General features: G+C 50.4%; 4 protein-coding genes across 9 annotated transcripts; 1 reads left to right on the top strand and 3 right to left on the bottom strand.

Moving 5' to 3' along the window:
- Positions 1-128: 128 nt before the first annotated feature.
- INPP5B (inositol polyphosphate-5-phosphatase B) lies at positions 129-17,091 on the bottom strand. Of its 3 annotated transcripts, none has more exons than XM_063177314.1 (22): positions 17,010-17,091; positions 16,114-16,193; positions 15,679-15,776; positions 15,281-15,310; positions 14,570-14,680; positions 11,664-11,757; positions 10,605-10,775; positions 9,393-9,494; positions 8,895-9,009; positions 8,203-8,319; positions 7,723-7,910; positions 6,634-6,745; positions 6,371-6,480; positions 5,368-5,503; positions 4,767-4,877; positions 3,982-4,144; positions 3,593-3,828; positions 3,289-3,402; positions 2,907-2,991; positions 2,472-2,599; positions 1,635-1,746; positions 129-315 (listed from the first exon to the last, which is right to left on the bottom strand). In XM_063177314.1, the coding sequence occupies exons 1-22, from the start codon at positions 17,064-17,066 to the stop codon at positions 191-193; spliced, it is 2,595 nt and encodes an 864-aa protein (XP_063033384.1). In that variant the 5' UTR covers positions 17,067-17,091; the 3' UTR covers positions 129-190. The 3 variants fall into 3 exon arrangements, with proteins under 3 accessions (XP_063033384.1, XP_063033385.1, XP_063033386.1); XM_063177315.1 differs by having other exon boundaries at positions 11,664-11,754; positions 17,010-17,089; XM_063177316.1 differs by lacking the exons at positions 14,570-14,680; positions 15,281-15,310; positions 15,679-15,776; positions 16,114-16,193; positions 17,010-17,091 and adding an exon at positions 14,222-14,262.
- An 8,119-nt stretch (positions 17,092-25,210) lies between these two features.
- SF3A3 (splicing factor 3a subunit 3) lies at positions 25,211-31,476 on the bottom strand. Its single transcript, XM_063177419.1, has 17 exons — positions 31,318-31,476; positions 31,183-31,230; positions 31,000-31,052; positions 30,475-30,580; positions 29,997-30,069; positions 29,560-29,651; positions 29,352-29,434; positions 28,843-28,981; positions 28,470-28,538; positions 28,002-28,069; positions 27,577-27,684; positions 27,338-27,407; positions 26,711-26,875; positions 26,492-26,602; positions 26,168-26,258; positions 25,799-25,854; positions 25,211-25,492 (listed from the first exon to the last, which is right to left on the bottom strand). Exons 1-17 carry the CDS (start codon positions 31,411-31,413, stop codon positions 25,415-25,417), a joined length of 1,506 nt encoding a protein of 501 aa, XP_063033489.1. The 5' UTR covers positions 31,414-31,476; the 3' UTR covers positions 25,211-25,414.
- Positions 31,477-34,343: 2,867 nt separating this feature from the next.
- FHL3 (four and a half LIM domains 3) lies at positions 34,344-60,940 on the bottom strand. Of its 4 annotated transcripts, none has more exons than XM_063177266.1 (6): positions 60,858-60,940; positions 38,962-39,143; positions 38,403-38,577; positions 37,643-37,812; positions 37,311-37,497; positions 34,344-36,201 (listed from the first exon to the last, which is right to left on the bottom strand). In XM_063177266.1, the coding sequence occupies exons 2-6, from the start codon at positions 39,115-39,117 to the stop codon at positions 36,050-36,052; spliced, it is 840 nt and encodes a 279-aa protein (XP_063033336.1). In that variant the 5' UTR covers positions 39,118-39,143; positions 60,858-60,940; the 3' UTR covers positions 34,344-36,049. The 4 variants fall into 4 exon arrangements, with proteins under 4 accessions (XP_063033336.1, XP_063033337.1, XP_063033334.1 ...); XM_063177267.1 differs by having other exon boundaries at positions 38,962-39,146; positions 60,858-60,920; XM_063177264.1 differs by lacking the exon at positions 60,858-60,940 and adding an exon at positions 49,373-49,518 and having other exon boundaries at positions 38,962-39,146.
- A 457-nt stretch (positions 60,941-61,397) lies between these two features.
- Positions 61,398-66,534, top strand: UTP11 (UTP11 small subunit processome component). The gene is made up of 8 exons (XM_063177428.1): positions 61,398-61,486; positions 61,696-61,757; positions 62,253-62,355; positions 62,593-62,706; positions 63,829-63,922; positions 64,138-64,268; positions 65,605-65,715; positions 66,260-66,534. The coding sequence occupies exons 1-8, from the start codon at positions 61,424-61,426 to the stop codon at positions 66,341-66,343; spliced, it is 762 nt and encodes a 253-aa protein (XP_063033498.1). The 5' UTR covers positions 61,398-61,423; the 3' UTR covers positions 66,344-66,534.
- The last annotated feature ends 1,908 nt before the right edge of the window (positions 66,535-68,442 follow it).

Raw genomic sequence — 68,442 nt, 5'->3', positions numbered from 1 at the left:
TCTACATACAGCTTATTGGGAAGCTTCATGTACTTTACAGCGTAATCAGGTGTCAAACTGCCTGATCTTCGAAAGCAACAGATTGTATAAAACACCGTGATATCAAAAAAAAAAAAAAAGTGCCGGTATAATGTACAAAAAAATATTTTTTTTACAGTAATTCAGTGTCTACAAGTCAGATAGAACTGTGTCATGGCAAATCCTCTTCCCTGACGAGGAATTGTTGGATAAATTGCTGAGCTTTCCTCTTCTCGGCGATGTCGGGCGTGGGGTGGCCGGGAGGAGGCCGCAGTAACAACCCCCCGAACACGCTGGCTGTGGGGAAAGCACAGAAATGTGAAAAAAAAATGCATATTTTATCATTGGATTTTGGCAAATATTCAAGTGAATATTGTATGTGTTGTGTTAGAAAGTTATGCTGTGTTAATTCTCTTAAGTACTGTGTGACGGACGTCTGTAACTCTTTGTTTCTATTGTCTCATATTGTCCTAAATCCTAATTGTCCAAATTATTATGACTCTAATTGTATTACTATTTTTATAACCATTTTATTACTATTAAACTTTTAAAATTTTAAAAACATGTGATTGGCGTTTTTCACACCAGGATCCCCGGATGTCCTGTTCTTACTGTGTGTCTGTGAGGCTTTCCCTTTACATAGTTCCTATTTTAACTACAAAAGTTACCTTTTAACTACAAAATTCCATTTACCATCACAATAAATTGTTAATACAGCACTACTAATCAATACAACACAATACTTATAGTAAATATCTGTGTAGAACCACATAATATACCCTTTTCACATGGGAATTATCAGCTTTATCCTGCCTTGCTCCCGAGCCAGGCTCTCTTCCCAGTGTGAAAAATTTGTATTTTATCATTGGCTTCTTGCAAATATTAAAATGAATATTATATGTGTTGTGTTAGGAAGTTATGCTGTATTAATTCTCTTAAGTAGTGTGTTAAATATAGTTTTAGGTTATAACAAAATGTTAAAATAGAAACCATGTTATGTAGGATACTTTTTTCCTAAAGAAAGGACTGGCAGCAAGATAGCAGCCACAGGACACATCAATCTCTCAGAGAAAGAGAATTTATTGCCCCATTATCAGGAGAAACAAACTTCTTCCTGCCTCACTCAGCCCTGAAGAGGCTGTCAGGATTCAGAGGAAGAAGTTGACACTGACCAGACAGAATCCTGTGTTTGAATGGAATTTATGCATCATGTATGAGGTGTATGAATATGCAACAGGCTGTTGCTTTTAAGGGTTAATCCTCTGTTAATGTGGGTCCTTTTTCAGGCTTGTGCTGCCCAGAAAATGTACCTGGACATCCATAACTCTTTGTTTCTATTGTCTCATATTGTCCTAATTCAAATTGTCCAAATTATTACTACTCTAATTGTATTACTATTTTATAACCATTTTATTACTATTAAACTTTTAAAATTTTAAAAAGAAGCGACTGGCTTTTTTCACACCCCACATCTCTGTGTTGATTCCCAGATTCCTGCTTTTCTGTGGACTGTTTGCTAATAAAAAAAGGTTCAAAGCACTACAAGCCACCACTGCACCCAGAAATGAAGTGTTTTGTGCAGCCCCTCTGAACAGAAAGATTTTTGCAGGCCTTACCAAGAATATTCACATCCAAATGGTTTTTCCCTGAGTTCTTCAGTAGCTCTCGTAGAAATGCCATCAGATACTCAAACACATTTCTGTGGAACACTGGTAGGTCAGCGATAATCTGAGGAGGGGGAAAAAAACCCACATTTTTATGGAGCACTGGCAGGTCAGAGATAATTTGAGGAGGGAAAAAACCCACATTTTTTATGGAGCATTGGTAGATCAGAGATAATCTGAGGAGGGAAAAACTCCAACATTTACATTGCAGGCACAGCAATGCCTTCCAGCTGCAGCTGCCCCCAAAACCCCCCTGGCTGCAGGTGCCAACAGCTCTTTATACCCTAAAATCACCAGTTCCAGATAATTTTTATTAAGAGAGGATTAAGTTACTGAAAGTAAAAATGGGTGACTGGTGTCACTGAGGCCACTTTGCTGCCCTCCCTTTGGAACTGGTGTCACTGAGGACACTTTGCTGCCCTCCCCATTGAACTGGTGTCACTGAGGACACTTTGCTGCCCTCCCCATGGAATTGGTGTCACCAAAGGCCACTTTGCTGCCCTCCCCATTGAACTGGTGTCACCAGAGGCCAGTTTGCTGCCCTCCCTTTGGGACTGGCGTCACCAGAGGCCACTTTGCTGCCCTCCCCATTGAACTGGTGTCACTGAGGACACTTTGCTGCCCTCCCTTTGGGACTGATGTCACCAGAGGCCACTTTGCTGCCCTCCCCATGGAATTGGTGTCACCAGAGGCCACTTTGCTGCCCTCCCTTTGGGACTGGTATCACCAGAGGCCACTTTGCTGCCCTCCCTCTGCACTGGAGCAGGTCCCTGGGGCAGCCAGCAGTACCTGGCAGCTCTGGCTGTAGTTGCTGGCGCTCTCCAGGCAGGAGCTGTAGAACCTGCAGCAGATGACAGGCTCAGGGAGGCTCTCCAGGAACAGCAGCAGGGCCTCTGCCACTGAGTGGTTGCTGCCCACTGACCCAGTGGTTAAGGAAGAGCACAGCACAACCTGGTCTGGTCCTATTTCTGCTGAAACACAAATGAACTTTGGGTTAGGTGTCCCAGAACTCTGCCCACAGCTCATAGCTTTGGGTTTGAACCCCTGGCCTCCACAAGAGCTGTTGGGCACTTGGGTCATTCACTGACATTGCCAGCACTGCCAGCACTCAGCAGAGGATGACACAGAGCCACAAGGAAATGCAGAGACAGCAGCTTAAAAACCTCTCTCAGTTTTGGCACTCTGGCATGGTGAGCCTTCCTGGACGTCAGTGTAAAAGGATACAGAAAGTATCGTACATTCCCGTGTCCAAACAGTCTCGGATTTGCTCAAATTCAGATCTGAGGCCTGGCTGCTGAAACAGATCCTCCTGCAAAGAAAACCCCTGTGTCAGTCCAAGGAAAATAGAAGAATTGTGTGTAAATAGAGCAGTGTCCTTATAATCTGCCTGGAAATTCTCTCCAAATTGCTGGTACCACCAATTTGATGATACTTGGACACACAGACATGATCACTAGCACCAAACATTACTACCTGGGGCATCAGGACCCCTTATCCCCCATGGCCTTTGGCCAAACACACCCAGCTCATGGTGATTGCTATGACCAGCATCTTCTTCAAAGCTTAACCCAATGCAAACATGTCATTTTGTGTTTCCAGTGCCAACCTGCTGGGAAGCGTTGCGGTTCAAGTGATCCACCATCATCCACAGCTCTTTTGGGATGTCCATGGGCCTTTCATCCTCGACAGGATCATCACTCATGTCTACTGGCATCAGGGTCTGAGGGAGGGCAGTGTGGGCAGGAGGGAGACAAACAAAAGGTAGCTAGCCAAGCTCTTATTCAACTCGGCAAAAATACTTCACAAAGCTTATACCTGAGAATTGAGACTTCTTAATAAAAACAGACAGGCCTTAGCATCTAGTTTTAATGCTCTGGTGTGTTTGGAAGGGAATCTTGTCTTTAACTCACAAGTCTCCGAATGGATTCTGCTGACATGTCCTGGATTGGTTCCCTCATGTAACACAGTGTATGGATGGGAGAGCCAAAGCAACTTGGCAAATAGTTGCCTGTTACGGATAGAAAATAATCCTTCCCTCTGACAAGATGCAAGACCAAGATATCTTCAAGTTTTTCCTCTCCAGAGTTCAAGCGAGTAGCTGTTGATTTATTAACAAACACCTCCAGCTCAACTGTGATCTCAGCATCTGCCAGAAGATGATAAAAAGCCCAGACTCAGTTACAAGCAGCATGAAACCAAGAGGCTGCAAAGAGGCACAGCACTCTCAGAAGTGTGGAGGGAACTGAGCCAGAAGGGGACAACATCAGCTCATGAACATGAGACAAAAGGAGCAGCTCACCTGAGAGCAAGAAGCCCTTGCAGGGATTAGCAGTCAGCCACTCCTTGCAGTAGGTGTTCTCATCTGGTTTGCTGATAAATTCAAACTGGCAGGGCACTTGGCCATTGCGGATTGTGAACCTCTCTACCTGCAGCTTCATGTATTTAACATCCTTAAAATGGATCTAGAAACAAATGTCAGTCAGCATCATCAGCCAATTCCACCTTGCTGGAGCAGCAATTCCTGTTCTGTGGTTTAATTATTAAGCAGTAAAACAAGCAGATTAACCCCTTGCTCCCACCCCATCTCCTCCAGGACTGCAGAGGATCACACGTGCATACTCTGAATGCCAAAGTCCTCTCCATCAGGGGGCCCTTTGAAACAAATGCTGCCCTCAAATAACTACAATAAAATTGAGAATGAGATAGCTGTGGCCTCAAAAGTCTCCTGGGCTTATCTTTATAGTCCCAACACACAAAGCAAATGCTGGTTTGTGACCTTGTCCAGACCCTTACAATTTTACATTTTATGTTTGAAAGCACAAGTCAGAGCAAGGGTCACAAACCACCTTTTTACTTTCTCTCTTCCCACCTCAGGGAATGACACACCTTGTGTTTCAGCCCCTGGACTGTGAATGGAATTCACAGCATCTAAACAGGAGCAAACATTCCTAGGGCTTGCAAACAGAGAGCAGCTGGAAGTCAAAATATTCCACTTTTTGGAACCAGACCCAAGGGTCTAGGATCTGCTGGGGCCTGGGGTTGCTCAGTTCCCCCAGGGAGTGCTGGCACATGCCCATGCCCTACCTCTCTGCGGGACAGTGTCACCGAGGGAATGTTGGCATTCTCCAGCTTGTCTAGGGAGCGCACGATTTCCTCAAAGGCTTTTCTGTACAGCTCCTCGTTCACAACCTTCACCTGCAAAGGACACACACTGCACCAGCCAGCACTGGCTGCGCCTCTGCAGGACAGCTGGAGCACAGCTGCAAACATGGGAAATCATTTGATTTTGGCAGCACAGTGGGGTGTACGACACAGGGAATGGGCAGAGCTGTTTGGAGCACTAATCTCCAACATCTTCTCATGATCCAACAGTAAAAGAACTTTGCCATAACCAACAAGAGTCACTCAGTCACTGCTAGATCAACCTTTTTTTTCCCTCAGAAAAAATAAGACGTTTGATAAGACACTACTGTGTTCCCAAAGAACACTGGCAAATATTCAGGCTTAACTGCAGTATCATTTACACAACCCTTGCTCAGTGTGGTCAACAACCCCATCTCCATATCTGATCCAGCCCATCTTTCAAGCCATTGTTCCCTGTGGATGCCACAAAAGCAGGAGAGAGAAATCAGCACGCAGGGAATGAGGCCAGCAGAGTTACCTCATCCAGCACTGACAAACTTACCCCAATGTCAAACACAGAGCTCACTGGTTTGTGGTCACTGAGCTTCAGAGCCATGTGGCTGCGATAGCTCAGCTGGGCAATGTTCTGCCCTTTCCAGAGGATCCGGTCACACCAGGCTGGAACACGACACTTCTCACTAAAACAGGGGGAAAATCACCATTTTCAGGCACAGAAACAACACTGGGAAGAACTCTGCTCACCCAGAGCTTTCCTCCCATAGCTGGAGCTCACTCTCTATCAAAGTGGCATTTTTAACAGTTTCTTCACATAGATATAAAAAGTTTTGAGTGTACAGTATAAGTAGACACTCTGAGTATCTACTAAGGTATCTCTAGCTCATGCTTTACTTGCCACTTCTTCAAAGGTGCAATTAACATACAAGAAATACTCAGGCATTTTTGACCATGAGAGCCATGAAAAATAAGAACTCAGGCTCTGCATTTAAAGTTTGCATTTATTGTTTTCACTGACAGCTGCACAGATTTGATTTCTGCACTTGCAGCTGAAGTTTCTGGTTTGCTTAGAGGAGCTGCTCTGTGTATAGAGCATTACAGGAATGATGGTTCTTGAAGGCTTTTGAAGAGGAGCACAGTTAATTTCACATCAACCCTGGCTGGTCCCATCTGAGCAGGTACAGCAGAGAGCAGCAAAAATGAGATCCTAAATATTTTGCTTGGGGGAAACCCCAACAAACTAAAAAAATAATTAAACTAGCTAAAAGGATTCATTAACTTTGTTAATAAATTACCTCTAAGAGGAAACCTAACAGGATTATTACTGGGAAAAAATATTAGGAATATCTGACAAATAGCTGTAGGAGAAAAACAAGGTAAATAGATGTAAACAGGAGATGAATTTTGGAGTGAAGGGAGAGAACCAGAAATAATTTCAGAACTGTTCCTATTTACAGCCATTAGACCTGCAATACGTTTTAGCCTTGTTTTTACTTCCCTCAGTGATAACATCAGCCATTTGTACATCACATCTGAGACAATCACTGTACCTTGTGTCCCAGTCATCACAGCCAGCATCATACTTGTATGTTGGCTGGAAAGAGATCTCTCCTTCTGTGAAGCCTTCAAAGGCTGCATTTGCCTTCATTTGCCTCTTCAGCTACAAAAGAAAAGATGAAAACCTTAATTTTAGATAATCTCAAGCACAATTTCCATATGGAGTAAAGGGAGACAATGAGCACAGAAAAAGCCAAGGAGTTGTGTGGCTTGTACCGAGCACCCTCAGCACCATGTGCAGGTGGGACAGCAGTACCTGGTCATACTGGCAAAGCTCTGGAAATGCTTTCTCCTCTACAAGCTGCTTCACTTTTGCCACATCCAGCTCCTCCAGACGGTAGTTGAGGTCCCCCAGCCACAGGATGACACTGAAAGAGAACATAAACCACAATGTGCAGAGGCCTGAAGCTGCCCCAGAGCTCAGCCATGGACAGCAGCTCCACTCTGCAGCTCTGGGGCTCTTCCCATCACAACCCCTCTGCTGAGCTGCTCTCATCAGGAATCACAACAGTGGAAACTTAAAAGAAAAGCTACCTTTTGTATTTTTGCCATTATTAATCACTTTGATGCTGTTATTGCTCCACAGTGACTGAATCCCACAGCTGGGAAAGTCAGTGCTTATTCCTGCCCCATCCCCACTTCAGGCTTGAGAATGAAACAAGGCTTGGGAGAGCATAAGGTGACAAGTGACACCCCTCTGCTGAGCTGCTCTCATCAGGAATAATAACAGTGGGAATTTAAAATAAAGAGAAGCTATCTTTTGTATTTTTGCCATTATTAATCACTGTTCTGCATGTTTGTCACTATTCCTTCATAACTGGTGTAGTTATTATTGTAGTTATTATTCCACAGTGACTGAATCCCACAGCTGGGGAAGTCAGTGCTTATTCCTGCCCCATCCCCACTCCAGGCTTGAGAATAAAACAAGGTTTGGGAAAGCATAACGTGACAAGTGACACCCCTCTGCTGAGCTGCTCTCATCAGGAATCACAACAGTGGAAACTTAAGAGAAAAGCTATCTTTTCTGGTTTTGCCATTATTTAGCACTGTTCTGCATGCTTGTCACCATCCCTTCATGACTGCTGCTGTTATTGCTCCACAGTGACTGAATCCCACAGCTGGGGAAGTCAGTGCTTATTCCTGCCCCATCCCCACTCCAGGCTTGAGAATAAAACAAGGTTTTGGGAGAGCATAAAGTGACAAGTGACCTGTCCAAACCAGGTAAAGCTTTTGTGGCCCCTCCAGCTGAGGTTTATGGCACTGGGCCCCCTCCTCACCCCCCAGCACATTCTCAGAGTGCTCCCTTGCACATCCCATCACTCCCACAGCCACAGGGGAAGCATACTCGTGCTTGCCAATAGTGAGAGGGGGCAGGTTTGGGTCAGACTGGCAGAACTGCATCCTGGAGCAGATGTCCTTGAAGTCCTGGTTCCTCCGCTCGTATTCCTCTGTGTGAGCTGCCAGGTGAGAGTTCACAATGCACACGCTGGTGTTGTGGAATTTAAACCTGATGGCAACACCACCTTTGTTACCCTGAAAGAGGAAGATGAAGATATTAATCAGAAGCTCCTACACAGCAGATGAGTTACTAGCAGTGGACAAACCAGAAGATTTTGAGGCAGAGTGCTTAATTCCAGAGGAAGGAATAGGCTGAAAATGCTAATTAGTGATTGCTTTGAACATTGGTGCACAGCTGGCAGTGCCCTGAGCTGGCATGGGGATAGGACTCTCTGCTTCTAGAATCAGCCCTTAGCTGGAGAAATAACCATGCATCCAAGGAGAGGGGCTCTTCCAAATCTCACCCCTTTTTATTTGCCATTCTTACCATCCTCCCCATGATTCCAGTCCCCACAGTCTCAACTTCCACCTCAGAGATGTTCAGAGCCAGTTCTGCCTTCACATACAGCAGGAGCATGATCCCCACCAGCCTCACAAGCTTCACCTGAAAAACACACCCAGTCCATTCCATGCTGCAGTGGAAGAGGTGTGCTGAGAGAAGGCACATCCATCCACAACATGGGTCACCAAAGAGGAAGTTTCAGGATCATCCAGGGCACAGGCCCCCAAGAGCACATTTGGAAGGAGCTGGGAGCAACAGGAAGGAGCTGGGAGCAGCATCAGTGAAGGAAGTTGAAGCCCAAAGCAAGAGCTACAGCACAGACACATGGGAGGAAATTCCCGTCAACAACTGAGACAAGAGATGAAGCAGACCTATGGAGCAGGAGCCAAAACAAAAGCAGTATTCCTACCAAAATACCTTCACAATTCATTCCACCACACACTGTAGGCAGACATGGAAGAAGGTACAGAACTTCCTATTCTCCTTCCCCAAGATAGCAGGAGCTCCCTTTAAGTAGGGAAGCCTGGCTCTGTTCCCCATCCTGCCCCTGCCTCACCACCTAAAAACCTGCACAGCCTCTGAAGACACAGCATTGGGAACAAGAGAAAGCAAAGGGAAAAGAGTGGGAAAAGTGGGAAACGATCCCACACTCAAACCTCCCCAAAAGCCACATTTACCTTTGCATATTTGGCATCTGGGTGAAGACTATCAGTTACAGCTTTAAACCATTCTTCTTCCTTCGGTGTGTCATTGAAAAAGAAGGCTTCTTTAGTCAGATCAAGCTCCTGGAAACTGTGTTAGAGGAAGGAACCCATGGATGCATGCACTTGTTTATAGCTCTCCAACCCCTTCTCTGGGAAAGAACTAAATCAGCTTATACTCACTAAATTCACAACTGAAAACTCAAATTTAGTTTCGCTGATTGTAGATGTATGTCAAATGTTAAGCTCAATTGCTGTCATTATTACATCAGATGGCATTTAGGATTTTGCAACACTGAGAGGCCAAACCCTACCAGACCAACAACCCTCACAGGCTGTGACACACCCACCCTGGAGCTGTGCATGCACTGCACCAGTGCCAACATTCCTGTGGTGTCCTGGCTGAGCTCCTCTGGGTGACAGACCCTCCTGCAGAGCCCAGGTCAGCGAGGGTGGCCGGGGACAGACACTCACCCCACACAGTAAATGTCTGGAGGCTCAGCATCACACCTCAGCCAGGGCTGCAGGCTCTCCGTGGGTGACTGCCCGTTCACGTTGTATGTGCCCACAAAAACCCTGCAAAGACAGTGACAGCACCCCAGAGCTGCAAACTGGGAGAGAAAACTCCCTGCAGAGCCCAGCAAACAGCACTGCTGTTAACCAGTTTGTTTATTCACCATATTAGGTTTAATAAATATAACCATATTATATTTAACCATAAATAACCATATTTATGGTTATATGTATATATATGTATATATATATTTATATATAACTAATATATAACTTATTCCTTATTCACCATATTATGTTTATTAACCATAAATAATGTTCTATATGACTAACGTGTTGCCAGGGAAAATTAAGAAAGGTGACATTGTTGAAATCTCTAAAATTATTATCCCAGGAAACAGCACAGCTATTAACCAGTTTGTTTATTAACCATATTATGTTTAATAAATATAACCATATTATATTTAACCATAAATAACCATATTTGTGGTTATATATATACACAACCATATATATATATATAACCATATATATATATATAACTAATATAGTTATATATAACTAATGTGTTGCCAGGGAAAATTAAGAAAGGTGACAAAGTTTAAATCCCTAAAATTATCTAACTACAGCTGCACCTTTACAGATGTATTTTAACAGAAGGACATGTTGTTATACACAAAGTGTTAAAGAAAAAACAGAAATAAAGCTTGAAATGATAAATTTCTGTGCAGTAGCAGCTTGAAATGATAAATTCGCAGACTGAGATGCATAAAATGATTTCAAACACAATAAAGTTTTGGTCCTAATTATGTACTTCACTCGAGCTCTTTCTTATGAGCTTGTTGGAACAACTACATGGATAAGCATTGGACAGAAATAGAGAGGGAAAAGGGTGGATGCATTTCCAGACACTGTCTAAAAAAACCACCAAAATAAAGTGATTTCAAAAAGGGCATTTCCTCCACAAGAACCATGAAGAATGAGACATGACTGAAATTCTGCTCTGCTCACATCTAAAGGTGGAAAGAAAACTGTTCTGGAAATTATGGATTATACTTTTCTACAGAATTTTCTGTTTGTGGGGACACGGGACGAAACAACAGATGAGTTATTCCGACAGTCTGTGCTCAGTTACAGCCCACAAAATAAGTTCTTCTCAGGAATGCTCATTACCTGTAGTTCTGGATGTGTGTGTAGGAGTCCTGCATTTGTAAAAGCTGGGATTTAACAATAGTATCTCGGAGCCCAAACTTTGGCTCTGATAAGATTGAGGCCTTGTTCGAAGCCATGACACGCGAGGCCCGGACCTGCTCCGTTCTCACTTCAGGCTTGGCTTTGTTTTGTCTGCAAATGAAAGCAAAACCACAGGTGAAGCCCAGGCTATCCCCACACCCTAACCAGCATATTTCTGCCACTGAGGCCTTAATTCACATTTTTCTGACTGTTCACTAAAGGCAGGTAACATTTGGGATAAGCCAAGAAGACTGAAAAGAGCATTTCTTAGCAGGGCTGAGATCTCCAGACAAAACCAGTTTAATTAACTAAAATAACAAATGCTTTTCACCATCCTGACGCAGCCTGTTGATGCAGAGCAGGCCTTACACCTGTAAAATGATACAAAAACTGAACATCTTCCCTGCTTACTGCAGCAAGGAGATGCAAATCTCATCTCCCTGTGCCTCAGCCAGGAATGAAGAGCTGTGTTTGTTTATAAAACCTTCTGCTGGAAATATTCCAACTCTGCCCAGAGTGGGTGGAGGTAGAGGTGGTTTTATTTTGTGTCTCCTGGCTCTGCAAACTCCTTTTGCAAAGGAATAATGCCCCAGCTTGGGAATTCCCAGCAGCAATGGGATGGTATAAATGTAAGGGCAGCATACCAGTGCCAAGGACAGCACATGGACAGACTCTGAATGATTTGCATCAGGGTCCACAAAGTCCTGGGAACTGGAAAATCAAACTGTAACATTTTAAGAGTGTATCTATGAGACACAGTGGCTCTAAGCCAAAGCTCTCTGAATTAAAAATAAACAATGCTAGCAGGTCCTGTCCCACTAAACAACCAAAATAGGCCCAAACAGGGAGGATTGTAGGGAGAGGGAGTGGAATGAAATTTCCACTAATGTTTTGACAGCAAGCTTATGCTGAACTTTTTTCTCTTTTAACTAAAACCTGCAAATTCTCATTTTAAAAAGCTGACAGCTTCTATAGAGTACCCCACCTCTGTGCACTGACCTGGGAGAGCTTCTATCAGTGCCGTCGTGGCTGCAGCTCTGACTGCCTGCAGCTTTTTTCCCATTTTGTTTGACACCTTCAGAGCCAACCACTTCTAGAGGAGAAAAGAACAAAAAAAACAACCAACAAAAAGTTTCACTTTAAACACAAAGTGTTCTTCCATTTATCAACATGCTTATGTAAACACTGGCAAAAAATCTGTGGGCAGAAAATAATTTAGATTTGTGTGTGGAAAAACAAAGTACCCCACAGTCTCTCTTGCAGCTATCTGACAGATTTAGCTTACTCTGACCCAAGTGTTGTGTGGTGATGCAGCAGAGGAAGGAACTACAGGAGCCACAGAGAGCAGCACCGTCCTCTGTGGGAGCACTTGCTGCTGCCTCTCCTTTACAGCTAAGCTGAAGCAGGACTTAACAGCACAAAATCCAGAGCTTTACCCCCAGGAATCTGAAAAATTTATGTTAATAGCAGATTTTTCCTTTCTGAAGCAAGACAGGAAGTACAAAGAAAGGGGGGGAAAGGGGAAAAAACCAAAACCCAGAGTTCCATTTAAAGGGTTTCTGCCTATCTTGCTGGGTATATCTGCAAATACCCAGCAAGGGACAGGTGTCAAGGGCCATCAAGAGTCACACCAGGGAGCCACTGAACCTCAGCAGAAACATCTGCCCCAAAGCAAACTGCACGTTCCTAAAAGAGTCACAGGGCTGCTACCACACAAATCGAACTAACCACAGCAGTGACACCAAACACATCACACTACCTTAGCAAAATCTGACCGGTCTTTCAGCACTTTGTTTCAGTTACAATATTCTGCTCCTACAAGTTGCAAAGTAACAGTTAAAAAAGAGGGTTCTGGGGGAGGGCTCTGTGTTTGAGATGCAAAACCAGCAATCTTAAAATCATGCTCCTCAGCACACAAATCTAAGGATGATGTAGAAATTGTTAAGACTGTTGGGTTCTAGGCATTCAGCTGAGCTTCTCCTCCAGTGAACACAACCCAGAAAAAATTAAGATGTTATTGCTGTCACAGAACATTCTGCAGAACACGAGCACACAACAGAAATAGAACTTGCAGTACTTCACCCAGGCCCTCGGGACACAAACCAGATGACAAGAAGTGGCCAAATTCTCAGCCTGGATAACCTCCTCTGCCCAGGAGCCTTCTGAGAATAGACTGTGTAAGAGGATTTATCAGAGCCTGGACACAGCAGAGCACATGACTGAAACCTCACTGCAGATCACACAGCTCAAGTCAAGCAGAACTGAGCAGGAGCACACAGAGATGCACTGGAAATGTGGGCATCACATTCCAGGGACACAGCAATTTCTCCATGGGTGTTGAGAGTTCAATTACTGCTCTTTGGATCTCTGCAGCCTCTCCCACTAACAGCCATGCAACATCCCTTGAGAGTCAGTGACAGGAACCAACCTGAACCTTCACCTCAATGGACAATGGTCACTTTTGTGCCAAGAAAAGAGCAGATTCCTTTTAGGCTTTACTACCTACATGGGTCCATGCCACTCACCATTGTGCAGAAGGCATTACTGCAGAATGGAAAGGTATGTGACCCTGCTGCTGTCACAACTCCTGCCTGATCCAAAGATCAGAGTTACATCACACCTCACATTCTAACCGATGGGCAGAAATCAGCTTTAGGTAGGATTCTCCTAAGAAAGAGATTAGCTTTGGAAAAAGGCTGTTTCCTTTAGATATGTTTATACCTAGCCACAGATTTCTGTAGCCAGAGGAATCTATATGGTAGCACTCTGAAGTGGAATGACCTTGTTCGATAATTGAACTGAGCACAGAAATGCAGAGCAACATGCAGAGATTACAGGAGGTCTCCATTGCACAAGATTTGCAGTTAAATGAGATCCAAGCAGTAATAAAGGCTTTAATACTAAATATGTGCAGTGATATTACAGAACAGCAGGAAAACGTATCGTATCTCCTGGATAAACAGGATTCATGCTTAGCATCCAAAGAGGGGAATTAGATTAGCCTTTCATGCAACCAGAGCAGCAGAGTACAACAAAACGCCAACATTCGGGTTCTGAACCCCACACTGACTTCCAGGAACTGCCTTAGCTCTGAACCTTCGCAAAGCGGGAAACCACCGAGCCCGGGGAGCGGCGGGGCCAGCGGAGGAGGCGCCGGAAGAGCCGGCGGAGCCGACACGGGCGCAGGGGCGGGCACCGGGCGGGCACCGGGCGGCGAAACCAGCGGAGCCCCGGCGGTCAGTGCCCAGCAGCAGCTCCGAGCCCGCTGCCCGCGGCGGAGCTGCTCCAGAGCGGTCCCGGAGCTGCCCCAGAGCGGCCCCGGAGCTGCCCCAGAGCGGCCCCGGAGCTGCCCCAGAGCGGTCCCGGAGCTGCCCCAGAGCGGTCCCGGAGCTGCCCCAGAGCGGTCCCGGAGCTGGCCCAGAGCCGCCTCCCGGCCCCGGCCGCGCCGCGGAGCTCCGGCAGCACCGGGCGGGCACTCAGCCCTGCCCCGGCCGCGCCTCCCCGCCCAGACAGACAGACGGACACACAGACCCACCCCGGCGGGTCCCCGCGCTCACCTCGGCGGGGCCGCCCGCCCGCGGACATCGCCGCAGCTCGGTGCCCCGGCCCCGGCCCCGGCCCGGCCCCAGCGCCCGCCCCAGCCCGCCCCGATCCGCCCCCGGCAGCCGCAGCCGCGCCCGCCCGGGCTCGGGCCCGCGGAGCCGCCGCTGCCTCGGGCCCCGGAACACCGAGCGTCGCTGCCGGGGTGCCCACGGCCGGGAATGGAGAGCCACGGCAGCGCTGAACGAGTTCCAGCAGGGAGAGGCCGGCCCCGCTCCTCCACACGCGGGAGGGACGGACGGACGGACGGACAGACGCCGTAGCTGCACCCGAAGGGACCCGAGCCATCCACAGGGAGCTCGTACCTGCGCTGCACCTGCTGAGCTCCTGCAGGAAGGTGCGCGTGTGGGAGCCGAAGGGCAGCTGCACTGTGAGCCGATCGTCCGCTGAGCCCATCTGCACCGTCACGTCCGAGCCTGCGGACACCGGGAGAGAAAACTCCGGTGGGTCGTGCTGACAAACCTGAGAGCGTCTCCTGACAAACCTTCCCAAACTGAGCTTGTCTCATGACAAACTTTCCCAAACTGAGCGTGTCTCCTGACAAACCTTCCCGAACTGAGCGTGTCTCCTGCCTAACCTTCCCAAACTGAGCTTGTCTCATGACAAACTTTCCCAAACTGAGCTCTGCCACAGTCTGTGTGCACATGCACGCAGCCCTTGGCAACATCTCCCCGTGCCTTCTTACCATCTTGCTTTCCAAAGTTTTACGTGAGAATGCCGCTTAAAATATAAAAATTATAATTTATAATATTTTTATTCTGCTTGTTCAGGGATAATAATGAATCCTCCAGCAGCAGTTTAAAGACATATGGAAAATTAGTTCCCTTTGTTGAATGGGGCTGGCAATGCTCATTAGCAGCAGGTAAAAATGGCCAACAGCATGGAAACTGCCCCAGCAGGGCACAAGCCCTCCCCAGTCACCTCCTCTGGGGCCAAGAACCCCCCAGTCCTGCCCCAGAGCTGGCCCAGGCCCCAGAGCACCTGTAATGCAGGACTAAAGCAACCACAAAACTCACCAATGACGTGAAGGTCACTGTCCAGTACAACTGCAAAAGTAAGACAAAGTTCAGTTGAAAGCTAAAACGACGGATTTGCCAACCACACTGATCCTTCTCCAAACTCCAAATATTCCCTGCAGGAACAGGGGCAGGCAGAACAAACCTGGGGGCAGGGGCTGTGGCTGGGGCCTGGTGGGACAGAAGCACTCTGCTCCTCACAGGGCCCTGCCAGAAATGCCATGTGGTGCACAACTTCCACCAAAGATAACAAACTTGAAAAACGTGAAGGCAGAATAGGTTGCAAATTTCAGGAAGCAGGACAGCAGAATAAATTGCAAATTTCAGGAAGCAGGAGAGCAGAATATGGACACCAAACCCCTTCATCCCAGTCTTTGGGACTGACAGTGTGTCAGTACCTTCTTCCACGGCAAACTCATCAGTGATGGGGATCACTCTCTCCAGCCAGACGTCCTCAGCTGTGATGGCCATCCGCCGGTGGGTGTACACATAGATCCTGCAGGCACAGGGCAGCACGGGGGCAGAGCCTCCTCAGCTCTGCGTGTCTGACAAAGGCAAACCCACACCCATCCCACCCCGCAGCACCGGCTCGCACAGCCCCGTGCAAATCCCAAACCGACTCCTGAGCTCAGTGCCCACCCACCTGCTCCCCCATCGCTTAAATAATGCGTCTGCAGGGCGGAGCAGCTCATGGGGCTTCTCTCTGAGCGCCCATAGCACCAAAGCACCATGTTCAAACTGGACCGCAGCCCTTGGGATGGGAAGGGGATCTCACGAGGCTCCCCTGAGCTCTCTGGGTGCTTTCCCTGCCCGCCCCATGCTCCGGTACCCACGCGTGGTGCCCGCGGCACTCCACCAGGCCCAGCAGCCGGCTCTCCACGCTGTCCCCCGAGGGCAGCAGCGCCTGCACAGCCTGGGCCGCGGGTCAAGGAACCGTGGGGCAGCAACGGGAGCGGGGACGCGGCGGGGAGAGCGGAGATCGGGGCGGGGACCGGCGGGAGGGAGCGGGGACGGAGCGGAGGGAGCGGGGATGGAGCGAGGGGAACGGGGATGGAACGGAGGGAGCGAGGGGAACGGGGATGGAACGGAGGAAGCGGGGATGGAGCGAGGGGAACGGGGATGGAGCGGAGGGAGCGGGGATGGAGTGGAGGGAACGGGGATGGAGCGGAGGGAACTACGGGGACTGCGGGAGGGAGCAGCGGCAGCAAACAGAAGGGAGGGAATGGAGACAGCCCGGAGCTGGGAGCGATGGAGACAGCCCGGAGGGAGCCGCGGGGACAGCCTGGAACTGGGGGCAACGGGAACGGCGGGGGGGAGCAGCGGCAGCAAACGGGAGGGAGGGGACGGGGCCAGCCCGGAGCTGGGAGCGATGGGGGCTGCCCGGAGTGAGCCACGGGGAGGACAGGCCGGAGCTGGGAGCAACGGGGACAGCCCGGAGTGAGCCACGGGGACAGGCCGGAGCTGGGAGCAACGGGGACAGCGGGAAGGAGCAGCGGCAGCAAACGGGAGGGAGGGGACGGGGCCAGCCCGGAGCTGGGAGCTACGGGGACAGCCTGGAGCTGGGAGCGATGGGGGCAGCCCGGAGGGAGCCACGGGGAGGACAGGCCGGAGCTGGGAGCGATGGGGACAGCGGGAGGAAGCAGCGGCAGCGAACGGGAGGGAGGGGACGGGGCCAGCCCGGAGCTGGCAGCGCGGCAGCACCGCCACCGCGGCGCCGATGGAAGGATACGATCCGGCAGGTCGCCCCCGCCGCCAGGCTCTCCTGGATGGCCACCGACTGGTCCATGGCCGGCAGCCGGAGCCTGTCCCGGCCGCTGCGCGCTCGGCGCTGGCGCAACGCGATGAGCGCGGCTCCCCCCCCGCCCCGGGGCCGCCCCCGCCGCCGCTCCGGTATCGCCCCGGGAGCGGCCGGAAATAACGGGGAGCACCGGCGGGAGCGGCCTGGCCCGGCACGGACGGCGGCCGGGCGGGCTCTGCGCGGAGGGATGCGGAGCACGGGGGAGGCACGGCACGGCACGGCACGGCCCGAAGGCGGGCGGCCCCTCCCGGAAGGAAAGGGGGACTGAGAGGGGGAACGCTGGGCTCGGCAGGCATGGGAAAGGATCATTTCCACGGAAAAGCGAGAGATGCTCTTGGTTTTAGTAACCCCTTGAATTGTCTTTTTAGTAGCGCCTTGAATTATCTTTTTAGTAGCGCCTTGTATTAATTTTTTAGTAGCCCCTTGAATTTTATTTTCTTTTTTGTTGAATATCAAGACGGCCCAGCACAAAGCCGTTATTCAAATTAATTAATGCGGAGTGTGGGAGTAAGTGCTGTCAAATACCACCAGAGCTTTCTGCACTGTCCAGGCGTGTGTAGCTCCTTCCACGGATGCAGATCGAAAGCCAGGGGAAACCCGAGTGGTGTTGGTCAGTGACAGCTCTGCAGCACTTCCCCCTAATCCAGAAGCGGGTGAGTCCCACTTCTCTGCTCACCAAAGCACAAGAGAACAGCCTGAAAACGCTGCTCCGAGCCCCAAACCTTCCAAGAATTGTGGTGCCGGGCTGTGCTTTTGAGACAGAACAACCCTTGACGTGGATACACTGACACTGCAACAAGCTAAACACACACCCAAAGGCTGAGCTGCGGTTTCACTGTGCCAGAACAGGCTCTGCAGCGTGGGAAGGGCCGGCTGTGGTAGAATGACGTGGGGTTTTTTTTTTTTATTTCATCCACCCCGTTAGGGCTGGCGCTGCTCCACGAGGGCCAGCGCCGCTGATTCTCCTTGCTGGGAAAGCACACGAGGCTCCAAGGGCTCAGACCCACCCAGCCCAGCTCTGCCGCCCTCCCACAGGTCACACTGTGTTCAGCCACACTCCACACACAGCACCAAAGGTGGCTGACACAAAGAGCTTTTAATATTTTGCGATGTTTTCTCCAAGGAGCCAGCGGCAGGGAACAGCACCACAGGTATTTCAGCCTGGCCATGCTCTGTGTGCTCACCTCTGGGCTCAGCTTCAGCAGCAGAGAGCCACAGATGTGAAACAGAACCATCTAAAACTTGAAGTGCTTTTTAGATTAATCCCACTTCCCTGCCTGAGGCTGGGGGATGAAACACAAAGTCGCTGTTTTACATACACAGGCAAGAAGGATTTCACTTTAGAGCTGTCAGAGGGGTGCAGGGAGATGTGCCACAAGCAGGTCATTGATTAGAGCAGTGCTTCAGTCAATGCAGGATTTCGGGGGTTTTAAGGAGGCCTTAAACCTCCTTTAAGGAGGCCTAAAACCCTCTTGTTCCAGCTCCTGAAGCCCCCCATTCCAGCATCCACAATTAGCTTGCAGGTCTCTCAAACCTACAGGATTTGGGCAGGGTAGGGTAGAACCCCTTGGTGTAGATTTCTAGGTGGAAGATGAAGTGCTTTTCCTCTGGGAAAAGGGGGAATCTTGTTTTCAAGTTCTTAAACTTTACGGAAATGCCAGGGCTCACCCATGCTGGGGTGGTGCAGGATGCAGAGCGCAGCTTAAGGGGGGGTTTGGGATCAGCAGCAGGGTTCTGTGGGCCTGATGGAGGATTTAGGATCAACAGCAGGGTCCCATGCAAAGTGACCTTCAAGGGTCTAATGAGGGGTTTGGGATCAGCAGCAGGGTCCCATGGGCCTGATGGAGGATTTAGGATCAGCAGCAGGGTCCTATGTAAAGTGACCCTCAAGGGTTTAAGGAACGTTTAGGATCAGCAGCAGGGTCCTATGCAGGGTGAGCAAAGTTGCCCCCAAGGATGTGCAGCTGCCCATGAGCAGATGCAGAGGGCTCAGACACCCTGTTGGTGGCACAGGGACAGCACAGAGGGTGTTTGCTAGCAGCCTTGGCTGAGGGCAGAGAGCAGCAGGTCCTACTGATCCTACAGGAGAGGCTGCAGGGCTGCCTGGCCGCTGCCTACCCCCAGAGGGAAATGAAGACCCTGAAATTCAGGAGGAGAACCACCCCACATGCCATGAGCTGCAGGAGTGGGGCCAGTGCTGCCTGCCCAGCGCTGTTGAGGTGAACTTTGCCATCCAGTTTCAGACAGCTGCCCTTTGGGGTGGCTGGGCAGCACTCCTGGTAGCAGGCAGCCTTCACCCCAGCAGCACAGGCTGGTTTGGCAGCCTTGCAGGCTCTGCTGCATCCTGCCATGTAATTCAAGCCCATCTTCTTCATCTGGAAGGAGAGAGACATTAGCCTGGGGGTCATGCCTTTGGTGTTGGCATTACAGGAGCACAATGCTGTGCTGCCCCAGGCCATACCTCACAGAAGTCCTGTCCCAAAATGCATCTAGTGGTGGTTTTCCTGCCTTTGAAACACTGGTCACCACGACAGGAAAATGCTGCGCACACTTTGCCCTGTGAGAGAAAGGACAGGGAGATGCCATCTGCCCATCAGGACAAAAACTGCATTTAGGACAGCCCTGGGCTCCTCTCCACCCCCCTCTGCTCTGCTGGTTTTTGTGCTATCAGGCATTTGAGATCCAGAGATAAAGGAGTATTCTGAAACTGCAAGAAACTTCTGAAAGACCAGCAGAGCAAGCAAGTTTCAAGCCTCTTTTTCCTTCCTCTTAGGAGGGCTCTGCAGAGATAAGCTCCTTCCCCTCCTCTAGGCTCACTGCAGAGCCCAGTGGGGTCTCACCCTCCTGCAGCTGCAGGAAGGCTCATTCATCCCATGGCCAGATTAAACTGGTGTGAGTGCTGCTCTGGGGAGCAAACCTGATGGAGAGAAGGCTCATCCATCCTATAGTCAGATCAAACTGCCTGAACTGGTGCTCCTGGGGAACAGGACTGATGGGCAGGGACAAGGCCCAACGCACAGGGCTCCTTATGGGCTCCTTACTTCCAGTAAATACTCATTCTAGTACTCATTCCAATACTCATTCGGGATTTGTTGCCCTTTCGGAGTCAGCATTTAGCCCAAAAATCAAATGGAGAAAGGACATTTTCCTGTCGCCTGGCTCAGGGGTGAACTCAGCCACCCCAGCAGCCCGAGCCCCACGGGTGCAGCCCCAGGCCCATGGGTGCAGCAGGGGGTGCAGCATGGAGCCCTGCAGCCCCAGCCCCACGGGTGCAGCCCCAGCCCCACGGGTGCAGCCCCAGCCCCACGGGTGCAGCTCAGACCCACGGGTGCAGCCTCAGGCCCACGGGTGCAGCTCAAAATCATGGGTGCAGCCCACACCCATGGGTGCAGCCTCAGGCCCATGGGTGCAGCCCCAGCCCCACGGGTGCAGCAGGGGGTGCAGCATGGAGCCTTGCAGCCCCAGAACCACGGGTGCAGCCCCAGGCCCACGGGTGCAGCTCAGACCCACGGGTGCAGCCTCAGGCCCACGGGTGCAGCCTCAGGCCCACGGGTGCAGCCTCAGCCCCACGGGTGCAGCCCAGCCCCATGGGTGCAGCTCAAAATCATGGGTGCAGCCCCAGCCCCACGGGTGCAGCAGGGGGTGCAGCATGGAGCCCTGCAGCCCCAGACCCATGGGTGCAGCCCAGCCCCACGGGTGCAGCAGCCTCTCCTGCTGGGTACCTACATTCTGGGGGGGAGCCCGGGGGGCGCTGCTGGCGCTGCTGGTGGTTGTCAGTGGCACTGGGGTGGTGGTGGTGGTGGGTGCCAGGTCACCTGCAGACACACACGAGGAGCCCTGTGAGGCTGGCACAGCCCACGCAGAGCCAGGGCCACCCTGGCCCTCACCCAAGCACAGGGTGACCCCAAAAGAGAGGCAGAAGCGCCCACAGCCCCTCTGGGTTGTGCCCACCAGGATGCAGCAGAACAAAGCTGGGCCGTACCGTAGGCGGTGGCGTTGAGCTGCAGGCAGAGAGGGCCAGCACAGCACTCGAGGGCACAGGGCTGCCTGCTGCTGTTGGTGCTGCAGGGCTCCGTGCTGCACCCCCCGCTGCAGCCCGCCGTGTAGTTGGTGCTGGAGAAACGGTAGAGCTGCAAGGAAAGGGCAGAGCAAAGGGTAAAGTGAGTATGGAGAGGGGCTGCCATAAAAAAAAAAAACAGAAATAACTGCCAGGCTGTCAGAGAGAAAAGGGAGATGGAGACAGATCTGACAGAGCAGTGCGGGTTGCTGAGGTTTTCCCTGCTGCAGCCCCTGGCAGCTCGTACCTGGCAGTGAGTCTGGTTATGGCAGGTGGCTGTTGTGTTGGCATGGGCTCCATCCTGGTAGCACCTCTCTCCTGAGCACTGAAAGCTCTGGCAGGTTTGCTGGAGGGACACCAGGGTGTCACTGCAGGGCTGTCCCCAGCCACAGGGGCCACCCCCACCTGGCCACCCTCTGGGCTCCCTCCCACCACAGGAGATGCTCCCATGGCCCCCCTGTGACCAACCAGCTGGGCAGGTGACACTGTCCATGGGGCTACAACAGCCCAGCCATGCCCCTCTTTCCATCCCTTGCCTTACCATGGTCTCCTCTGCTCCCTCCATAGAGCTGTTGGTGGCCACCAGAGAGGCATTGGCCACCACGGTGTCATTGCTGGTGACCACCACCACTGAGCTGTTCCTGGTGGCTGCCGGGGCCTCCTTGGTAGTTGCCACCACCACCATGGCATTCTTGGTGGCTGCTGAGGTGTTCTTGGTGGCCATGGTCACCATTGAGGTGTTCCTGGTGGCTGCTGAAGCCTCCTTGGTAGTTGCCACCACCACCATGGCATTCTTTGGGGCTGCCAAGGTGTTCTTGATGGCCATGGTCACCACTGAGCTGTTCTTGGTGGCCAGGGTCACCACTGGGGTGTCCTTGGTGGCCATGGTCACCACTGGGGTGTCGTTGGTGGTTGCCAAAGCGTTCTTGGTGGCCCTGACCACCACCAAGTTGCTCTTGGTGGACGTCGAGGCCTCCTCGGTAGTCACCACCGCCATGGCATTCCTGGTGGTTGCTGAGGTGTCCTTGGTGGCTGCCAACGCGTTCTTGGTGGCCGCAGAGGTGTTGGCAGTGGCCACCACTGCAGCATTCTTGGTGGTGGCCACCACCATGGCATTCTGGGTGGCCACTGAAGGGTTCCTGGTGGTCACAGCCACCTTCTTGGTGGTCACTGCTCCTACCAAGGCTTTCCTGGTGGCTGCTGAGGTGTCCTTGGTGGCCATCACAGCTGTGCTGTGCGCTGGAAAACAAAAAGCTCCTGCTTGGTGAAGGAGACACCAAGGAAGGCACAACATGCTCAGCAAGCCCCGTGTCCCTTCCTGAGCCATGGCAGGGTCCAGAGGGACCTGTGGGAAGCATCTGTCACACTGTGGCCAGGAGGTGAAATGGAAAATGACCACAGGGTGTCCCCAAGAGGGTTCACTTGCAGCCACCAATGGGGCAGCAGGGGAAGCAGGTGAGGGCCAGCAGCCAGCACAGCAGCACTGTGTGGGTGTCACAACAGCCTCTCCCTCCCACTTCCAGCCATTCTGCCTGGGAAGGACAGGTTTTATGGGAAAATGTTCCTCACCCATCCTGCAGCCCTGTCCTACAGAGCACAGCCTGGAGAGGACAGGCACAAAGCCATCACTCTGCCTGTGCCCCACGCCCTGCAGCACCCCAGATTTGCCCTTGGGTGCAGAACTCACCTGTTGTGGCAGGAGAGCCCTGAAGAGAGAGTTGCAGAGCCAAGATGCAGAGCAGGAGGCCTGGAATGGAGTGGGAATGCCTGAGAGCACCGCAGAGAGCACTGCTGTCTGCCTTACCCACCCAGCAGCACAGGCAGCCCATCCTGGAACAGACCACAAGGGATGCTCCTCCACCTCCCCAAAGCCCCAGGTGAGCTCAGGGAGGCTTCTGGCACAGCCCCAACAGCTGGGGCAGGGATGGGGGACAGACAGACAGACAGACAGACAGACAGACTGTGCGGACACAGCCCCCTTACCTCGAGTGGGGGGCACGAGCCATCGGTGTCCAGCCATCCTCATCCTCCAGCAGCTGCACCCGGAGCTGGCAGGGGCAGAGGGGTCAGAGCTCACCCAGGTGCAGGGGGGACAGCCCAGGACAGCTCTGTGCCCAGCCCAGGACAGCTCTGTGCTGTCCCTGCAGTGCCCAGCCCCAGGACAGCTCTGTGCCCAGCCCCAGGACAGCTCTGTGCCCAGCCCCAGGACAGCTCTGTGCTGTCCCTGCAGTGCCCAGCCCCAGGACAGCTCTGTGCCCAGCCCCAGGACAGCTCTGTGCCCAGCCCCAGGACAGCTCTGTGCTGTCCCTGCCGTGCTCAGCCCCTCCTGGAGGCTCCCCAATCCCCCGTGGCTGCTGACGGGGATCGGGAGCTCTGTGTGTGCTGTTGGTGTGGCAACAACTCCCTGGGGTCACAGCCCTGCAGGCAGCTGCCACCAGCAGGGCTCAGGGTGACACAGGGAAAAGTGGAGATGTCACCTGGCTCTCCATCCTCTATTTGCATTCCAAATGTTGAGCTGCTTTGCTAAGGAAATGGTGGAGGTGCGACCCCAAACAGGCTCCAAAGCCAAATTCTCCAAGGAGGATGGTAATGCTCCCCTCCTGTTTTATGATTTAGGCTGAATCATCATTCCCCCAGGACCTGGAGGGGCTGAAGCTCAATCAGAGACCTCCAAGGCTTCAGAAAGAGCCAGCTGGCACCTCACCCTGCAAACCAGCCCAGAACAGCTCTGGACATCCACACTGAGCCCAGGGCAGCAAGGAACCAACATCTGACACAGCCTCATCCCAGGACAAGCTTCCCCCCAGGCAGGGAAATAGCCCACAGCACTGACTCACCTGTCTGCTGCTCCCGAAGCCCCAGCACACCTCAGGCACTGCCAGCACCTCTGAGCAGCTGCTGTGGCACAGCCCCACCCCTGGCACCCCAGGGAAGGGTCACATGCAGCTCCACAGGGACAGGGGCACAAATGTCCCTGCACAGCAGTGGGGAAAGGGCTTGTGAGGTGGACATGTCACCCCAAGGGCTTGTGAGGCTGGACATTGTCACAGACATCTTTTATGAAAAATCTTTTCTTTAAGATTTTTCCTCCTGAGAAGCTGAGAGGCCTCAGGAACAAAATGTAAACATTGATTATCTGCTGCTGTGGAATGCAACAGGTGGATCTTTGATTAGCCCATGTTAGTTGTTTCTAATTAATGGCCAACCATAGTGAGCTGGCTTGGACAGAGTCTGAGCCACAAACCTTTGTTATCATTCTTTCCTATTCTATTCTTAGCTAGCCTTCTGATGAAATCCTTTCTTCTATTTTTCGAGTATGGTTTCAATATAATATATATCATAAAATAATAAATCAAGCCTTCTGAAACATGGAGTCAAATGCTCATCCCTTCCCTCATCCTCACACCCCTGTGAACAGCCACAGGACATGTCACACCAAGGGCTTGTGAGGCTGGACTTGTCACACAAGCCACCTCTGCACTCAGGGGACTGGGGGACACAAGTGCCACTGCCACACCTGATGTGTGTGAGTGGCCTCTGCACAGAGGGGCTGCAGGTTCTGAGGCATCATGAATCCATGGGGTAGGTACAGACACCTCCAATGTGACACCAGGGGACAAGGATGCTCCTGAAGCCACAACAGGCATCTCTAAACACAGTCTCTGTTCCCATCTCCATCCTCCTGCACACAAATGACCAACCAGGACATTCAAGCCAACAGCAGTGCCATAGAAATCACCCAGAGCCAAACCTGAGGCTCAGTTGGCAGTTCTCAGAAAAAAACCAATGGCCAAAGCTCCCCAGGGACATAAACCCAAGGTAAAAACAGTTCTGTAAGCCAGGTGAGCTTGTTTTTTAAAGAAAACCATAAGTTCACACCAAGATCTAGAAATAGGACCAGTACCTGTCAGCACACAGTGTCCATGTGCTTCAGTCAACCCTCACCATAAACATTTCCAGCAGAGTGGAAATGAGAGAAGGAATTCTTTCTGACAGCTGTATAAAAAGCATTTTAAACACACTGCAATCAAAACTCTTCCTTCCAGCATATGAAAGAAGACAAGACTCTCAACACTTCCTAAATTACAATGACTTTATTTTTCAAGGTATTTTTTAATATAAAACAAGTCACAAGTCTAAGTGGCTTACTAGAAAGTGACTCTATAAAGTATTCTTGAAATCTATGTTCATGCACATACAAAATGCAAATGAAGAAGTCAAAGCTGCTGCCAGATCCACTCTCTCTGCAGATGTGGTGGGATCCTTCACCTGGGGGCAGCTACAGCAGCCCTTGGCGCTTCAGGTCTTCGTAGGTCTTTTTATTCACCACGTTCCCACTGGAATCCTCATATTCCTCCTGGAACAGAACCAACAGTTTAGAGACTCAAATGTTAGCTCCAAGAGCAGTCACTGACCATGAGCACCCTGCCAGAACTTCTGTGCAGGAAGGCAGGCAGTGGATCTGCCAGCAGGTGCTGGGAGAAGAGCTCAGCCAGGGCCAGAGTTGTTACAGGGTGTGCTACAGATTTTAGTTCCCACTTTTCCCTGCACCCTGTTGAAAAATGGCTTTGGAACAGAAGTTTATGAAAAGGCACCAGGACACTGGAACAAGGGGTTCCCATGGACACAGGAGGGGAGACACTGAATGCCTCTCACTGCTCACCTCTGTATCAGGCTGCCACCTCTCTGAAGCCTTCTGCTGTTTCAGCTTTGCCCACACTGCAAACACAAAATCAAACAGCATCTATGTCACTTCCCTTGAGATAGTGGCTTCTAAAAAACACACACATGAGCTTTTTTCCTTCCCTTTTAAACCCAGGAATGTATCTAACATCCATTACAAAGGATGGATGTTATAATCCATCATTCCACTGTACTATCATTCCACTGTGCTTACTGAAAGGCACTGAGCTGCAGCAAACAAGAACTCAAATGGATTTCTGGGATGGGACACGAGACCAAGGTCCAAAGCCACCCTTTCAGAAAAGGTGGTGCTCTTTAACATGTTCCCTGCCCTGCCATCACTACTTACATGAGACTGCATCCTCAATCTGTGTGACATTGGCAAAGTGAGCTGTGTTGGGGATGCCCAGGCACCGCATGCCGTGGGCATGTCTCCACTCCTGGGGAAGGGATGGGATCAGTGTGAGAGGGAACACCACAAGACATTAACATCTGAACATCTGAACAGGGTGAAAGACATACTATCACAGTACAAATCCACCAGTCCCACCATTTCTGGGTTCTGTTGCATTGCCCTGCAGCACAAGCTCAGACCCACGTGGCAAAAATGCTGCTCAGGGACCCCAGGGACTCATTACAATGCAAGAATGAATGCAGCAGGGCTGCCACTTACTGCAAAGTGCCTCTGGAAAGCCTTGGGCCCTCGGTAGGTGTAGTTACCACAGATCTCACAGTTGTAGTTGATGTTCAGTCCATGGAGTTTATACAACCAGTATGGGATGGGCTGGAGAAAGGAGACAGCAGGATTAGGTCACTTGGCAAAGAAACTCAGAGAAGCAGAGTGGAGTCAGTGACCTGTCCCACTTCTCCAGGCCTGCTAAGTCTCAGTTACCTTCCCATCCCAGCCAAGAGGCAGATTTTTAGGATTATAAATGATTTCATTTTCTTCATCTTCACTCTCACTCTCGCTGATCTGCTCCTCCTCCTCCTCCTCTCTCTCCTCCCCTGTCCGTGCCTGCTTGCGCTGCACGTTCTCGTGGGTGAGGTGTCTTTGCTCCTGCAGGGGGAGAAAGCAAGGGATTGTCCACACACCACGGCAGCAAAAAGTCAGGCAAAAAGTCACTCGTGCAGCCAAAAACTCCCTCAGTGCACAGAGGGAGGAAACAAGACCAGTGTGAAGCAGCGAATTCCCACCTTACCGAGCCAAACAGTTTCAGTTTTTAGTACTCTGACATTTGCTATTTGTAAAGAATGAAACCTTGTATCACCTATTAGCACTTCCAATGTTACCACAGCAGCAGCCACTCCCCTGAAAACAATCCCCCAAAACTAAACACAAGGAGCAAGGCAGATCCAGTAAAGGTTTGCAGTGCTGTATGACTTTTGCACAAAACAGGTGTGGTGCAGAACACTGATGTGATGTGCCTATGAAAGCACCATGTAAAGATAAGGACAATGTTCCAGCCACTATTTGACAGCTCTAAAATAAAAAAGCTTAAAAATAAAATAAAATCCTTACCCCAAGAACTTCCACGTACTCATAAATCTGAGCTTCCAGGAATGCAAGATCTTTATTTCTTTCAGTGTCCCTGAAAGAGATGAGGATATCTTCATTAAACACACAAGTTCAGCTCTGGTACCTTCTGTTTGGTTCAGCACAAAAAGCTTTTAATATCCAACAAGAGTGGTGACTATAGAACACTCCTCATCCAAGAGCAGAGAACATTGCCAGCCTCAGAATGACCTCTGAGAACTCACCTTTTGCTTCCTTTTGTCTTTGGATTCTTAGCAAACAAGGAAGGATCAAGTGCTTCCAGGGATTTGCCTTTGGTGCTAAAGAGCCTCTGAGCACGTTCCTCCAGAGTCCTGCAGAGAAGCAGGGAAGGGATGAGTCTAGATTGCAGTTTTACATTTCCTGAGATGCAATAAAAATCTAAATGTAGCTTTTAGGAAACCATGAGATTAATTTTATCTTTGTCTTCATTAAAGTCAAAGTCTACTGTACCAGAGACAGGACCAGTTAAAAGCAGCAGATCCCACTGCTTGGTTCTTAAAGTTTTATCTTTCAAACATCTCTAAGGTAATTCTAGTACAACAGAGATAACCACACAAGTATCCCAGACAGAAATGTGATACAGGAACACCCCAGAAACTGAAGGGAACTCTACAAAATTACACCTTACCCGCCACACTTCAGCCCCAGAGCCAGCAAAGCTGATTTTAATCTGTCCAGTCCCAGGGAGGCCAATTCCTGTTCAAATAAATAAACCACTGTAAGAGACAAGCTGTTCAACACATACAATATGGATATAGCCCACTTTATCTTATTAAATAGCTTATTAAATATAGCTAAATATATCTATTAACTTATTAATGAAGAAAAAACCCTGATGAACAGTGTTTTAGAAAGGACTGTCAACACTGTAGCCCTGCTCCCAGGAAAATGAGGAATGTGACAAATCTAACCAGGTCTTTCAAGTTACACCCCCAATGGGAGAAATCACATCATCAAGCACCATCAAAGTTTTACCCAGGAAGCACAGAGCCAGGGACAGAAACACAGCACTAAAAGTACACAAAAAACCCAAATCACTGAACTTCCATCTGCTCAAAATGTGGTAGTATGTGCAGAGCACTGGAAAATTAATTACCTCCCAGGAGGAGAAGGCTGAGAGGTCCAGGTGGGCACCAGCATGGGTGAGGGCACTGCTGGTTTCTTTCTGCCAAAAAAAAAAAACACATGCAAGAGCTGCACAACAAACTACAACACTTCTGGACATAGAACATTTTAATCTCTAGTAAAGCAGTTCATTTCACAGAGAAAAATGCTCTTAATAAACTACAAATGGAGCAGTAGTGAAGATACAAAATAAGCTAATCTGAAACAATGCTTGTTTCAAACCAGTTATGCTGGGTTTTAAATTCAGGCCAGTATGAATTTAAACACAGCCATGGTGCCCCCAGCACAAATGACTCCCACAGCCCCTCCCAAGCACAGAACATCCCCCAGGCCCAGCTGCTCACCGGCCAGCCCGGGAATGTGCCATTCTCCCACTTCTTCTCAAACTCCGTCTGGATTTTCCCAAAAAGTTCATTCTGGTCCAGCAATGGCTTCACTCGGTCTGTGTAATCCTGCAGGTACTCAAGGAGCATTTCCAGATACCTGGCAGGGGAATCACGAGCACAGGAAATTCACTGTCACCCTCTCAGCACAGCTTTGGACAGGCACCACCCTCCAGTGCTGCACAGGGACGTGAACAAGGTCAGGCCAGATTTCCACACAGGATTTTCTTGACATAACAGTTCCAAGGGTATATTAAAGCTCTTCCTCTGAGCTAAATGTGCCTCTCCACATCTCTGCTGCACTGCAAGTTTGCTTGGGGCTCAGACATATGATTGAGCTGAGGTACCCAATCTATGTGAGTTAAATTTGACTGTTAATTATAATCTCTGGACACTTCAGAAGTAAATTCCTTCTCACCAGGAATTCCTTCTCACCAGTAAATTCCTTCTCACAAGGCAAACAGGCTCACCTCTTATATTCAGCATTTTTCCTCTCCTTGGGAATATCGAAGAGTTGATCAAATGAGGATAAGTAAGTGATATAATCCAATTTCTAAGAACAGAAAGTGTGAGTCAGAGTTCATACATGGCCAAATTAGCATCCAGCTCCCAGAAAAGAGGAGCCTCAGCCTGTGCAGGGCCTGGAGATCCCTGGGCCCACACACAGCAGCCACTCACCTCTGATGATTTCAGGTTAATGTACTTGAGGTAACAATCATGCAAATCCAAGTATCGTCCATACCCTTCCTCATCTGTGAACTCCACCAGATCTGCAGGAAAGATCATGAAAAGCTTTATTTTCCCTACTTTAATATTCCCTACTTATTCTACAACTGTTTTTGAACTGGAAAAGGATCAGCTGTGAAGTCATTTATGCTTAAGGAAGGGGCTACAATGCCTCTGACACTCATGGAGCAGCCCCAGCTGCAAGCACCAGAACATTCCTCAGTAACAGCAGCCTCACTGGGGAACACTATAAACTGCAGTTCAGAAACATTTAGACAGGAGAATTTTCAGAATTCATTTAGTAAAAGGGAGGTGAGGCCCTGAAACATGCAAACCAGATCAAACAACCTATTAAATAATGCCAGAGCTGAAGCAAACTACTAACTTACTCTGAGCTTCTTCACTGGGGTTGTCTCTGGCCTTCAGCAGCTCCTCAAACTCCACTGACATAGGAACACAGATCTGCAAGGCACAGATAAAAGGCACACAGTGATTTACTTCAGCTCCTGTCCCAGAATAACTAATATAAAATCACACAAGACAGCAAATAATGAAACTGCAAACAGAAAATAGACCCAAAGCTTTGTCACCTTTCTTTCTGTACAAAGGCAAAAGTGTGGCTTTAGCCAACATGAGAAAGGGGAGATCTGATTCCAGCTCAGCTGAACATCCCTGTTCTAGCAGGGAACAGGGTGAGTGTCCTGCACTGCTCCCTCACATGCTCCTGACCCTCAGCAGCTATGCTGAGTGTTCTCAGTACTTGTGTATTAATGCAATAAACTGGGCAAACAAAAATTCTGTTTCCTATAGGGATGAGACCCAACAGAGCACATCTCACCTGTTCCTATGGACCAGGTATCAACTCACCTCATTTGGGTGCTTCCGATGAAATTCCTTAATTTGCTTCAGTCTGTTGTAAAACTCTGCAAATTCATTGGGCCCGGAGATGGCACTGAGCTCCTCCTTACGCAGGCTGTGAGTTCATGGACAGCAACAGATTACAGAGGGAAGGGAAGGGAAGGGAAGGGAAGGGAAGGGAAGGGAAGGGAAGGGAAGGGAAGGGAAGGGTGACACTGACACAGCCTTAGTCCAGGTCTGTGCTCAGTGTCTGACTGCAAACCTTTGAGCCATGGGGGACCTCCCAGCCCAGCAGGCTCAGGGGCTTGTGGCCACATCCCCCTGCACAGGCTGCAGCCCCTGACAAACCCTGGAGCAGCCAGGGCCTCCCCACGACATAACACAACACAACAAAACGTGTCCATCCAACACGGATGTGCCCTCGGGTCCTGCCCTGCATTCAGTCGCCGCATCTCCATTCGCGTGTCACCCTCGGGACATTCACACTGCCTTCAAACGGCGGGACACGCTCGGGCACACCCCGGGCACACTCACCCGTCCTTGTCGTCGTACAGGTCCCGCAGGTTGCCGCTCACCTCCATGTACCTCTGCGGAACAAAGGAGAGGCCCGAGCGCCGCCGAGCCCGTTACCGGGACCGGCCCCGCTCGCTCCGGGCAGCCCGGCCCCCTCGCCCCCGGCCCCAGCCCCGCTCCCGTCCCCAGCCCCGGAGCACTCACGTCCTGCATGGCCCGGGTGCGATGGTCCGAGTTGATCTGGTCGCGGAGCTGTGGGCAGAGCAGAGCAGAGCAGAGCAGAGCGGTGAGCGCGGGCCCCGGCGGCGCCTCCCGCCCCCCTCAAGGCCCCGGGCGCACCGTGGATTTCTTGGTGAGCATCTCCTTCACCATCACGTCCATGAGCCGCTCCCGCTCCTCATGGTAGCGCCGCTGCTGCTCCAGGATCGTCTCCATCCCGCGCACGGCTCCCGCTACCGCCGGAAGGCCCCGGTGAGGCCCCGGTGTGTGTGCGGGAAGGTTCCGGTTCCGGGGCGCGGCGCCGTGCCCGGGGCCGGCCGGCAGGAGGCGGCGGCGGCCCGGCCGTGCCCTCAGAGCGGGGCCGCGTCCGAGAGCGGTGTCAGAGAGCGGAGCGGTGCCCGAGAGCGGTGTCAGAGAGCGGGGCCGCGTCCGAGAGCGGTGTCAGAGAGCGGAGCGGTGCCCGAGGGCGGTGTCAGGGCGCCGAGCGCTGTCCGAGCGCGGTGTCTGAGCACGGGGCCGTGTCCGAGCACGGTGTCCGAGCCCAGAGCCGTGTCTGACCACGGTGTCAGAGCGCGGTGTGCGAGCGCGGAGCAGTGTCCGAGCCTGGGGCCGTGTCCGAACACGGTGTCCAAGAGCGGTGTCCGAGCACGGAGCCGTGTCCGAGCACGGTGGCTGAGCACGGGGCTGTGTCCGAGCACGGGCTCCAAGCCCGGGGCCGTGTCTGAGCTCGGGGCCGTGTCCGAGCACCGGGCCGTGTCCCAGCACGGTGTCCGAGCGCAGTGTCCGAGCATGGGGCCGTGTCCGAGCACCGGGCCGTGTCCCAGCACGGTGTCTGAACACGGGGCCATGTCCGAGCCCGGGGCCGTGTCCCAGCACGGTGCTTGGGGCACTGAGTGTCCCCCGGTACCGGTTTGGGTTTGGGGCTGCCCCAGCCCGGACCCTCTCGGGTTGCCCGGCCGCAGCAGCGATGTTTGATGCCGAGCCGTGCGGGACGCGCCCGCAGCTCCACGGGTTCGGTGCCTCGGTGCCCGGCAGCGCAGACTTTGCTTTCAGCCCCACAGTCACAGTGTGAATCCTCCCACAGACACCCCGCTTGTTTTCAAGTGCCTTCTTCAGATCCACCCTAAATCCAAGGGTGCCTTGCCCCAACACTGCGGAATTCAAAGCTGTAATTACGTTTTGACTCACTGTATGTGAATGAATTATTCGTATTTTTTTAAATTACTCTAAGCCAAAAGCAAGAAAAAAAATTTGTCTTAATTAATGGCAGACAAAGATGATCCTTCACTGAGGGGAGGATGGTGCTGCAGGTATGAATATTGTCTTTAATTAATCCCTTGCATTATAGGCTGCCCCAAAGTATATAACTTTTCTTCATGAATGCCTGCCTAAAAATAAAATCAGAGATATGATTCTGAACTTAGTGTTCTAACATTTATCTTTGCATGAAACTTCATCTCTGGAAAGGGAAGGAATTGAAATCCAGCAATGTCCCATCCAGCCACATGTCCTCCTTATTTTGGGCTGCTGGCATCGGGAGGATCGAGGTGGGACAAGACCAACCCTTGCATGCCCACCCTCCTGGTGGGAGGAGGTGGGAGAAAGTTGTCCCAGGAGATGCTGTTTCATTTCAGGGCAGCGGTGCAGCGTGTCAGGGGCTGGGAGCAGAAATGCAGAGAGCCACAGAATATCCTCAACTGGAAGGGACCCATGAGGATCATCAAAGTCCAACTCGTGGACCTCACAGGACTCCCTAGGCAGTGGCTTGAACCTGTCTCTGCTGTTAACGCTGTCCCTGATCCACAGTGGTGCAGGAGGGCACGGCTTGGGCAGATTTGGTCAGTGCCAGGGTCTCTTTCTGCCCCATTCCCACCTCACCAGCACAGCAGCCCTGGCCTGACCCCCCTCACGCTGCTCCTCGTGCTTAATGAAATTTCCATGACTGTTTCAGAGCCACACTCCAGTCTCGGGGGATGTTTGTGCATGACATCACCCTCCCCCTCCTGTAAATCAGGCACTGGGCCATGTTCAGCCATGACCCATTCATGACAGGGATAAAATCCAGATGTTCCAGTGCTACGTGCAGCTGGGTCATTTCCTTTTTTGGCTAAAAACGTGAGGCTCTGGAGGCTGGCTGAAAGAGGAGCCTGGGGGCCCCTTGTACAAAACCTTCTGCGGTTAATCCCTGGAAACAGCCCTGCAGAAAGCCCAGCTTGTGCTGCTGCTGCTGCTGCTGCTGGAGGACAGGCTCAGCTGGGAACCTCGGGGCTGGAGCTGCTCACCCACCCTCCAAGGCACAGCACCAGAGCCCAGCCCAGGTCACAGGGCAGCAGCAGCAACAAAAATTGTGCTAGACTTCCATCAACCAGCAGAGAAGAGCCTCTGAAGGAGGCAGGAATGTGCGCACACCAGTGCCATGGTCCTACAGACACCCCATGGGCTGTGCCCATCCTGCCACAGAGCAGCACCCAAAGGAGCCCAGCTCTGTGCTGGGAGGGCTGGAGCAGGGAAGCCCTGAGCGAGTCATGGCAGCTGTTGAAAAACGTAAAGGATCTGTGGAAAATAGTTTCATATGTTAGGGAATACATGGGTCCCTGAGTGTTAAACATGAGTAAAGAGCATGCAGCACTCGGGGAAGGCTGCCAAGAGAGACCACGGATATCCTGGCTGGAGGCTGCAGCAACATCCACCCAGGGAGTGCCCTTGGAATGTGGTGTGGGCAGGCAGGGCACAGAGCAGGGCAGGCAGGGCACAGAGCAGGGCTGGGAGCTCTGCACAGAGCAGGGCACACTGCAGGGCAGGCAGCTCTGCACAGCAGGGCTGGCTTGGTACCACAGCCATCCCCATGATCTCACAGCCAGCCTGCAAAAGCACAGAGCAGCACCCCATGTCCTGCTGGGGCCTGTCCTGGACAGACAACAAGCACGGACAGACAGACATCCCCAGCCCCAGGAGGCACCCAGCAGGAGGAGGAGATGCTGTTGCTGTGCCACAGCCACAGGGCTGGCAGGAGTGATGGGGCTGTGCTTTGGGAAGGCAGGCATGACCACTGCAGAGGAGTGGGGGCGAGGCAAGGCTGAGCAAAGCCCAGCACACACTCAGCACTCTGCCCTGTGCCTGCTGTTCAAAACACACAGAAGAGAAAATGTCACGAAAACTGTTTATTGTATAAAGCTGTAGGAAATACAGAGGATGTTGAGGTTTAGGACAATTCCTTCTGGAGATGGCTCCAAGCTCCTCTCATAATAGCAAACACACAAACTCTGATTTGCTGTCATCAAAGCTTCCAAACAAGGATTCAACAAGGATCTGAACACAGAGTAATAACACTTCAACATGCATAACATTTTCTGTTCCTAAGTGAAGCCTGGGTGGGGGGCTAGCCCCTTTATCCTGTAGTTGTGTACAAAATGATGGATATTCATGACAAATGAGTACAAAAGGGAAAACACCCACAAGAACAGGTTTTCAGAAAAGCATGTGGCTGACTAAGCAGGAAAGCAGGGTTGGCAAAAGTGTCCCAGCAAGACAGAAGCAGAAAGATGTAGAGACAAGGCAGGCATGAGCATCCCTCTGGGAGGGGCCTCAGCCCAGGGCCAGCTCAGCCATCGGGCAGGGATTGCTCAAGGCCTCATGTGAGTCTGGGATGGCTCAAGACAACCTGTTTTGCATTTAGGGCCAACTGGGCAATGCAAAGTCATCCCCCCCCACCCCCCAGGTGCCATCTTTGCTTTGCTTCTTGTTTGGGACCCAGGGAAGGATGAGCGTGGCTGGAAGGAGCCACCACTCCCTGCCTACCCCTGGGGACACAGGCAGCCCTGGAGGAGCAGGTTGTGGAAATCCTGCTGCCCCTCAGCTGCTCTCTGTGCTGCAGCCCTGTGCTCCTGCAGACCCTCCCAGCAGCTGCTAATCACAGGCACAGTCTGTGGGCAATTCTCCCTTCTCTGAATTAACTATCTCTGGTGCTCTGATAGATGGATCCTCATGAGAGGGATGGAGAAGGAATTAAAGCCCTGAGTGCTCTCAGCCTTCAGCATGCCCTTCTCTAGGGCTCTGCCTGATGCACCTGAGCATCAGCACTCCCAGGATCAGCCACCCCAGCCATGGAGGTGAGCACAGGTGGATGGCAATGGGGTAGGTGTGGGTGGGCTGAATGCCCCGTACCTCCAGGTGGCTGGAACTCCTCATTTACAGCTAAGAGACCACTGCCATGGAGGTGCTGAGCAAAGGGTCTGGCCTGCAAAGACTCAGGTGCTACAGAATTCCAGATGGATCCCATCTGACAAGATGCATGCTCTTCTCCTGGCCACACTCCAGCCTGGTGTCCCCAGACCTCTAGAACAGAAGACAGTGCCCCTCATGCCCCGGCCAGCTGTGCATATGGGAAGGCTGTGCAAAGCCAGCATGGCCAAGCTGCATGGCCACTGCCTTGTGTCACCTAGAGAGAGGGAAGCACATGGAGAAAGAAGAGAGGGCAGTGCCAAGGGGTGAATACATCTGCCAGCACGCAGCTCCAGCAGCCCAGTGCCAAAGCCACTCCTGCCCTTTGCTCAGCTGGGGGCCTGGGCTCGTGCCTGGTTAGACTGGAAGCAAAAAGAAAAGAGTAAATAATGTGGGGGGGTCTCAAAGCTCCTTTTTCAGCTTTATTTACCTTTGACTGCACAGAGCCATAGCACAGCATACTCTAGCCTTCAGGGAGGGGGCACAGGAGCCCCCTGAACACACCACAGCTCAGGGTCAGCCCCCATCTCCTGTGCCTCGTGCTCTGCCCCCGCAGCGCTGCTGGGGACGGGGCACAAAGGCCCTGGAGAGCAGAGGAAGGCCCTGCCCCGCCCTGCCTGCCCTCGGGGGCTCACAGGTCGTTGCTGCAGTCACGGCACAGGATCTGGTCGTTGTCGGGGATGAAGCCCTTCCCCACCAGCGAGGTGCTGCAGCGCGCGCAGTTGAAGCAGTTGTGGTGCCAGTGACGGTCCTCGAAGGAGACGTATTTGCCACCACCAAAACCTGTGGGAGGGACAGAGGGCAGGGTCAGGGACTCTGGGGAAACTGGATGAGCTTCCTGAGCAGACTGATCATCTCCAGGTCAGGTCTTCACACGTGGCACTGGTGGTGGCACACAAAACACAGCCCAGGATCAAATAATGCAAATCTCCACTCTGGTGGGTTTTTTTAGTGCTTGTCCCTAAAATTGCTTCAGAGCAGACTTTGCAGGGTTGACACATTTGGACCAGAATCATGATTTTCTCCCCTAGGAGGAGCTGGGACAGGATGAAGTCAGACAGAACATTTCAAACATGAAAAGTTTTGGTTTGGCACCAAAACCACGCACATGCCACGTGGTTGTATGTCCACTGTGATGTGTGAGAGCCAGGCACCCTAAGGGAGATCTGTGTGCCCAGCTGCCCTTCAGAGACCCACGCTCAGCCCTGCATGGTCTGTAGCAGGATTCCTCACAGTGGCTGGAAGCTCTGCCTGAGGGGCTGCTGGCAGCTCAAACCCTGGAACTTCTCCAGAGGTTTAATCAAATCCTGGGAAGAGCCATCCTGCCACCAGCCCAGGCCAGGCTCCTGCAGAGGCTCCACAGGAGTTTCCTTTCTCTGCTGGCAGTTGTTGGACTGGTGAGCTGTGACCCTCTTCTCCCCAGGGCTGCCACAAACTGATAAGGACCAGGGGGAAGTGGGTGCCAGAGAGCTGTTCTCAGCCAGAATCATCCTCTGAGTCACCAGCTGATTCACAGCTTCTCCTGCCCTCCCAGCAGCAAGAACCTGGGAGGTGCAAGGGGGAAGGTCAAATGGGGGAGGGCAGGAAGGAAGCCAGACTCTCTTAGGGGGGTCTGCAGAAGAGGATCCCTCACTTCCCCTGCCTTAGGCAGGTACAGCAGGTCCAGACTACCCTGCACCAGGTGCTGCTGTAGGTTTTCCCTGTCCTTTTCAAAGGATATGGTCATCACTATCAAGAAAGGCAAGCTAAAGACTTGAGATCATGCTCTGAGAAATCCCTTTGGAGTCTTTACCTGTGGGTAGAGGGAAGTCCTCCCACAGGACACAGCTCCCCACTAGGGACAGAAGTAACCCCAGGCATCACAGGGCTCCTCAGAGAGCTGTTCTGCTCACCTGTGATGGGCTTTGTGCAGGCACTGCACTTCTTGGCATAGAGGTTCCCAAAGCACTTGATGCAGTAGGGGTTGTCATCCTGGGAGGTGAACTGCTGCCCAGCCAAGGGGGTCTTGCAGCCCGTGCACACAAAGCACTCCTTGTGCCAGGGCTCATCCCGGTAGGTCACTCCTCCCTTGGTGAGGGTCTGCAGGAAGAGAGCACGTGCTGCTGGCCCACAGGCAAAGGGAAACAGCCCAGCTGGGGTGCTGGCACCTGAACCTGCCTCTGACAGGGCTCAGGCAGCAGAGCTGTCCCTGCAGCACAGCTGGGGGCTCTGGGCTCTCAGGTACCTTTTTGCAGCGAGTGCAGCGAGGAGCGAACTTGCTCTCGTAGCAGGGGACACAGTAATAATCCTTCTTGTCTGGGATGAAGGAGCGGGACCCGATGGGCTGCTGGCAGCTGCTGCATATGAAGCAATGCTCGTGCCAGGTCTGTCCATTGTACTCCAGCTTCCGGGAGCCTGCAAAGAGAGCCCTGCAGTGACACAAGAGAGCAGCACACACACACACACAGGGACAGGGACCTGGGCAGTATGAGTTGTGCTCCTGCACACCTGGCTCTATGTTCCCCTCCCTGTGGCAGTTCAGAACATGGAGCTGGAGAGGGGCTTCATGCCCACAGCACAGCCACAAGGGGAGGGCTGCAGGAACATATCCCCAGCACTGGCACAAAGGCCATGGCAGAGATGCCTGACGTAACCTACATCTGAAGATGGTGCCAAAATAGCCAAATAAAGACACACACCTTTGCCTCAGGCCTTCTCCAGAGACACTCACACATTTTCAGTCATTCTGTCTCTTCTTGTTAGCACACAGCAGAAAATGCCCAGGAAACCCTTTGTTATCTCCTCCCTCATTCACTTCCCCACGAAAAAGGGGAACAGATAGATGGGGCTGCTGTGGTGATCACAGCTTGCCCAGCAGTCTTGCTGGACAAACAAAGGACAGGAGGGCAGGAAAACAGAGACCCAACTCTTCCATGCTGCTCTAATGCTGGACCTGCAACTCCAACTGACACCATGGGACCAGGAACAGACTGCACTGCTCCTACCTGGCATGACAGTCTTCTCACAGGCGACACATTTGGAGGAGAACTCGCTGCAGTAGCAGTCGTTGCACAGCAGCTCCTTGCCCTGGCAGGTGAAGGGCTCATCGGCCAGGGAGCGGTCGCAGCGGAAGCAACGGAAGCAGTGCTCGTGGTAATGGCGATCCTCGTAGTACAGCTCCTGGGAGCACAGCCAGCATGAGCAGGGAGCAGAGGGCTGGGGAGCTGGCCTGCTGCTCTGCAGGGCCCCTGCTCACCCTGCTGGTCTGTATGGCCCCTGCTCACCCTGCTGCTCTGCAGGGCCCCTGCTCACCCTGCTGGTCTGTATGGCCCCTGCTCACCCTGCTGCTCTGCAGGGCCCCTGCTCACCCTGCTGCTCTGCAGGGCCCCTGCTCACCCTGCTGCTCTGCAGGGCCTCTGCTCACTCTGCTGGTCTGTATGGCCCCTGCTCACCCTGCTGCTCTGCAGGGCCTCTGCTCACCCTGCTGCTCTGCAGGGCCCCTGCTCACCCTGCTGCTCTGCACGGCCCCTGCTCACCCTGCTGCTCTGCAGGGCCCCTACTCACCCTGCAGTCGTGGCCGATCAGCTCCTTGCACTCGTCGCAGGTGTTGGCGAAGTGCGCGTCGTAGCAGGGGATGCAGTAGGGGCCATTGTCCATCTGGATGTACTTGCGCCCATACAGGGACTCCTTGCAGTTGTCACAGTCGAAGCACTCGGTCATGGTGCCGGTCTGAGGCGCTCCTTCACCTGCTGAGATCAGGGAGGTGTGGGTCAGCATGAGTTTAGGCTGTCTGAGATGTCCCTGTGCAACCCTGCCAGCTCCAGAGTCCCTGCAGTGAGCCGAGAGCTGCTGGCAGCACAGGGGACAGACCCATGCTGCTTCTCACCCCCTGCTGCCCTCTGTGCCACCCCACTTGCTTTTGCTCCCTGAAGCTACCTGGGACCTTTCTCTCTGGCAAACAATGAAATGAAATTTCCAATTCTCCCCCTCTCCCTCCCAGCTCTGGTGAAAAGAACTTTCCATGCTGTGCTCCTGCTCTGGGGCTGCAGGCACTTCCCTAAGAGCCTGCACACATCAGGGCCTTCAGGCTTATTCTCCACTTCACAGCTGGAGAACTTTGGCACCAGTCAGAACCTGCACATGTCAGCATGCAGCTAAGCTTTGCTACCATCCTGGGAAGTGAAGTGTAAAAGAAAAAGGGAGAAATTTCCTGCATGAAAAGTTTTGGGTTGGCACCAAAACCATGCACGTGCCATGGGGGTGTGTGTCCCCTGTGATGTGTGAGAGCCAGGCACCCTAAGGGAGGTCTGTGTGCCCAGCTGCCCTTCAGAGACCCACGCTCAGCCCTGCATGGTGTGTAGCAGATTCCTCACAGTGGCTGGAAGCTCTGCCTGAGGGGCTGCTGGCAGCTCAAACCCTGGAACTTCTCCAGAGGTTAAAAGCAGCAGCTCCATAGGGAAGCAGGAATTGGGCATTCTGCTCTGTGCCTTGGCTGTGGAGCCTTGTCCCAGCAAACTGTTCTGCATGTGTTGTTCCAGCTATAAACACTCTCCAGGGAGAAGCTACAGGGGCAGATGGGTGTTCCACAAGCACCTGTTGGGGCTTGGCATGAAGGAGATCTGACATCTCTCCTTGCTGCTTATCTCCCTCACGGACAACAGGTTTGTGGAACTACTTTGCTTTCTTTGGAGCATTAACCCCAGAACAAGACTATCTTCCTCCTGTTTGGTTCAGCCTGGTTATTCCTAAACATGGAGTTTTCCACTTGCAAAATCACACCCTTCTTTAACCCGGGCTGCTGTCAAGTGTAGACAAGCCCATTGAATTACACGGGAGCTGTCAGCAGCAGAGCACCTCCATTGCAGAGTTCTTCACAAACCCACTCACTTCACAAGGAGCAATTACAGCTCAATCTGCAGTTAAGCATTTAATGGTCAGGGAGCTCCCTCCCAGCGCCTGCACCCCCTCCCCACAGCCAGCTGTAGGTTGGGAGGCAGCCTCGGGGCAGGAGCCGATCCAGACAGCTCTGACTCACAGCCCAGAGCTCCCCAGGGCTATTCTTGGCCAAGCCACACAGCTCCCAGCTGTTGTCAAGCCTGCTATGTGCCGATAGGACTGATGGAGAATAAATCCAGTGCTCCCACATGGCTACGTGACCAACCGAGGAGGAACAAAGTTCCTTTTCAGACACTCTCACCAGCTGCCACCCAGGCCATGCCCGCCCCGTGCCCTCCAGCCTGGCAGCCCAGCGTGGGTGGCTGTGCCTGTGGCAGCAGCTCCACAGCCTGTCCCTGCCAGCAGCACGGGCTGGGGCCAGAGCTACAGCAGATACCCCCCAAAGCTCCAACCAGCAGCCCTGTGCCTGCAGAGCTGGGCAATGCCAGTCTGTTACTGGGCACAGGGCAATGCCCAGTCTGTTGCTGAGCACAAGGCAATGCCAGTCTGTTACTGGACATGAGGCAATGCCCAGTCTGTTACTGGGCACAGGGCAGTGCCCAGTCTGTTACTGGACACAAGGCAATGCCAGTCTGTTACTGGGCACAGAGCAATGCCAGTCTGTTACTGGACACGAGGCAATGCCCAATCTGTTACTGGACATGAGGCAATGCCAGTCTGTTACTGGGCACAGGGCAGTGCCCAGTCTGTTACTGGGCACAAGGCAATGCCCAGTCTGTTACTGGACACAGGGCAGTGCCCAGTGTGTTACTGGCACAGGGCAGTGCCCAGTGTGTTACTGGGCACAAGGCAGGCACATGGGGGTTTTGTGAACCCAGTGCTCTACCAAATATCCCCCAAAGTTCCAGCCAGTAGCCCTGTGCTTGCAGAACTGGGTAATGCCCAGTCTGTTACAGGGCACAAGGCAATGCCCACTCTGTTACTGGGCACAGGGCAGTGCCCAGTCTGTTACTGGACACGAGGCAATGCCCAGTCTGTTACCGGGCACAAGGCAATGCCCACTCTGTTACTGGGCACGAGGCAGATTCAGGGTGAACTGCACCTTGTGCTGGCTCCCCCAGTGTCCCTCCCCTCTGGGGCACCCCCAAGGTGCCCCCCTGACTGGGCAGCAGCTCCCCTGACCCCCACACAGCTCCTGGCTGCTTCTCACCCCCTGTGCCCTCTGTGCCAACCCCTTGCCTTTGCTCCCTGAAGCTACCTGGGACATTTCTCTCTGGCAAAGAATGAAATGAAATTTCCAGCTCTCCTCCTCCCCTGTCCCAGCCCTGGTGAAGGGAACTTTCCAAGGTGTGTCTGCACTAAGAGGAGCTGTGATGAGCACTCCTGCTCATTAGGGGCTAAGGCACTGCCAGAGCAGGGAACTTCCATGTTTCTCAATGGGCTGCACTTCAGCTCTGTGGTCAGAGAACATCAGAAAACACAAAGGAAGGAAAAAACAACCTGAATGAAGAAGGCTGGGATTTTACCAGTGATGAGGAATAATCCTCCTGAGCACCACCACCCTGACCCTGATGCTGTTAGAAAAGGAAGTGAAAACCAAATCCCTCCAGGAATGACATACCAAGGAGGACCCTAAAGCAGTGGGACACTTTGAGCAGTTTTTTCCCAAATCTGTGTTCCTGCTGCACACTGGGGGCCGAGAGCTGAGTGTAACCCCATGGAACTTCACACCAGGGCTCCCCAGGCTGGGGGTGCAGCAGAGCCAGGCCCAGGAGCCTCACATGGCCAAGGCTGCACACAGGAACAAACTTTGTGCTGCCTTGTCCACAGAACAAGAACAGGCCCAGGAAGTTTGCTCAGGGCTATTTGTGTTAGATAAGCTGTTTGCTCCCTTTGTTCTGCTCTCAGATGCAGAGCTGGGCAGGGATGTTGAAGCTGGGCAGCACCAAAGCAAACGCAGCATCTCCGTCCCTGAGATGTGGTGCTGTGAGACAGGAAGAAGAGAGTGGGACAAAAGAAATGGAGTAAAAGAAATAGTGGAAAAGCCCACGATTCTTACCGTGATTGTAATGATGAACCTGGGAATTGCCTTCCTTATGAAGGACAGAGAGTTTTAAAATGCATTAAAACCCTATTTAATCAAGGCCCAGACACAGAAGGTCCAACACAGGCAATGCTCTGGTGCCAGGGAGCCCGTGCTCGTCCTCTGCACCACCCTGCAAACATCAGCTGAGTGTGGAGTGTGCTGGGCTGATGGCAGCAACGCCCTCCAATGCTAACCAAGGTGTTGCCATGTAATGATGGGATTGCAGCTGTAAATGGGGTGTTTGTGCATTGCCAGATGGCTCCAGTCTGGGGGCACAAGGCTTGCTGAAGCAGGAACCTTGTACAGGGTGGTGGTGGAGCTGCATGTGGGGTATTGCTCAGCTGTCTCACTGGCTGTTGGAGGGCAAAAATAAACACAGATATATGCCTGCCAGCTGCCTCCTCTTTCCCTGGAGTTCCCTGAAAAATGTGGTTGTGCTCATGGAGCAAAGGAAGTTCAGATTTTCTCCTGTGCCCGTGAACAAACAGCTTTAGGAACAAGAGCTTCACTCACAAACAGCATTCAAAGTGCTCCACGATGCAAATCTGATCAGTCTGGAGCAGAGCTCAGAATAGCCTCATGTATGGAAAAGGTCAGCAATTTGTCAAGGAAGCACTGCAAAGTCCACTTTCTAATTAGAGAGTAACATGCACCCAACACCACCCTGGTGTCATTGTCCCAGGCCACGGCTTAGCAACAGCCCCAGGAGATCACTGCATTAATTTTAGCACCAATAAACCAGGGATTTGTTATGCAAAGGAGGCAATACAGACAGAGCAGGCCTGATCCACACAATCACTGAGGAGTTTAACTGCTTTTTGAGACGGTTCCTGCTACAATGAACTCCTTAGGTGTGGAGTCTTGCGCGTGTGGTGAACCTGTACCCCGTGTAACTTCACACCAGTTTGTTGTTTGTTGTCAGCTCACAACCAGCTGCTCCACAGAGTCACCCCAGAGTAATCCACGGGGCTATTCCTAGGGAAACACTTCATCTTTCCAGGACACAGGAAAAGACCTGCCTCTGACTGTCTGTCAGGTCCCTGCCTATTCTCACCTCCCCGCTGTCTGAGCACAAATATAAGCAATTGCAGCTCACACCTAAACAGACACACAGAGACAAAGCACCACCTCACTGGGACAGGCAAGTGTTCCCCATGTAAGGATGAAACCCTGCAGGGACATGGCTTTGAAAGACAGTCCCCAAAGCACTCCAAGGTCAGCAGAGGAGAAGAACACTTTTTGTTCCTGCTAGCTTTCCAGAACCATTATGGGTCCTGGAATCCGCATGAAATTGTTTCTGCTTGCTGCCGACCCTAAAAGGCAAACCAGCTGCTGGCTCTGAGGAGCAGCTCCAGCCCCTCTGTGATGCTGGGAGTGCTTTCATTCCACGTTTCCTGACACCACTTCTGGCCATCTGCACAGGGTCACTGTGCACCCTGGCCCCAGCCCAGCCCAGGTTCCTGGGGCAGGCGTGCTGGGAGGGTTTCTCCACACTTCTCACGCCTACCTGTGCCCTGCCACTCTGCTCCCAAAGCCACCAGCACTGCTGCAGAGCTGCAGCATCCCCAGGGCTGTCAGGGGAGAGGTGCCAGAGTGCCCCAGCCTGCATGGGGCACCCTTGGGAGCACAGTTGCATCAGAGCTTCACCCTCCTGCTTGCAGCACCAGTGAGTCACTTCCTGCCCTCAGCTCTGCCCTCCAAGCTGCCTTCCAGCCTCAGCCTTGCCCAGAACAGCTCTGAAGTCTTAAGTAGGAAGGGCTCCAGCATGGCAAGCAGGAGATTATTTGCAGGGACCATCAGGACAGGCACAGGCCTCACACAGCAGCTTCCCCATCACCAGCACAGCCAGAGGATGCTGCAGCTCATTTCTCCAACACACAGGGAAAGTTTGGTTCTTACAGGCAGCCTCAGAGGCAGCAGATAAGCAGATCAGCTGGGTGTATGGCCACATCCTTCCTCCACTGTGACCGTGTTCACAGGGGTTTTAGGATGAGGGAAGAGATGAGGATCTGACTCCATGTTTCCGAAGGCTTGATTTATATTAATTTATTATATATATTATATTAAAACTATACTGAAAGAATAGAAGAAAGGATTTCATCAGAAGGCTGGCTAAGAATAGAAAAAGAAGGAATGAATAACAAAGGCTTGTGGCTTGGACAGGCCAATGTGATTGGCCACTAATTAGAAACAACTCTATGAGACCAGTCACAGATCCCTCTGTTGCATTGCACAGCAGCAGATAATCAATGATTACATTTTGTTTTTGAGGCTTCTCAGGAGAAAAAATCTTAAGGAAAGGATTTTTCACAGAAGATGTCTGTGACACTCCACCACCAGGTGCACACACGGAGCTGTGCTGAGCAAGCTGTGCCTCAGCCTTTCCCAAGCATGGGCAGGACACCCTCCTGCCCAGAGCTGCCATGGGCTGCTCCAGGCTGTGCAACAGATTGAGTAAAACGGCTGGCAGCACTCTAAAGAAACACCTTGCATTTCAAATAAAATAACCTGCTGTCAGCAAGGTAAGAGCTTCCTGAAAATGCCCACAACTCTGTGAGGAAAAGCCAGCAGAATCCGTTAAAACTAAAGGAGCAGAATCTGAGAAAACCACAAGACCTAAACGGTTGCATGACTTTAATTCAGTGTTGGAATGACAAAATAAGGGTTTCCCATTGTTCAGGAGGGATCTTTGAGTTGCCCCATCCAAGGAACAAAGCCATATCACAGACTGCTCCTGGCAGCTCTGCATGTAGATAAAGGACAGTGCCAAAACCACACCTATCCCATAAATGTCTGATTGTACTCTTAAACAGAATACAATCAGCAAGAAAATCACACCTGCCTCCAGCCCCCAGCCTGCCCGGGGGTGCCTGCAGCAAACTGTGACAGGGACATCACACCTGGTCCAAGGTGAGCAGGGAAAGCTGCCACCACTGCTGTGCTGGCTCCTGAGGTTCCAGCAGCACAGGCAGAGGCACAAGAGACATTTCAGCCTTAATTCAGCCCTTGCTCTGCGCTTACTTTCTTTAAGAAAAGTTAATTCTACCAGGGTCTGAGAAAGAAGCTGAAGAGTCCTTACTATGCAACAACAAAAATAAAAACTCTGCCAAGGGAACAAAGAGAGAATGATTTCAGAGTTAAAAATTTATTACTAAACATCTGTAGGGGTTAACTAAGTATTTTAGGTTCTGGACAAAATCTTGGTCGTTCAGAGGTGTAGCTAACAGCAGTAAAACTATTTGGGAACACGCAGAGCAGGCAGCCTATGTCATTCTGCTGACATTAAATTGGAATGTTTGCTCAAGAGATCAACTGTTAATCTTATTCAAAATGAGCACAAAGTAAGCAAATTCTGTGCACTCAACAGGAAGTCAGGACTTGAAGTCATTTGGGCACTTTGGACCCATAACACTCCAACAGACCATTAACAGATGGAAGAAGTCTGAGAGCAGAGGAGCAAGATAGGAACACTCCAGAAACTTCTGGCCAGCTCTGTCAGGCAGTTAAGAAACCCATGGCTCAAAACCATGCCAGGGGAGGGTCTGGGGAGGCTGCAGAGGAAAGAGAGGCTCCTCGTGACAGGTACCTGTGGTGCCACGTGCCAGTGACAAGCAGGGGACACTGGCAGCCGGGCACAGCCGCCGCTGAGGCAGGGGTTGGCTGAGGGCAGCAGCTGCACACATGGTCACAGTGGCCATAAGAGGAAGAAAGATGCTGAAGCCAAGCTTCAGGGAATGTGACTGATCACAGGAGCTTTGGTGTGATCCCAGGAGCAGGAGCTGCAGGCCAGGGAAAGGGCTGCTCCTGTCAGTTCTCAAAAAGGAGCAAGGGACAGGTGTGCAATTCCTCTCAATAAGCACGTTGTGAGCATGCTACAATCTAGCACTGAAAGTTTAATTTTGAATTGGTTTATACCCCTGTAACACACAGCCATATCAATTCCTCATTGCTTATCCAACTTAACAATCTGAGGATTCCTGGCAATCCTGCTTTCAAGATCTCTTTGCCCCACAAAATAAAGGTCATATGCAGTACAACAGAATTCAAACATGCAAGCGTGACAGGAAATGACTAACTGCACACTGAGGCCAATGTACCTTCATCTTGGATCAGCTCAGCACACAAGAATCTTGCAACTCAAACAGACATCACAGCCTATATGCACAAAAAATAATCTGACTGCTCTAGTTGCTAGTTCTTGGGGCCTGTGCATCTCAACGTAGATATTACTGCAGAATAATGTAATTCCGCTCTATTTCCCTGAAGTTCTCTCACAACTGAATCCTTACACTGTAGTTTGCACTTTGCCTTCCCTTAGAGACAGCTGCTGTTTAAATTGAGGATGAAGCCATTCTTATTTCTGAGTCAGTATTTACAAAGCTTTTTGCAGTCCTTAACAAAAGATCCTTATGAGGTTACACCTCTGTTTTGCCCAAAAAGGCAATCAAGGGACTGCCCCAAGCACTGGACACAGCCCTATGATGGTGTTTTTAGCTCATGTCCTGAAAACCAACCTGTACAATTTGAACCCAGTCCCTATTCCCTGTCTCCCCACCAAGCCTGAAAGCTCTTTTGCTGATCAAGGCTCTGCTCAGCTTCACGTTTCTTTTTCAATAAACAAAGCAACTTTGACTTCCAGTAGCAGGAAAAGACACATATCCCAGACATGCTTTATTTAATGCACGCCTATTACTTAAAGGGCAAAGTGAATTTTTTCACCAAATTTGGTCAAAATGCTCCCTCTTCCGATTTGATTATTTGCTTCCCAAAGAATCATTTGCAGTTGGTTTCTTGCATATAAGCAGACTGATGGAGAGAGGTGATGTGCATCTGAGTTTTGTGCTTTTTGGGGGGGGTCTCTAAAATCAGCAGAGGGAAGAGAAAGATGACAGGATATTGCAGTGACATTTGTGCACTCTCTCTGCCCCAGATCCCCGAGGGCCTCCCCACCTGTGCTGGCTCCTGGCCCAAGGAACAGGGACACTCTCCCTATAAAGTGCTTTTTACAGCTGCTCGTGTCCCTTGCAAGCCAAGGCAATGCCAGCCCTGCAGCACCAAGCATGCGAGCAGCTTCTAAATCTGAGCGCTGGCTAAAGACAAATTGTCTCATGTTACCACCCCGGGAACGGCTTGGCTTGATGGTTGTCCGAAACAAAACCGAGGATCATTTGTTGCCAGGGAGATGCTGCGTGTGCCAGCTGCAGCCCTCCGAAACACGGCAGCGCTCAAGGGCAGCGCAGCCGAGCCAAGGGGACACCAAGGGGACACCAAGGGGACACCAAGGGGACACCAAGGGGACAAGAACACCTTCCAGCCACTGCCCTGCCAGGGTAAAAGCGAAACAAGCTCCCTTCTGTGACTGAAGACTTCTCTGCCAGGTGATCTGGCCAGCACGTGTCATTTATTTTCATGATACAGTGTCCCGTTCTCGGCTGTTTTTATGGCCTGGAAAGGCTCGGGATGGCCTTGGACAGCCCGCGCTCCAAAGGACGAAAAGAGTCTTCGGGTTTTTTTCTCGGTTTTCAGTGTTTATTAGTTTTTATCTACAAGATTTTCTCTCGGCCCGACAGAGGTCTGCACAGCAGCCAGCCATGAGCACACTGAGAGCCCCCGGGGCGGTCACCAATCTTTATACCCAAAACTACGTATGAGATATTTACCTATTTTCCCCAATACCTTTCACCCTTATTGACAGGTGCACTTTTAGTAAGGACCAATCCCAAAGTGCCAACATCACCACAGAAGATGGAGGCCAAGAAGAAGAAGAAGAAGAAGAACAGGACACGCCCCAATTCCTCCATCTTACTTCTCTAGACCCCCCTGTACAGAAATCCTAAACCCTGTGTTTCACACTAAAATTAACCTATCCCTTCACCATTTATCCCAGTGAGATTCTCCCATCCTCATACAGGTGTCGTCTCCTGTGTAGGATCAAAGTCCAGCCACCAGACACTTCTGGCAACATTCCAGGACCTCCGAGCCCCCCAAGGGTGGTCTCGGTCATTCTGCACATCAGGACTGATGTGCTGAGATCCCACAATACAGAGCTTCAAACCATTCTCACTGACACCTTTAAAATTACTCTTAAGTGCTGCAAAAATTTAAATAATAGAAGCCATCAGTTGCAATTGTCACGTATTTTGCATAATATCTTTACAAAGTAACTCCTTGCAAGCACTAAAAGGAAATTTGCAAGATGCAACATGCACTACTGTTTCTGGGCAGGAATAGCCTTGGTGGTAGCCATGAAAGGGAAAACTGTGCCACATCCAAAAGACTACGTGGAAACAGCTATTTTAAGGGACACAAATGCCCACAAAATGTAGGAATGCCTTTATATCATCCAGCTACACATGGAGTTTCCAAGCCCATGCCCCTGCCCACTGGACATGTCCATGTCAGAACTGGAGTTGCTGCTGGCAGGCAGCTCAGTAACCATGTGCACTGTGCCTAAAAACTCAGAAAGAGAGAAAAGCTGCTCCTTTACAGAAAAAAAAAAAAAAAATCCCACATGAACATAAAAGTAACATCAAGAGTCCCTGATCCAGGTCCATGGCTCCTTTACAGAGCCTCATTCTCTAATTCACATCTGAGATTTACAAGGAATCCTACATGAAGCACATCTGCCACAGGTTAAAAAGGATCAGAAAGACCAGAATTGTCTCTAAGAGGCTTCTCTCTTGGCAACTTTCAGCTGAAGGCCAAGAAGAGCTGCAGTCTCAGCCCTTGAAGCAGCAGATGGGAAGCAATGCCCATTTCTTTGCTGCAGGGAAGGTGCTCCACACTCCTTGATGCTGATGCACACTCTGACTATTGGGAAAAAGTTCCCAAAACTGTTCACATGCTCAAGCAACCTGAGGATCAGGGGCTTCACTGCAAAGCCAACACCCTCCCTCTGTTCTGGAGCTGCTCAGAACAAAAGTGCTCCATTTACAAGCTGTTTGTCCCAAACTGGCAAACCCTGGGAATAAAAGCTCAGCCCAATTGTGTTACCTTGCATTGCTGACAGCGATGGAGCTGCAGGAACCCAGCTGTGCCAGGGTGCTCCTCTACCTCACCTCAGCCAGGTACAGCAGGTGCCACCAGCCACACACTCTCAGGAGTAAATCATCACTTCACTAGCAGACACTCAAGTGCCTGTCCAGCAACAAAAGCACTCATATCATAAACCTAGGGTGACATCAGCACACGGATTGTGTTTCCTACAGGGGTTTAAATGTCATTACTTGTGACTAGAAATCGGACACTTGCAATAAGTTACTCTAAATTTTCACAAGAGACATGATTCCAGTTTTGTGTAGATGTATTTCATTTCCAAAGACTTTCTATTGCTCATCGTCATGATGACAGAAAACAAAAACAAAAGAGAAGAAGCAAAACTCGTAACATAAAGTGAAAAACTCATGAACATCATTATCAGCCTGATTTACCAATCAGGTGCTAACAAGGTGAGCAGCAGAACCTGGATTGTCACTTGAAAGGGTCACTGTGGCTCAAACATCCTGATTTACTCATTATTCAAGGTCTCTGCATTGCCCTCTTCCATTTTTATTCAAAGTTCTGCTCTACATCTTCTAAAATGAAAACTGCAAGCTATCAAGGACCTGACAGCATTATTTCATCATCCTGTAGTTATTGCTGTTTTACATGGCATGAAGCACAAAACAATCTGTGCACCTTCACCAACCTGACATGCAGTTTTGATTTCCCACACTCAGCTCTGGGCTCTCCAAAAGCAACACATCCAACACTTCTGCACATGCACATTGGGCCAGATTTAATCTTTCTGTGAGTTATATGGTGTTTGCATAGCGTTGTGAAATAGCAGAAATAAAACTTTTCTTGGCTGAGATAGATGCAAAACACGCTGTGCACTTTTTGCTTTTAATGACTCTTGGTGAGTTCCACTACTAGTCTGTGTATTCCAGAATGTTCTGAGTTAGGCACTCAGCAATTTCTGAGTTAAAGGGAGCCACTGAAATGCCTTTAGATTTAGATGCTGCCTTTTCTTTTTGAAAATGTGCCAAGGAAAGAGGAAGATGAGAATAAAGAATCCAAATTTAAGGACACAAACTAAAGATTCACCTGGTTAGCAGTTTAGCTCCCTGATTCTCTAATTCAGTGACACCAGCTATGTGATGATCCAGTGTAAGTTCATTAATGCAAAAAGTCCTCAATTTCCAGAGCTGCCATCCCACACCTCTCACTGGATTGTGGCTTCCTCAATTCCCTAACAGCTGTCAGCAGCAAAAACATTATTTACCCTTGTAATACCCACAGGTCAGGGAGTAATGCTATCTCCCTCCTGGGATTTGCACCTCAGAGAGTTCTGGCACTGGGCATGGCCTGTAGAACTAAAAATGGAACCAAGACCCAAGTTCCATCTTTCTTCTCCTCTGGAGATGCAGCACATACCCCTGTCAGTGGAAACTGTGACAGCCACCAACGTGGGGTACAGACCTGCACCTACAGATTGCACAATCCTTACTCTGTGAGGAGAAGAGAAAAGGGAAAAGGAGAAGGAAGAGAGGGACATGGTCTTTAAGGTGCTTTCCAACCCGGTAACACAGACAGTGCTGTGCTGTCACAGAGCACAGCTAATCCAGAGTCATTCCCCAACCAACACCATGCCTCTGCTGGCGGCTCCTGCTATCCAAACTTGGGGTTGAGCTGGGACAGGGCAGCACCAGCAAGTTATGCACCAGTTCCAAATGGGTTCGTTCTTAAGAAAGGAAAAATCCGCGTTTTCCGTAAATGAGGGTAGTGGAATTCCAAGGTGAGGTCAAAAATCAGGAGTTTAGGGTGGTACTGGGGCTCATGATGCTGCCAAATGCAGTCCTTGCACTCAGGGACAGATCAGGACCCATGTTATTATTTTTTTGTTGTCTTCCCATCCTGAGCAATACCCAGAAACAGTGACATCAGGTGTGGACCTCAGAGAGGAATTTTTGTCTTCAACCGTGCTGAAGGTTAGGCCTTTCAGATACACTTTTTATATGATTCCCTTCCTTTTGTTTCATTAGAAGAACTACAAGAAGACATTTTTCACAAGAAGCCTCAGGTTGTGTATGATCTGCAGCCACGCAGAAATGCCCTGAACCACAACAGAAATGAAGGAAATCTTGTGGGCTTGGATCATTCCAGAATTAAAGTTGCTTTACAGCTATAGGAACAACGTACACATTCTAAATGGGTAAGATGCAGGCTAAAAAAGAACTGCTAATTGTTTTTACAATTTGTATTTCATATTAAAAAACTTCCTTAATACCTTAAGAGGCAGAGCTGAACCTAGAAATGATTTTTATGGTTAAACCTTAAAGGAGGGATCTAGAACAGAACTAGTCCATTACATTTCAAAACTTGACCCTGGGTTCTGCCTCAAGCAGCTGGGATTATTTTACAAGTTAAGCAAATTCCTGTTTCTAAAACCCACTCTGATATTTAAATAAATTTGGAGAAGATGCTGAGTAGTCACTCTGATTCACAGATAACAAGGTCAGAACTGCATTGTTTGATGGATTTCTAAGAGAACACTTGAAATTTGGGCAAACAAATTTAAAATATCAAGGTCATATTTACATTCCAGGGTAATAATTAAATACTTAATATCTTGTGGTTCCACTATTTTAGGTTTTTCTACACACCAAAATATTTAGTCATGTGAAAACCATCTGTAGCAGCTGGAAGACATTCATTTGGCCTGCCAAGATTAATTAGTTTAAAAAATACATAAATAAAGAGTTCATTTTATTTCCAAAAAGCTGTTGCTCTAGGTTCTTTCAGGGTGCTGGTGATTAATGCTTATGGAAGGTTCTCAAAAAGAGAACCTTCCATATCAGATGCCAGTTTCACAAATATCTGTTAAGTAAAACAAGGCCTGTGTTTAGGTTAGTGCTCTTTGGACTAAGCCAAGTCATTATTCACAGCAATACAAAAACTAGCTTGCAAACACTTCAATCCTTATTTTTAGTTTTTCCTCTCTCAAATCCACAATGCTGAAATCTGCTTTTAATAATTAATGAAATTTCTCTTCAGGACTGGGGTTCAGATACCCATCTTTAAGAATTACAAACCTAAGTCTCCAAGCATGTCTTTTCTCTCCAAGAAGTTCCAGAATAATCTTCAGAGAGCTTTTCAGAGTCAAGTACACAAGACACCCAGCTGAAACTGTATAAAAAGGGTTAAATTTGGCTTAGCATCCATAGGGATCACTTCTCTGGCCAACAGCTTGCAAAGGGTTATTTCTTGGCTCATCATTTCTGTTTTGCTGGAAGATGTTGAGGTTTTAGTGAAGTTTCTGCAGAGCACGCAGCAGCATTCAACATTTTTTTGCTCAGCTAATGAGTTAAGTCATCACAGCCCTCCAATGGCTTGAAGATTATGGGTGTAGGAAAAGGGAATGCTCAGAGAGGGGAACTTTTGAGCAGTCACCACTAAACTGCGGTTAAAACAGACACCAATGACTCTATTCAGCTCCCAAACCTCAGACAGTTTTTCCATTTTCTCAATAACAAAGCATTTTTGTGGAATGAGGTAACAGCTTCCATCTGCCAGGTCGACATCTCCACTAAGATTTCTCAAGAGTGTGGCTGACGAGGGCTGGCCAGCAGAGCCAGAGGCAGGAGAGTCCCTTTACAACACAGGGACAAACTGCCACGGGACAGACGCGCAGAGGAGCCTCTGTGGCACCATCACAGACTCTGCTGGGAGTTGGAGTCACCAGCAGCCCGGAGCAAGCTCCACATGCTCCACAGCTGAAGAGTCAGAAGGTCAGGAAAAGGGTTGAGGATTGTCACTGTGAGTGGCCAGGGACAGGCAGGAGGGAGCAGAATGGGTGCCACAGGTCCAACAGCCCATGGTGTGGGTGGGTCATGAGCAGAAATGTGTGATTTAGGAGCAAAACCAGGCACACAGTGCAAAGGGTAGGGCAGACATCCCACAGCACTGCCCCTGGGACTGGCCACTCAATCTTCCATACACCTCCCCACACCTGAAATGCCAAATATCTGAGGCACAGCAGTTCCAGCCTCAGGACACACTCTGGCAGAGGGTTTGGTTTTGTTCTTTCCTCATTTCTTGAATTTGGCAGCATATATTTTGACCTCTCAGTTCCAGGGATGCTGAGCACCCAGTCATTCTTTTGATGTCAGACAAAGCCAGCTCAGTTCTTCTGAAAAGCAGACCTTCACTTAGATCCAGATGAAGATCCCAGCTCCTGTCAGGACCCCCTCATCTGACTCCTGTCTCCCTGTGAATGGTCACTGAGCTCCCTTTTGAGCAATTTTGAGACTCAGCTCCAGGTTCAACCCCCCCCATCTGGTTCTCCCATCTAAAGCAAGGCAATTTTCCAGTTGGTTTTCTGATGGCCTTTGCATTCCTGTAACACTTCCTCCTGAAGTTTAGAAAATGCTAACACTAATCTCCTCACTTTCTAGTGTAATTCCAGCTGTGTGCCCACACGGATACCTGGTGAGTGCCACCTTCCTGCTCAGGACAAAGCATCTCCCATTTTCTTCCTATGAGCAATGCTGCTGTCAAATGTCAAAAACCCCACACTGCTAATACTAGCCTTCCACAAGGTCAGCCAGAGAGGACTTCCATCAAGGATGAGCTTTGCTGGAGAAGGCTCCCTGGGGATTATCAGAATAGTACAGTCAAGCCCAGATGGCCACAATGTGCCGAGCACATTTCCCGCAAACACAGCAGCGAGGCAGAGGCCCCCACAAATCAAAGTCCACCCTGATTTCTGCCATCTGCTCAACACTGAGGGCCAGGCTGAGGCCTTTGGGAAAGGTCAGGGTAGTCTTACAGGCTCTCAAGATATTGCTTTTGTTCTCACTATTTGCTTCTCAATTCCTTCGTTAGAAGATACTAATCTCTCTGTAAGGCACTTACTTGGAGCCAAGACTTTAGATATTATTGCAAAACATATGCTTAAAAGAGACTGGAAATTATGCTGGCAGTGTTACAGAGGGGAGAAAAGCACAGCTTTGGGTCAAAACAAACAAAAAAAAATGTAAGCTAGTAAGCAATTCCCATGCAATAGTTTAGGAGAGCCAGCAAAAGCTTCTTCTAGAAAGAAAACAATGCTGTGAGAACGAAGCTAACGAGAGCTGGCTCTTGGAAAAATAAAGCAGCTAGTAATGAGCCAAAAGCACATATCCAAGAGAATCTTTCTGGGAAACGTACGCTGGAAAGCCCTGAGGGAATAGGGACCTTGAGGCTAAAAGCTGGCAAATTACTTCATCAGTTAAGGTTGGTCTCAATGTTTCCTACTGTGTAAAAATAATTTGTTTTAGCCTACAGGTCTCTACAGAGCACTGGGTAAATTCAGGCTACTTCCTTTGGGAAGGGAAACAGAGTGCCTGGCAGAGCCCTGCCCAGTGGGATATTTTCAGGGGTTTCCCACCATCCCTGACAGCCCTCGGTGAATGAATTCTGCTGAATTCCCTGGGAGCTGCTGTAGTGCACTGGGCACCACATGCCCTTTACTGGGATGGGAACATCCCCTGAGCTGTCAATGATTACGAGATGATGATCATGCCTCTGTGAAACCACCCTCTGGAGGCTCATTCACCCACGATGGACGCACTCAGGACAATGATCCTGATATATCTCATTTTCCACAGCGATAAGGAGGAGACTTTGTTCTCTCTCTCTCAGAGATTAGCTCATGCACCCACCATTAGATCTGGGTGCTGATAGAGAGTGGCAAAGGCAAGGTCTGTTCATTGCCAGTCCAGCTCCCCAGCCACAGCACCACACCAAGAGCACAAGACAAGGAACGTGTGCTCCTGCTCCAGCCTGGCTCCTGCGTCAGCACAGAAAATCCCCACATTGGCAGGGGATATCAAGGTGCTCTCTAATGACTTTCTTTCTCTTCCAACTGCTCTGATTCACGTTGCCATCTTCCCTGCAACTGACCTAAATAACATGTTCAGGCAGCACTGGAAGTGTTTCCATCTCATTCTGCAATAACAGTGAGATCTTTGCATCTGGGAAGGGAATTTCACAGGGAAGTGGCACCGCAGGTGAATTAACAGCGTCCTGCTCAAGAAAGGAACAGAAGCTCCCTGTCTTATCCCATCAGGGAGACTTCCTGGCTGCAGGAGAACAAAGGTTGCCCAGGAGCAGGGAAAACACACACTAAGTCTGTGCCCAAGCCCCAGCAGATCTGAACAATGTGGGCAGATTACTCAGTTACCTCATTTCCAGGTGTGCTGTCAGCATGAGCCACGACTGGCTTGGAATTAAAGAGGTAAAACTGTTCCTAGATCTGGGCTTAGCCTGCATAATTTATGGTAATTATTGCTCAGTAGCCATTAATCCTTTAATGCCTTATCACACACTCAGCCCTCAGTTCTCTCTTTTTGGTCATCACAGAGCATTCCACTGCAGAAGGGGCTGAAGGACAGGGGGCAGGACCACACTGGATCCAGAGCCAAAGGTCTCAGGAAGGGAAAAGCAAAGAAAGCCACAGCAGAAGGACTCCAGCAGGTCAGCCCTCTCCAGACACACAGTGAGTGTGTGTGCAGGTAACACACAGGCACTTAAAGCAGCCTTAATCCCAAATAAATACAGACCTCTGCAGCTCCTCACTACAGCACCAGCTGTAACTCAGGTGTCCAACAGCACACAGGAATACAGGGGCAATCCCATCTCTGTCACTCCCCTGTGATACTCCCCCAATCTCATTCTTCTCTTTACTGTAAACTGGGGCACTTCCAAAAGTAAATATCCACGTAAATTCCATGTAAATATCTCCATTCCTTCCAACCCCTAGCACACTACAGATCTCAGTGTTGCCTTACAGCAGTGATCCTCATGGGCTGTGTGCTGAGGAACTGAAAAAGTCAATTAAAAACGCATTTATTGCCAGCAAGGAAAGTGACCGTGGGGAAATACAGAAGGGTATTCTGAAGCTGCCTGCCCTGCCACAGCACTTCCAGCTTTCAGGTGAGGCAGGACTCACCTGGGGCTGGTGATACCTTGCAAGGCAAGCACTCGACAGCCTAACAGAGCCTCAGCAGCCTAACAGATGCCTTTCCCACTCTGAAGATACACATGAATGCAGATACATTTCCCCTTTTGCAACAGAAAGGAAGTTGTACTTGATCCATACCAACTCTTTTTCAGGTAATTGAGCTTCAAGACTTAAGCAGAAAAGCTGCCAGCAAAACTTGTGCCTCTTTGTGCTACAGTTAGTCCGTAACAACTATTCTGAATGTGTTATCTCTAGTTTTTATTAGCTCATATTTACTTTGGCTGCACATCCAAGCAGTCATTTATACAGGGTGAGAGAGGAAAATCTTGGACCTGCAACAATGGGCAAGCAGTTTAATCTACCACTGGGGACAAAGACTTGACTCCTATTGGCGCGGAGTGCTGGCAGGGTCAAGTGTAACATGTGCTGGAGGAAGCACTAGGGAAGCAGATCTCTGACTGTTCAAACAACACCAAGCATTTCCTCGAGCTATTCAGAGTTCTCTCTGCCCCTCCTGTGCAGAGAAAACAGCTCCAGCTGTCCAGTCACCTGCGCTGGCTTCTCTGTCACTGGATTCATGACACTGGGGGCTGCCAAGAGCTCCAGGTTGGATGCAGCACATTCCTCATTCCTCACAGCTCAGATGTTCAAAGCTAAGTTAGGAAGCAGTCAAGATCATGTCCTTGGCATCAGCACCAAGTTGGTGCTGGAGGATAATTTATATTCCTGAGCAGAACTGGCACTGGGCAGACTGGCCATAAACATCAACAAACTGTTGCTCCAGCCATGACACCAAGCATTAGGATCCAGAATTAATATCTATTTTTTTTTGTTGTTGTTTTTGTGAAGTTCAAAATACCTCACACAAAAGAACTCTGCAGTTTGCAAGTGGGGGACGATCTACCAACACATATTCAGAGGCAAATAAAAAATGAAATGTATTAATATTAACAATCAGATCACCACAGGCCAAATCAAATCAAAGTGAGACTCAGAACAAGAACATAAATTTCAGGATTTTTATTCCATTACTCTTCAGATTTAATGTTAAGACATTATTAAATAATTCTTAATTTAGCCCTAATGACCATGTCCTTCTGATTCCTCCCAGAGTAATATTATTCTCTTGGTGGGTCCCTGTGAGTAAGGGCAGAATCATTTGTTAAAAATCTTTCTCCATTTAGCAAGTATCTGCAGACAAAGTGGCCAGTTCTGCCAGGGTGAAATACAGGAAGGTGGAAGCCATGTGGCATTCTTCAATTTCCCCTTTCCTTTCACAATCAGACCCTTGATATTTTCTTCAACAGGAAAACTGACATTCCCCTTCCGTGTAAGCTGCTGACAATTGTATTTCACACCTGGTAAAACCAGAGCAAAACGGAAGGAAGAGAAGAAACAAAGACCAAGGACTTTTCTCAGCGACTGCATCTCCGCAGAATGAAGTATTTTCCTTTTCCCACCTCAGAGCAGACAGAGCCCAGTAAACACAGCCCAGCCTTGGTGGGAAATGTCCCCTCCTCGCTGGTGAGTGGCTGCAGCTTCCCAGAGAGCAGCCAAAAAACCAAAACAGCCTGTACAGCTTGGCCCTTCTGCCACAACCTCACTTTAAAAGTGACCCTGAAGCTCCTGGTAGTAGTAATTTGAAGATTAAATACTACTGATAAAGCTTTTAACAACTGGTCTTCTCCCTTTCCTAGATACAGCTGGTATTTAGGGTTACAGCTATCCCCTCCTTTTGAAAAAAAAACCCACCTGAGTAAAATGCTTAAGTTGATTTTGATGAAGTTCTCCCTGAATTTTTCCTGTTTGGCCATAGAAATTGCACCTATTTCAGCAGAAGCAAAGTCCCTTAAGGAATGAGCCACTTGCACCCTGAGCAGAGCTGCAAACATCATTGGCAGCACCTTCCTGCCAGAGCACCTGGGCATGAACAGCACATCTCAACATCTCAACCAGGGATACTGAACAGCAGAGGAGAAACGATTCCTTACTTGAGCAATTAAAAGGAATTATGGAGCTGTTTGTCCTGTTAAGAGGTTTAGTTTTTATTCAGAGCAGCCAGACCTCAGTTTTCTGGGTAACTTTTCATCACACAAAAGGTGAAGCAGAGCAACAAAGTTTAACTCCTGTTTCTCTCCTGAGGTTGCTGCAGCAACTGTGGCTCATCAAGCACAGCCTCACATAAGCTACAGGCAGCAAAAATCCTACAGATATCAATGAGGATCCTGGTGCACCACCATGAAAATGCTGTGCATCAGTGCTGCAATTACCATAAAAGTCCTTTTTAAGGGAGAAGGTGTTGGAAACACTTTGGGTATTGAGAGTAATCAATTTTTTCCACCTTTCTGCTGGCGTTTCAAACAGCAGCCAGCCGTGTAACAGCAGAAACTCAGCTGCAATTAGGAACACAGCAGAAAGCACCTTACCTCATCAGGCAAGCAATAGAGCAAGCAAGTCCTGGCTGGGAGCAGAACACAGCCCTTCCAAAGTTGGTGCACTGGGAATTTTGGTAACCTGCCTGCAGGGAAGTTTTTCCTGGCTCCATCAGTTAAGGGTTCACCTCAGTCTTGAAGCTGCTTTGTCCAAAGCCAGAAAAGAACGTGGCTAAACTCAAAGCCCTCAGAAATCAACTGACAACAGTGAGTATTGCCTACAGTCATACAAGACTGTACACTACAGACAAAAACCCATGATGACAGCAGCCAGGAAACAGACTCCTGCCTTTCCTCCCAGGACAGGATGACCTGGAAAAGGTGAGCAATCCCACTGCCAGCTGTGCTCTGGGACAGAAGAGCTATTCCAGCACCTGCTCCAGAAGAAACCACAGTGCAAAGCAGGAGCTGAGCAGAGGGAAATGTGCTGCAGGAACAGCAGCCACCTCCCGTCCTCCCAAAGGCTGGGGAACCACGGTGACCCTCAGCACGCTGCTCACCTCTCAGATGCTGTCCTGCAGGCAGGGGAAAAGCACAGATTTTACCCCAAGAGGCATCTCAAAAAACCCAAGACAGAAGTTGAGATCGTGGAACAGCTCACAGGGTTTCCTGCTAGGGAATTCTGGCTGTTTCCAAGCACTGCCCTGCCTTCAGTGTGTCCCACCACTCCCTATGCACAGGTTTATGGAGCTCACACTCCAAAACACACCTTGTGCTGTAGAGCAGCTGCTATAATTAGTGCCCACAACTGACCATATCACCTATATTTTTGTCTCCTGTGCTATGCCACCCTTTTAAAAAGTGTGCAAAATTACAGACCGAGCTGGGTAAGAATAAAACTACCGCCGACAATTCTGTGCCTCAAAGGAAGTGGTCAGCAAGAAGAGCAAGGGAACAATACAGTCTCCATGTTAGGAAAAAGGGTGGCACAAAAATAAGATAGAAGAAATATCAGACTTCCTCTTTCCTCTTTGCCTATCATGAAGTTAAACCACATATTGACAAAGGAAATCAGGGAAAAAAGGCAGTTCCAACATCTGGGCAGCTAGGAGAGCCACAGATTTCTAATGCTTGGTAGAAGAGTCAGAAAAGTAAAAGGAATGTCCCTACACTCCTCCCTAGAAGTCTGTACAGCCACCAGAGCTTCGCCCTTTCCTCTGCTCCTAGGAATAGGTTTTCTACTTTGGAAAGATTCCTTCATCATTTTCAAAACCGGGAAACAATGAACACAGCAAGTTCAGATTTAAGTAAAGAGACCACAGTATCAAATCCTGCCCCAGGAAGATACATAACTATTACACATCCCATCCGTTTGTGCTGCAAGCCTGTGGAGAGAAATTCCTCCCACCACGCTTCACCCAGGCGAACTGGAAAAGTTTATCCAACATCCCCATGAGTTCTCATTAAAGTGTCAGTGGTTAAGGTAACCACAAGTACAGAGCTGGAAACGGATTAAGAAAACAGTAAAGAGTTACCTGTAAGAGAACAAATCTGAAACATAACTGTGTTGAGGAAAAAGAAAATTGCAAAGATCCTGAGCTGTTTTTTAATGTGAGATCCAAACTGTGACTTCCGAGTCTTTGTCTAGCACACACACACAAAGCAAGGCTTAGAATCCTCTCCCATAGCTACGCTGGGAATCTCTGGAAAAACAGAAACCACTCCAGATGTGCTGAAAATTTTCCTGTGCTACATTTGAGCATTTGGTTATGGTTTACTCGCGGGTCTGTTGGTCGGATAAAGCCTCAGCACTCTCTTCATAAAACACCGCTCAAACTCTCAACTTCTGGCAAAGGGGCACGGCCCAAGACTGCGGTTTTCTGCTTGTGGAAAGCGGTGCGCATCGTGCTGCGGACCGAGCCCTCCGGCGAGCCACGTCCCTGTCCCGCCACCGTGATCCCGGCGGGGGATGCCCGGACCCCAGAGGGCACCGGGGACACGGTGCCTTCCCTTGAGCCCGCCGGGGCACCCCCGCCACCGCCCGTCCCGTCCCGCCCGGGGCTGCGGGGCCACAGCGGGCAGCGCTTCTTCATCTGACCCGGCCCGGCTCGGCCCGACCCACCTGCTCGGCGTGGCGGGGCCGCGCTGCCGCTCTCGGTGCCCCGGCGCTGGGCAGACCCGGCTCAGCTCGGCGCTGCTCCTCAGCCGCGAGCGCGGAGCCCGGCCCGGGGCGGGGCCGGGGGCGGCCCGGGGCCGGTGCCCGCCCAGCCCGGCGCTCGGGCGGCGGGAGGCGCTGCAGCGCGGGCAGGGGGCCGGTCCCGCCGCGATGCTCCCCGTGCGGCCGGCAGCGGGATGAGCCCCGTCCCGAGGCGGCGGCTCCGGCGGGAACGGCAGCTCCGCGGGAGGGCTGCGGGCGGCGGAAAGGGGACCGGCGGCGCTCGCCCCGCAGGGCTGTCCCGGCGGCGGTGGCGGTGACCGGGCCCGCCCATGCCCGCCCATGCCCGGGGGTCCCGGCGGGGCCGCGCTCGGGGCCGCGCGCGCGTTCCCGCCGTCGCCATGGACACGGCGCCTCCTGGCGGGGGCGCGCGCGGGCTCTGACCGCTGACCCCGGGCCCCGCCTGTTCCGGCGCGCGCCCCGCGTGTGGACGCGCGTTCCCGGGCCCGGCGCTCGGAGCCGCCGCCGCAGCCATGTCGGCCGCCTTCAGGAAAGCCGCCAAGGCGCGGCAGCGCCCGCACCGCGAGCGGGCCCAGGTATGTGAGCCGAGCCGAGCCGAGCCGAGCCGAGCCAGGCCGGGCCCCGCCGGGCCCCTAGCGGAGCCATGCGCGCTCCCTCTCCGCCGGGCCCTCCGTGCTGGGCCCTCAGCGCTCTCTCCCCGTCACGCTCCCCATCTCGCTCTGTCCCCCTCACGCTCCCCGTCTCTCCCTCGCCCCCTGACGCTCTCTCCCCGTCTCTCCCGTAGCCCGCCGCCCGGACGAAGCTGGGCTTGCTGGAGAAGAAGAAGGATTACCGGCTCCGTGCCCGGTGAGTGCGGCCCCCGGGGGCGGGCGGCGCTGGGTGGGTGTCTCCCCCCCGTCCAGAGGGTTCCCCCTGAGAAATGCAGAACCCATCCTGCTTGGCCAGGTTGTGACACTGACTCCGGAATACTCTGCTCCTTGTGGGGTCCCTGATGTCTTTGAGTTGGGATGATGCCAAGTCTCCCTCTCCTTAGAAAAGTATCGGAGTATTTAAAGAACGTGGATTTGAGTAACTTAAAACTGCGCCTCCTTTGGGGTTATATGCTGCTAATAAACCCATTATTTTACTATAAAGTGATTTTAAGCAGGTATGATATCACACTACTGCCCTTGCCATGGCTGTGCTTCTGCAGGGCCTTGTCCTGCCCGAATTCCTGGGACAGCAACAGGAACAGGCTGTGTCCGAGCTCTGAGCCTCGCTGGGAAAGACTCGATGCCCCAGCAGAGATGAACACAGAGAAGCTGCTGAACAACTCCTGATTGTTGGTTTTATCCTCCCCAGTGACTACCACAAAAAGCAAAATGCTCTCAGGGCGCTGCAGAAGAAAGCTCTGGACAAGAACCCCGATGAGTTCTACTTCAAAATGATACGTTCAGAGGTCAAGGTGAGAACCTCCACTGCCTTCAAGCAGGATTACACTTTGTTGCTCCAAGTAATGTTTTTTCCCTCCTACCTTGTTTTGATTTAAATTTATGACTTAATAGGTAAATGAGAAAAATTAGTTTGGTTCTTGTAGAAGGCTTTGAAGAAAATGAAGGACAAAGTTCTGCTGTTAGCAGGCCCCACAGTGCTCTCCAGGTGGGATGGGCTGACTCTAAGTGCTGTGTTTGTCTGCTTGTAGGATGGAGTCCATGTCATAAAGCAGCCAAAGGATGAAATTACCCCGGAGCAGATGAAACTGATGAGGACACAGGATATTAAATACGTAGAAATGAAAAGAGTTGCAGAAGCCAAGGTAATAACTCGCATTTTTAGTGTCTTCTAGTTTGCTCAGAATTGGTTTTTACTGTGTTGTTCTTATTGGTGCTGTGTTGAAAAAGACCCCTGAGATCATCGAGTTCACCCTATGACCTAACACCACCTTGAAAACCAGACCATGGCACTGAGCATCACATCCAGTATTTTTTAAACACCTCCAGGGTGATGATTCCCCCACCTCCCAGGGTAGCTCATTCCAGTACCCAGAGATTTTTTCCCTAGTGTCCAACCTAAACCTCCCCTGGCACAGCTTAGGCTCCTCTGGTTGTGTCAGTGGTTGCCTGGAAGAAGAGGCCAACCCCCAGCTGGCTACAGCCACCTTTCAGGGAGTTGTAGAGTGATCAGGTCTCCCCTGAGCCTCCTTTTCTCCAGGCTAAAAATTCCTCATAGAATGAAGAATGAGTTCTTCATTCTGTGAAGAATGGCAGCTCCCACAGCCATTCTCCATAGGATTTATGTCCCAGACCCTTCACCAGCCTTGCTGCTCTTCTCTGGACACATTTGAGCCTCTCAATGTCCTTCCTAAACTGAGGGGCCCAGAACTGGACGCAGCACTCAAGGTGCAGCCTCACCAGTGCTGATACAGGGGAAAACACTTGTTACTTGAGAGAACTGTGAACTAACTCAGACTATGAGAAGGTTTCTGAGCTGAGGAGAATAATCTGGAGTGGGTTTTTGGAATATGGTAGGCTGGCAATCCACAAAAAAAAAAAGAATTCTCTTCTGAAGATGTTGTATGCTTTGATGTCGATTGACAAAACAGCATCAAATTCTCACTTGGGATAAAAAAGCAAAGCCAGCTTTTTCCTTCATGCTTTTGCTGGTGGTTCCATGGCAGTCATTCCCTTTTGCCAAACAGAGGGCTCAGTTTTGGAGGTGAATATGTGCACTTTGCCTGGGAAACTGCAGGAATCACTGTGACCCTCTGTCTGGAAAGGTTGTGAAGACATAAGTATACACTAGATGTGTTTTCAGAGATGAAAAAAGGAAGGAGGAATTCATCTATTTGTAACCCCGAGGAACAGACAGAAATGTCCTCTTGAGGGGGGAGACTTGGTTTTACTCATTCCGAATTTGGCCAAACTTGGACTTTCCGCAGAAAATCGAGCGCCTGAAGGCAGAGCTCCACCTGCTGGACGCCGCGGGGAGCGCCGCGGGCCAGCACCTCTTCTTCGTGGACACGGAGCGGGAAGGTGAGCCCTGAACTTGTTCTGTCACCTGTTCATAAAAGAAAGACACTTTTATTTGTTAGGAATAAAAATTCAGCTGCTCTAGAAGCCCCTCTTGGTTACTAGCTGAGGCATCACTTCTGCAGGAGCTGTGTGGCTGGCTGTAGCAATGTTTTTGGAAGATTTGCTTATTGAAGGAGTCCAGGTGAGTTTATTCTTTTTTTTTTTTTCATGAATAGTTCGGGAGTTTGACCTTGCTGCTCACCTGGACACTGTTCCTGAGCTGGTGGATAGAGTGTACAACAGACCAACCATTGCAACTCTGCAGAGTGAGGCAGTGAAGGGACCTACTGATCCTGCCCACCTAAAGGTACTGCTGCTGTTTGTGCTACACACTCCCTCATGTTCTACATCTTTTATATGACAGGCACTAAAAAGGATTGATTGCACCACTGTGGAGGTGAACAAAAGTGTGTTCTTAAAACTTTTATTGGTGACACAAGGCAGTAGTGGATGTCACTTCATCACAAATGAGTGCCTGGAGCCTGCAGTCACATCTTCTCCTGGACTAACACAGAGTACTCTTGCACTGCATCCCAGTCCACTGTGGGAGACCACCACAAGTTGTGATATACAGGCCAGAAAAGAGTGCTGTGGATCTGATCAGGCAGTGTCCCTGCAAAACTGAGATATTTCTCCTCTATAAAGGAACATATACCTCTGTGACTATCTTGGACTGTCTTTTCATCAGACTGCTGCAGTTTCAGGTGTAATTTTTTCAGCATCCACTGTTAAATCACCCCTCACACTTCCCCAAAACCCCTTGCACTCCTGAATTAGGTGAATAGGAAGAATTAGGTAAATAGGAAGAAATAGGTAAATGGGAAGAAGCTTATTCCAGCACAGATGTCTCTCTTGCAGTGTTCCTGATCTCACAGCATTTTTCAATTTGGTTCTGAGCCCAAAGTCACTTGAGATTTGTCTCCTCGCTTTCCTTCCTAAAGCCATTTAAGCCATAGTCTCACTTCCTGGCTTTCCTAATTTGAACTGTTTCATGATTCTTCAGCATGAATTGCTTTAGCAATCAGCTTTGATTCTGATGTTTCAGTATCACAGAAGTAGCTACACTTGGCTTTACAGATGTAGATTCTGCTCAGGTAATTCAGATCTGATGGAAAGTCCTCTGAGTATGAGTCAGTTGTGTCTGATATAAAAATAGTTGTTTAAAACTGTTGACTGGTAAATTTTTAACCTGTTTTTTCTGACTCAGGTGTCAGATAATAAACACCCTGTGGTCCCTTTCCTCCTGCCAGCTGTCTCAGTTTGACTTGTCAGTAAAGCAGTTGGACAAGTCGTAGGCTGACTGGTTTTCTCCTAAATGTCTGAGTCATATTTTAAGCATGTTGGGATCTGTTCTCCTTAATTTAATTACTTAAATCACACCTGCAGTAATATTGTTCCTGTGCTGGGAAAGCTATCCACTCTCATTAGGCAAACTTGACCCAACAAGTTGCATTTTGAGAGGCCTCTGCAGGCTCTGAGCACTTCAGGAATTGGTCTCTGGTCTCTCCTCATTTTTGTTTTCCCTATTCTAGATTTTCATTAGGGAGTCAAATGTTTTCTTGCATTTGACATTGAAATTCATAGGATTTAGACCACAGTGTCTTGTTCATCTCTGTTTAAAAACTTTTTTTCCTTGTTTCCAGAAATTAGCCCAGCAGAGGAAGAACCAGTATGACCTCCTGAGGCAGCGCATCGAGAGGGAGAAGGCCATGTTTGTCATCTCCCAGAAAATCCAGACACGCAAGGATCTTCTGGTGAGGGATTTGCTTCTGCTTCTCCAGATCTGTTCTGTTCAGCTCACTAGGCCTGGTATTGTGTGTGTTTATGTGTTGTGTTTGTGTCTTCATTCTGGTTTTATAGTGACACCTGGAGATAACTCCTAAAGATAAGAAATCCTCTTTAATATGGAAAAAGCAAGGAGATGAAGCATTTCAGTAAATTATATCTGCTTGTCAGCAAGGACAAAGACTCAGCTGTAAAATGCTGTTCACAAGGAGCCCAGAGTAGTGCCACTAGGAGTTAGAAGCAGGGAACCATTTCTGTAAGATATGAGAAGATCTTAAAAATCCAAATGACCAGAGAAATTACTTGTCTCAATGGGACTCCTGTTCTCTGGTGCTTGTGAGCAAAGCAGATTGTGCCTGACAGCCTGAAGGGGAAAAGAGCAGATAAATTTATAATTTAGTGACCATTTTTCTTTTATGGTTAGTCCCAGACAAGGACTCTGATTTGTGTGGGTGGAGGTTTTTCTCCTTGCATGACAGCAAATATTTCTACTTGTTCTTTTTTTTTTTCCAGGACAAAACTCATAAAGTAAAGGTGAAGAAAGAAACAACGACTGGACCAGCTATTTACAAATTCAAGTTTCAGAGGAAACGTTAGCCATTTCATGGAATAATTGTTACAGTCTTTGCTCAGGAAGGAGGAGCCATCTCCCTTGGAGAAAGGCTGGTGCCAGCCTCCTTTTGACTGCAGCTCAGCACTTTGTTGAAACAAATCACTGTGGGCCTGTGGTAGCCATCAATGTGTTTGTTCTAATTAATTGATTAATAAACCAGAGTTTGTTCTTTTGATATTTACAGTGGGAAGCCATGGGATTTGCCTCAGTGTCCTGGTAAGATGCACTGTGAAAATCAGTGAGCAGTTGAGGTCACAGTGGAAAAGCACAGCCCAGGGACAAGGACTTGGGGATTGTTGTCTCTGGGGCTGAGCAGGGCCTGTCCAAAGCCACGAGAGTGGAGCTCAGCTTTTTCAGCTGTCTTTTCAAGCAGCTTAAAGATGAATTACTCCAGTTATTTCCCCCAATGCCTCTCATTTCCTATTTGCACCATTCCCCTGTGTGCTTTTCCTCCAGAGCTGCTTCAGTTCGAACTGAAGCAGTGCCAAAATTCTGTGTGAGGGGAGAAACACAGCACCAAGTGTGGGCCAGGAGTTTGTCCTCTGGGTTTTCCTTGGGCCCTTGCACTGCCAGGGCTGGGGGATGTGCAGGCACATCCTGAGTGTCCTGAGCAGCCCAGGCACGTTCAGAGGAGCCTCCGTGTGAACATTCCTTTGCTTATCTCTCCATCTCCTGTCCCTGCCAGCAATAAGCACATGGTCTGCAAGAGGTGGGGGAGAAAAAAAAGATGCTCTTCTCAGGCCCTACCTACCTTGGAGCTTTTCCAGCAGCTCAGTGATGAAACTCGATGTTTTTACCTGCTGAAATGCAGCTTCAGACACGGTTCCTGCCAGAACAGGAGTATTTTTCAGGGGAGCATCCATGGAGTTCTGCAGAGCTTGGAGTCTGTGATTCTGTGAGGGCTGGGTGAGCAGGAGGGGAAAACAAAGCCTGAAGTTTGAGAATGGTTTGGTTCACTCAGGAAAACAAAGTCCTGTGTGTGAGAATGGTTCGGTTTGGTTTGGTTTGGTCTGAAGTGCTCAAGCAAAAGGAAACAAAGTCAGTGTGTAAGAATGGTTTGATTTGGTTCAGTTTGGTTTGCTTGAGTGAAAGGAAAACAAAGCCAGCATGTGAGAACGGTTTGGTTTGGTTCACTTTGGTTCGCTTGAGCAAAAGGAAAACAAAACCTTGTGTGTGATAATGGTTCAGTTTGGTTCACTTTGGTTCACTTGAGTGAAAGGAAAATGAAGTCCTGTGTGTGAGAATGGTTTGGTTTGCTAGGAACCAAACAGAAAAGCAAAGCCAGCATGTGAGAACGGTTTGGTTTGGTTCAGTTTGGTTTGCTTGAGCAAAAGGAAAACAAAGTCCTGTGTGTGAGAATGTTTTCCTGTTCAGTTCCTAGCAAACTGAACCAAACCAAAGTCCTGCATGTGGGAATGGTTCATTTTGCTAGAAACTGAACAGGAAAACAAAGTCCTGTGTGTGAAAATGGTTTGGTTTGGTTTGGTTTGGTTTGGTTTGCTAGAGCAAAAGGAAAATAAAGTCCTGTGTGTGAGAACGGTCTGGTCCGGTGTGCTCATGTGAAAGAAAAGCAAAGTCCCGCGTGTGAGGACGGTTCGGTTCGGTTCTCTTGAGCAAAAATAAAACAAAGCCCGCGTGTTAGCACGGTTCGGTTCGCTCCGGCCCGGCCCGGCCCGGCTCGGCTCGGTTCGGTTCTCTCGAGCCCAGCCCCGCCGCCGCAGTGCCGGGCGCGGCCCGCAGGGGGCAGCAGCGCCGCGCGCCGGGGCCGGGGCCGGGGCTCGTCCCGGGCTCGGTTCCGTTCCCGCGGGGTCACCGCGCTCCGCGGCCCGCGGGATGGCCGGGAAAGCTCTTTTAGACTAACGGGTAAATAGATAACTATTTAACCCTCTCACCTGATTGATTTTACCGGCGTGTAGAGCGTTGCTGGGAAGGATGGGAGAGAAAAGCCGCAGTTCTGCCGGGAGAGCCTCCAGGAATCCTGGAGCAGGATTGAAAAGCAGCGACCTGGCCAGGTCCAGAAACTGCCTGTCCACCTCTGCCCCACTGCAGAGCCAGTGCCCTGTTCCCTGGAAGAAAGGCCTCT

Source organism: Melospiza melodia, chromosome 27 (genome assembly GCF_035770615.1).
Source record: "Melospiza melodia melodia isolate bMelMel2 chromosome 27, bMelMel2.pri, whole genome shotgun sequence".
In the NCBI taxonomy this organism is placed as follows: Eukaryota; Metazoa; Chordata; class Aves; order Passeriformes; family Passerellidae; genus Melospiza; species Melospiza melodia.
This window is presented reverse-complemented; position numbering and strand designations above follow the sequence as displayed.

Excerpts from the sequence above, each read along its gene's own strand:
- INPP5B (XM_063177314.1), bottom strand. The coding sequence starts at position 17,066 with ATGGACCAGTCGGTGGCCATCCAGGAGAGCCTGGCGGCGGGGGCGACC. Across the intron at positions 9,495-10,604 it reads ACACACATCCAGAACTACAG|GGTTTTTGTGGGCACATACA; the intron begins GTAATGAGCATT and ends CTGTCTTTGCAG. Across the intron at positions 8,320-8,894 it reads CAGATGCCAAATATGCAAAG|GTGAAGCTTGTGAGGCTGGT; the intron begins GTAAATGTGGCT and ends TGTGTTTTTCAG.
- SF3A3 (XM_063177419.1), bottom strand. The coding sequence starts at position 31,413 with ATGGAGACGATCCTGGAGCAGCAGCGGCGCTACCATGAGGAGCGGGAG. Across the intron at positions 28,982-29,351 it reads AAAAATGCTGAATATAAGAG|GTATCTGGAAATGCTCCTTG; the intron begins GTGAGCCTGTTT and ends TTCCCCTGCCAG. Across the intron at positions 28,070-28,469 it reads CAGCCTTCTCCTCCTGGGAG|GAATTGGCCTCCCTGGGACT; the intron begins GTAATTAATTTT and ends TTATTTGAACAG.
- FHL3 (XM_063177264.1), bottom strand. Across the intron at positions 37,813-38,402 it reads TGAGAAGACTGTCATGCCAG|GCTCCCGGAAGCTGGAGTAC; the intron begins GTAGGAGCAGTG and ends CTCTCTTTGCAG. Across the intron at positions 36,202-37,310 it reads CTGCACAAAGCCCATCACAG|GTTTTGGTGGTGGCAAATAC; the intron begins GTGAGCAGAACA and ends TCCCTCCCACAG.
- UTP11 (XM_063177428.1), top strand. The coding sequence starts at position 61,424 with ATGTCGGCCGCCTTCAGGAAAGCCGCCAAGGCGCGGCAGCGCCCGCAC. Across the intron at positions 62,707-63,828 it reads AAAGAGTTGCAGAAGCCAAG|AAAATCGAGCGCCTGAAGGC; the intron begins GTAATAACTCGC and ends GACTTTCCGCAG. Across the intron at positions 65,716-66,259 it reads AGACACGCAAGGATCTTCTG|GACAAAACTCATAAAGTAAA; the intron begins GTGAGGGATTTG and ends TTTTTTTTCCAG.